Raw genomic sequence first — 69,962 nt, 5'->3', positions numbered from 1 at the left:
GTACCTAGGATGGGGAGAAGTCTGTTTATAATAAAGTGCTGCTCTGCCTTCTTAACAACACTATCAACAAGGCAGGTCCTACAGGCCCTAGTTTTGTTGCACCTGGACTACTGTTCAGTCGTGTGGTCAGGTGCCACAAAGAAGAACTTAGGAAAATTGCAATTGGCTCAGAACAGGGCAGCACGGCTGGCCCTTGTATGTACACAGAGAGCTAACATTAATAATATGCATGTCATTCTCTCCTGGCTCAAAGTGGAGGAGAGATTGACTTAATCACTACTTGTATTTGTGAGAGGTATTAAAATGTTGAATGCACTGACCTGTCTGTTTGAATTACTGGCACACAGCTCAGACTCCCATACATATTCCACAAGACATGCCACAAGAGGTCTCTTCACAGCCCCAAGTCCAGAACAGACAATGGGAGGCACACGGTTCTACATAGAGCCATGACTACATGAAACTCTATTCCACATCAAGTAACTCATGCAAGCAGTAAAATCTGATTTTAAAAACAGATAAAAATACACCTTATACAACAGCGGGTGACTGTGAAGCAACACAAACATAGACACATGAATACAAACACACGACAACCTACGCACTATACACACACATACACATGCATTTTGTGTTATAGATATTCAGTAGTAGAGTAGAGGCCTGAAGGCACACAGTTAATATGTTGTGAAATCTGTTCTGAATGTATTGTAATGTTTTTAAAATGGACTAATGGGGATCCCTAATAAACCCCAGGAAGAGTAGCTGCTGCCTTGGCAGCAGTAGCGGATTTACTTATCGGTGACATGGGCAGCCGACCGGGGTAGCATCTTGCCGGGGGCAGAACGGGGCACCAGATCGGTTGTCTATCGCTCATTTGAACGTCATGTCAATGATATCATGTCACTGTGTGGGACTGTGGGTCAATTAACCTTGTCGGAGTGGGCGCCCTGATTCTAATTTGTAAACTAGGCAGGCTACTGCCTGTGAAGGTCTCCCACTCAGAAGTACGAGATGGGGAGGGAGGCGGGGGTAGGTTGACCTCAGGTCTCCCCACTGGAAGCCCGAGGTAGGGGAGGCGGGGGTAGGTTGACCTCAGGTCTCCCCACTGGAAGCCCGAGGTAGGGGGGGGCGGGGGTAGGTTGACCTCAGGTCTCCCCACTGGAAGCCCGAGGTAGGGGGAGCGGGGGATCCATCAAATAGCGCATCTCTAACTTTGTACAGTACTAATGCAATTAGTCAAATCAGTCACACTATGAAATGCTACCAAATAAACCACAATTAATTCATAATAGTTTGAATATATAGTTTCACAGATAAATTGTTGCATTTTACCCGCAAATCGCTTCTCTCTACCTCATCACCGGATTCCTGCCGCTCTGGATCATTACACCGGATGATCGCAGCTAGCTAGCTGCAAATTCAAATGAAATCAAATGTATTTATATAGCCCTTCGTACATCAGATGATATCTCCAGGTCGCAATTGTAAATGAGAACTTGTTCTCAACTTGCCTACCTGGTTAAATAAAGGTAAAATAAATAAAATCTCAAAGTGCTGTACAGAAACCCAGCCTAAAACCCCAAACAGTGAGCAATGCAGGTGTAGAAGCACGGTGGCTAGGAAAAACTCCCTAGAAAGGCCAAAACCTAGGCAGAAACCTAGAGAGGAACCAGGCTATGTGGGATGGCCAGTCCTCTTCTGGCTGTGCCAGTGGAGATTGTAACAGAACATGGCCAAGATGTTCAAATGTTCATAAATGACCAGCATGGTCATTAAAATGCAAATCAATTTATAACATTTTTTGACATGCGTTTTTCTGGATTTTTTTGTTGTTATTCTTGTCTCTCACTGTTCAAATAAACCTACTATTAAAATTATAGACTGATCATTTATTTGTCAGTGGGAAAATGTACAAAATCAGCAGGGGATGAAATAATTTTTTCCCTCAATGTACCAGCTGTTTTTTCATTAATTACACTACATCCAGCATTGAATAGTCCCCGTGATATGCAACTTTTCAGGGAAGTCAGGAACAAATAAACGCAGGCAGTTAGGAAAGCAAAGGCCAGTTTTTTCAAACATAAATTTGCATCCTGCAGCACTAATTCCAAAAAGTTATCTGACACTGTAAAGTCCATAGAGAATAAGAACACCTCCTCCCAGCTGCCCACTGCACTGAGGCTAGGAAACACTGTCATTACCATAAGATCTACGAAAATCGAGAATTTCAATTAGCATTTTTCTACGGCTGGCCATGCTTTCCACCTGGCTACCCCTACCCCGGTCAACAGCTCTGCACCCTCTACAGCAACTTTCCCAAGCCTCCCCCATTTCTCCTTCCCCCAAATCCAGATAGCTGATGTTCTGAAAGAGCTGCAAAATCTGGACCCCTACAGAAACCCCCCTGGACCCCCCTGGAACCTCTCTTTCTAAAATTATCCGCCGCCATTGTTGCAACCCCTATTACCAGTCTGTTCATCCTCTCTTTCATATCGTCTGAGATCACCAAAGATTGGAAAGGTGCCACGGTCATCCCCCTCTTCAAAGGGTGAGGCACTCTAGACTCAATCTGTTACAGACCTATATCTATCCTACTCTGCCTTTCTAAAGTCTTTGAAAGCTAAGTTAACAAACAGATCACTGACAATTTTGAATCCCACCGTACCTTCCCCGCTATGCAATCTGGTTTCCAAGCTGGTCACGGGTGCACCTCAGCTATGCTGAAGGTCCTAAACTCCCATCGATAAAAAACAATACTGTGCAGCCGTCTTCTTCGACTTGGCCAAGGCTTTCAACTCTGTCAATCACCGCATTCTTTTCGGCAGACACAACAGCCTTGGTTTCTCAAATAACTGCCTCGCCTGGTTCACCAACTACTTCTCAGACTGAGTTCAGTGTGTCAAATCGGAGGGCTTGTTGTCCGGACCTCTGCCAGTCTCTATGGGGGTGCCACAATGTTCATTCTCGGACCAACTCTTTAATCTGTATACATCATTGATGTCGCTCTTGCAGCTGGGGATACTCTGATCCACCTCTACACAGACGACACCATTCTGTATACTTCTGGCCCTTCTTCGGACATTGTGTTAACAAACCTCCAGATGAGCTTCAATGCCATACAACACTCCTTCCGTGGCCTCCAACTGCTCTTAAATGCAAGTAAAACTAAATACATGCTCTTCAACCGATCACTGCCTGCACCCAACCGCCCGTCTAGCATCGCTACTCTGAATGGTTCTGACTTAGAATATGTGAACAACTACAAATACCTAGGTGTCTGGTTAGACTGTAAACTCTCCTTCCAGACTCATATTAAGCATCTCCAATCCAAAATGAAATCTAGAATTGGCTTCCTATTTTGCAACAAAGCATCCTTCACTCATTCTGCCAAACATCCCTCGTAAAACTGACTATCCTACCGATCCTTGACTTCGGCGATGTCATTAACAAAATAGCATCCAACACTCTACTCAGCAAAGTGGATGCAGTCTATCACAGTGCCATCCGTTTTGTCACCAAAGCCCCATACAAAGCCCCATTACTACCCAGCACTGCAACCTGTATGCTCTCGTTGCCTGGCCCTCGCTTCATATTTGTCGCCAAACCCACTGGCTCCAGGTCATCTATATGTCTTTGCTAGGCCTTATCTCAGCTCACTGGTCACCATAGCAGTACCCACTCGTAGCATACACTCCAGCATGTATATTTCACTGGTCATCCTCAAAGCCAACTCCTCTTTTGGCCACCTTTCCTTCCAGTTCTCTGCTGCCAATGACTGGAACTGCACAAATCACTGAAGCTGGAGTCTTATCTCCCTCACTAACTTTAAGCATCAGCTGTCAGAGCAGCTTACTGATCATTGCACCTGTACACGGCCCATCTGTAAATAGCCCACCCAACTACCTCATCCCCATATTGTTTGTTTTTTTTGCTCCTTTGCACCCTAGTATCTCTACTTGCACATTCATCTTCTACACATCTATCAAACCAGTGTTAAGTTGCTAAATTGTAATTATTTCACCTCTATGGCCTATTTATTGCCATACCTCCCTAATCTTATTACATTTGCACACACTGTATGAAGATTTTTCTATTGTGTTATTGACTGTAGGTTTGTTTATTCCATGTGTAACTCTGTGTTGTTTGTGTCGCACTGCTTTGCTTAATCTTGGCCAGGTTGCAGTTGTAAATGAGAAGTCATTCTCAACTGGTATACCTGGTTAAATAAAGGTGTAATAGAAAAATAATAATGAAGATGTCTGTCCTCGTGCTCTGCATCTGTCCTCGTGCTCCTAGACCTTAGTGCTGCTTTTGATACCATCGATCACCACATTCTTTTGGAGAGATTGGAAACCCAAATTGGTCTACACGGACATGTTCTGGCCTGGTTTAGATCTTATCTGTCGGAAAGATATCAGTTTGTCTCTGTGAATGGTTTGTCCTCTGACAAATCAACTGTAAATTTCGGTGTTCCTCAAGGTTCCGTTTTAGGACCACTATTGTTTTCACTATATATTTTACCTCTTGGGGATGTTATTCGAAAACATAATGTAAACTTTCACTGCTATGCGGATGACACACAGCTGTACATTTCAATGAAACATGGTGAAGCCCCAAAATTGCCCTCGCTAGAAGCATGTGTTTCAGACATAAGGAAGTGGATGGCTGCAAACGTTCTACTATTAAACTCGGACAAAACAGAGATGCTTGTTCTAGGTCCCAAGAAACAAAGAGATCTTCTGTTGAATCTGACAATTAATCTTAATGGTTGTACAGTCGTCTCAAATAAAACTGTGAAGGACCTCGGCGTTACTCTGGACCCTGATCTCTCTTTTGAAGAACATATCAAGACCATTTCGAGGACAGCTTTTTTCCATCTACGTAACATTGCAAAAATCAGAAACTTTCTGTCCAAAAATGATGCAGAAAAATTAATCCATGCTTTTGTCACTTCTAGGTTAGACTACTGCAATGCTCTATTTTCCGGCTACCCGGATAAAGCACTAAATAAACTTCAGTTAGTGCTAAATACGGCTGCTAGAATCCTGACTAGAACCAAAAAATTTGATCATATTACTCCAGTGCTAGCCTCTCTACACTGGCTTCCTGTCAAAGCAAGGGCTGATTTCAAGGTTTTACTGCTAACCTACAAAGCATTACATGGGCTTGCTCCTACCTATCTCTCTGATTTGGTCCTGCCGTACATACCTATACGTACGCTACGGTCACAAGACGCAGGCCTCCTAATTGTCCCTAGAATTTCTAAGCAAACAGCTGGAGGCAGGGCTTTCTCCTATAGAGCTCCATTTTTATGGAACGGTCTGCCTACCCATGTCAGAGACGCAAACTCGGTCTCAACCTTTAAGTCTTTACTGAAGACTCATCTCTTCAGTGGGTCATATGATTGAGTGTAGTCTGGCCCAGGAGTGGGAAGGTGAACGGAAAGGCTCTGGAGCAACGAACCGCCCTTGCTGTCTCTGCCTGGCCGGTTCCCCTCTTTCCACTGGGATTCTCTGCCTCTAACCCTATTACAGGGGCTGAGTCACTGGCTTGCTGGGGCTCTCTCATGCCGTCCCTGGAGGGGGTGCGTCACCTGAGTGGGTTGATTCACTGTTGTGGTCATCCTGTCTGGGTTGGCGCCCCCCCCCCCCTTGGGTTGTGCCGTGGCGGAGATCTTTGTGGGCTATACTCAGCCTTGTCTCAGGATGGTAAGTTGGTGGTTGAAGATATCCCTCTAGTGGTGTGGGGGCTGTGCTTTGGCAAAGTGGGTGGGGTTATATCCTTCCTGTTTGGCCCTGTCCGGGGGTGTCCTCGGATGGGGCCACAGTGTCTCCTGACCCCACCTGTCTCAGCCTCCAGTATTTATGCTGCAGTAGTTTATGTGTCGGGGGGCTGGGGTCAGTTTGTTATATCTGGAGTACTTCTCCTGTCCTATTCGGTGTCCTGTGTGAATCTAAGTGTGCGTTCTCTAATTCTCTCCTTCTCTCTTTCTTTCTCTCTCTCGGAGGACCTGAGCCCTAGGACCATGCCCCAGGACTACCTGACATGATGACTCCTTGCTGTCCCCAGTCCACCTGGCCATGCTGCTGTTCCAGTTTCAACTGACCTGAGCCCTAGGACCATGCCCCAGGACTACCTGACATGATGACTCCTTGCTGTCCCCAGTCTACCTGGCCATGCTGCTGCTCCAGTTTCAACTTCCACCTGACTGTGCTGCTGCTCTAGTTTCAACTGTTCTGCCTTATTATTATTCGACCATGCTGGTTATTTATGACATTTATGACATTTATGACATTGAACATCTTGACCATGTTCTGTTATAATCTCCACCCGGCACAGCCAGAAGAGGACTGGCCACCCCACATAGCCTGGTTCCTCTCTAGGTTTCTTCCTAGGTATTGGCCTTTCTAGGGAGTTTTTCCTAGCCACCGTGCTTCTCCACCTGCATTGCTTGCTGTTTGGGGTTTTAGGCTGGGTTTCTGTACAGCACTTTGAGATATCAGCTGATGTACGAAGGGCTATATAAATAAATTTGATTTGATTTGATTTGTTGTTAATTTGTTTACGGAGAAATAGCACTGTATTTGGTCCAACATTTTTTTCCCAACAGTTTGCTAAGAGCTGGCAGCAAGTTGATAGGTCTGCTGTTAGAACCAGTAAACAATAATGTCTGTGAGTATAACAGAACTGATATGGCAGGCGAAAACCCGAGGAGAATCCATCCGGATTTTTTGTTGTTGTTGAGCTCACCGCTCATTATAATGGCTGTCTATGGGAAAATCAAAGGAATACCTCCCAGATTTCAGTTCCTAGGGCTTCCATTAGCTGTCAACAGTCTTTAAAAGAGTTTCAGGCTTGTTTTTTAAAAAAATTGCTAGAATTTGTCGTTTTTCCAGGTGGCTCCCATTTTGGCTGTAGTAATGTGGTGCTCGTCGGTGAGGGCACGCACTTCGTTATTTATCTCCGTTAATGAACACACTATTCTCCATCTTACATTTTTTCATTTATTTACATATTAGGGTACCTGAGGATTGATTAGAAATGTTGTTTGACTTGTTTGGAGAAGTTTATTGGTAACTTTTGGGATTCATTTTTTTGCATTTTGAACGAGGGAAACAGGTGGATTACTGAATCAAGCCAACTGAACTGACTTTTGGGGGATATATAGAAGGACTTTATCGAACAAAACAACCATTTGTAATATAGCTGGAACCCTTGGCATTGCAAATAGAGGAAGATCTTCAAAGGTAAATTATTTATTTTATCGCTATTTCTGACTTTCTGACTCTCTTCTTGTTTGGAAAATATTTGTAATGCTTTTGTATGCGGGGTGCTGTTTTTGAAATCTGACAAAGCGGCTGGATTAACAAGAAGTTCATCTTTTAAATGATGTAGGACCCTTGTATGTTCATAAATGTTTAATATTACAAATTTTGTATTTTGAATTTCGCGCTCTGTATTTTTTCTGGATATTGAGCTAGCGTCCCATCCTAGCCCGAAGAGGCTTTAGGTAATCACATCAGACCAACAAATATTTTTAACATCATCCACCTAAGAGTCACAGATAAATATTTTTTATGATCTCCTATACACTATTTTAAGCCCAGCTATTGGAACTTTCCTGAATATAGCCACTATATTGCGATTACTGCCTCCAACGGGTACGGATACATGTTTAGAACAAAGTTCTACAGTATTAGTAAAAATGTGATCAATACATGTGGATAATATTGTTCCTGTAGTGTTTGTCAACACCTTGGAAGGAGATTAGAGGCACACAGTGAGAAGCTTACTCTTGAGTGGATAGCTTGATGAAAACCAGTCAATTTTCAAGGTCCCCAAGAAACTAGATCTCTCTGTTAACATCACAATAAACTATCAATCATTTGACCCATGCTATTTAGATGCTGACTGTTAGCATTTGGTGGCCAATCGCAACACCCCAAAAGAAAAATGGCATTAAATGTGCCAGGTGAACTTGCAACCACAACACTTAAGATCTTATCTTAACATTACAGGGATATGGCACTGAATATAAACATCAACACATCTCCCATAATCATTCTTGTCTCTTCTATAGACTTTATATCTTTGTATTACTACTGCCATTTTCTGGGTAACTTGTCAGAGATAGACATAATAAGCAAAAGAGCAAACAAAGCAAGAGAAGAGAAACAAACATTCAGCAGTCCATGAATCAGTTGGTGTGTGTAGGTGTTTCCAGTCCTGTGGGCTCCACCTCAATCTCACATCATTTCCCTCACTTTGTCCTAGTCAAGGTCTGAATTAGTCAAGGTCTGGTGGAGATTCTGCAATTCCGACCACAACCATGTTGTTTTGCCTTGATTGTCCTTCGATTTAATCTGATTTGTAATCATGGATTCACTATTATTTATTTATGTGTAAATAGTTGTATGAACGTAACAAGAGTCAACAACTGAGACATGTGACTAACAGAAATGGAATAATGTGTCCCTGAACAAAAGGGAGGTCAAAATCAAAAGTAACAGTCAGTATCTTGTGCATTAAGTACTGCAGTACATCTCTTCCTCATGGACAGCACCAGATTTGCCAGTTCATGCTGTGAGATGTTATCTCACTCTTCCACCAAGGCACCTGCAAGTTCCCGGACATTTCTGGGGGGAATGGCCCTAGCCCTCACCTTCCGATCAAACAGGTCCCAAATGTGCTCAATGGGATTGAGATCCGGGCTCTTCGATGGCCATGGCAGAACACTGACATTCCTGTCTTGCAGGAAATCACGCACAAAACGAGCAGTATGGCTGGTGGAATTGTCATGCTGGAGGGTCATGTCAGGATGAGCCTGCAGGAAGGGAACCAAATGAAGGAGGAGGATGTCTTCCCTGTGACGCACAGCTTTGAGATTGCCTGTAATGACAACAATCTCAGTGTGATGATGCTGTGACAGACCGCCCCAGACCATGATGGACCCTCCACCTCCAAATCGATCCCGCTCCAGAGTACAGGCCTTGATGTAACGCTCAATCCTTCGACGATAAACGCAAATCCGACCATCACCCCTGGTGAGAAAAAAAACGTGACTCGTCAGTGAAGAGCACTTTTTGCCAGTCCTGTCTGGTCCAGCGACTATCAAGGCACAAGGCGAGATCCAAATGCAGACACAGGAGGCAGATGGTTGAAGTCTTACAATGTTTATTAATCTAAAGGGGTAGACAAGAGAATGGTCGTGGACAGGTAAAAAGATTAAAACCAGATCATGTCTAGAAGGTACAAAGTGGCAGACAGGCTCGTGGTCAAGGCAGGCAGAATAGTCAGGCAGGGTACAACTGGAAAAACGCTGGTTGACTTGGAAACATACAAGATGAACTGGCACAGAGAGACACAGAGGGAAAATAAGCAGCACATGGATGGGGTGGAGACAATAACAGGAACAGGTGAAACAAATCAGGGCATGACAGCAACGGTGGGTTTGTGCCCATAGGTTATGTTGTTGCTGGTGATGTCTGGTGAGGACCTGCCTTACAACAGGCCTACAAGCCCTCAGCCCAGCCTCTCTCAGCCTATTGCGGACAGTCTGAGCACTGTTGGAGGGATTGTGGTGTCACTGGGGTAACTCTGGCATTTGTTGTTGCCATCCTGTATTTGTCCCGTAGGTGTGATGTTCGGATGTACCGATCCTGTGTGGGTGTTGTTACATATGGTCTGCCACTGAGAGGATGATCAGCTGTCTGTCCTGTCTCCCTGTAGTGCTGTCTTAGGCGTCTCACAGTGTGGACATTGCAATTTATTGCCCTGGCCACATCTGCTGTCCTCATGCCTCCTTGCAGCATGCCTAAGGCATGTTCACGCAGATGAGCAGGAACCCTGAGCATCTTTCTTCTGGTGTTTTTCAGAGTCAGTAGGAAGACCTCTTTAGTGTCCTAAGTTTTCATCACTGTGACCTTAATTGCCTACTGTCTGTAAGCTGTTAGTGTCTTAACGACCGTTCCACAGGTGCATGTTCATTAATTGTTTATGGTTCATTGAACAAGCATGGGAAACAGTGTTTAAGCCCTTTACAATGAAGATGTGTTAAGTTATTTGGATTTTTACGAATTATATTCGATTTGAACTGATGTCCTCTCTCAATTACTTACAGATTTTTGCCATCTTGCCATTATCCTGTTTGAACTCATCGAGCTGACCCTGGGAGAACTACAAACTGTTCTTCAGGTCCTGGATGGGTCGTCCATTCATTTATTAGTTGACTCCATTAGTGTTTGAACACAACACTTGAAGCTATTTTCTTATTGTTTAACTCTTTTTGTTTGTTTAAAAGATCCTTCACCTGTGATAGAGACACCACTGTCCTTAACGGTACACCCGCCGGCTTTGGTCTTTGTCATGGTAGCAATGTAGGTTTCGCTGTTACTCCTCGCAGTTCCAGACAGGGAAGGTTGCAGGGAAGATAGGAAACAACAACAACAAACAGCAGGGATCTAGACAGCCACAAGCCAGGGACAATCCGCGGTCCCATCCACAGTGGCTAACTGCGTTGCGTGTTGCATTGAAGCCCTCAAGAAAACCCTGCTAGGCTAGCTGCTACGCCAAGCAGCTACTCTGACCCGGCCTTGGTCGGCAGGATAACTGGATAGATAGTAGTGGTCCCTGCAACTGACACCAGCGGAATCCAAACTCTAAAGGCAGCTAGCTAGTAACCAAACTTTTCAAATAGTCTTTTAAATTTTTCCAAAACAACAAAAATTCCAAAACACCAAATCAAGCTCTCCCTTGTTCCACGTTCAACAGGAATTCACGTGATTTTCAGACTGATAATATTCTTCCCAAGCAATGTACTCACAGTTTGGCAGACTCAGAAACAGAATAGAATGAGCCAAGAACAATACATTTAGATAACATGTTGCTGTAATTAATGGGAATAGCGAAGTAACAGATACATTCTTGGAGAAATTGGTCATCAGTGGTGTTGCATGGTTCAGTTTCTTCAATGATGAACAGATCAGAAGACTTCATGTGTAATAGTACTTTGAAGTCTGTTCTAATCAGATGTTCAACTTTGTTTGCTTTTGGGATTCTAAATAGGATTTCCTGCTCTGCCTGACACTCACAGTAAAATTCATAGTGAGACATTTGAGGGGAATGATGCTGGCTAGTTGTAATGTCGGACAAAACTATCCTTTTTTGTGTCAACGTACAAAACAGTTCCACAAAAATAGCAAAGGTGTGAAGATGCACAGTTCAAACAACTTTGATTTATGTTTGTACAAGCGTACATTTGAATAATTATGCAGACAATCTCTTACGTATATAATGATACCTTACATTGAATTAGTTGCATTCATTTACATTAATTTCCAGAGGACTTTCAAAAACCTTGTCCAGTTCTTCTGGTGGCTGCCTGATTATACAGCTCACATGATTTGCCAATGGCAGGAAATGGGCTAGATTACATTGCCATTGGCATGTCCTGCACATTGTCACACTGTCATCACACAATAACAAGTCAACAGATGTCGGGTCTGTATATCTAGCTTGCATCATGAAGAAGTGTGGGCTCCTGAGTGGTGCAGCGGTCTAAGGCACTGTATCTCAGTGCTAGAGGCGTCACTACAGACCCTGGTCAGATTCCAGGCTGTATTACAACCGGCCGTGATAGGGAGTCCCATAGGGCGGCGCACAATTGACCCAGCGTCGTCCGGGTTAGGATTTGCCAGAGTAGGCGGTCAATGTAAATAAGCATTTGCCTAGTTAAATAATGGTTAAAAATAATAATCATACAAAAAAAATGGTATGCTATCATCTTGCTGTATGTGAGCCTCATCTTCAGCAGAGAGTGGCATAAGGGCTTGCTTGACCATGTAGGGAGGATTCTGGGATTAACGTCTTGGGACCCCAAAACCATGGAATTGTTGTGGGTCCCCAATAGAGGAATGAGAACCACTGGTCTAGTTAGTAGGTTAGTGTGACATCCACTTCAGTACCCACTCTGAGCAGAGACAATGTAGCAGAAATGACCATGCATCATATTGGGGATAGATATATTCATAGTGTTGCAGTGACTCTCCCCAAATGTAGCTACAACAGGATGAGCCAATGTGCCATGTAGAGTGATCCCCTCCATTTCAATGGGCCATGTGCAGTGTCCCCTCCATTTCAATGGGCCATGTGCAGTGTCCCCTCCATTTCAATGGAACGTATGCGGTGTCCCCTCCATTTCAATGGGCCGTGTTTGGTGTCCCCTCCATTTCAATGGGCCGTGTGCTGTCTCCCCTCCATTTCAATGGGCCGTATGCGGTGTCCCCTCCATTTCAATGGGCCGTGTGCTGTGTCCCCTCCATTTCAATGGGCTGTGTGCTGTGTCCTCTCCATTTCAATGCGCCATTTGCGCTGTCCCCTCCATTTCAATGGGCCGTGTGCTGTGTCCTCTCCATTTCAATGCGCCATTTGCGCTGTCCCCTCCATTTCAATGGGCCATGTGTGGTGTCCTCTCCATTTCAATGGACCGTATGCGGTGTCCCCTCCATTTCAATGGGCCGTGTGCGGTGTCCCTTCCATTTCAATGGGCCGTGTGCTGTGTCCCCTCCATTTCAATGTTCCATGTGCAATGTCCTCTCCATTTCAATGGGCCGTGTGCGGTGTTCCGTACATTTCAATGGGCATGCATGCCTTTGCTGTTCAGGTTTTTTCCCATAAACCCCTCTAGAGCAGGCTGTTTGATCATAATTTCAGTTGACCTCCATTGCTGTCTGCTCTATCAGTAAATATTTCAATGTCCCAAAACCACTCTGCTTGACAGGTAGAGGCAACAAAAATGGGAAATGAACCTAAACCACTCACACTTGTCAGGTATAGTTTACTTTTATTTTATGTCACTCAAATATCCAATTAATGGTGGCCAATATTGAGCAATATCGTGAGTCTACCCTTACACATCTGAAATTACATGATCAATTGATATTTATTGATCATGAAAAGCATGCAGTTACTTGCTATATAACTCTGATTCGAGATACATTTGCACTATTTTTTGCATGGAATAATCGGAAATGTGTAGCTCTAACTATGCTCTTCAAGGGGTGACATTACAACAAAATAATTAAAGTTGATTTAACAATCCCTGGAAAACAGCACGCAGTTGTCAATGGTTTTAGCGGAGCTGGGGTCCCCTTGCCCCCCAGCAGGCAAATCAAATGCTTTGCACCTTATTGTGACGTTTTATTAACGACCTATAGGAAATCATTATTTTATTCTGGTATTCCATTTTGACTGAGTTCAAACTGATGACAGTAGTTATGAGCCAGAACAGTCTCACAGTATGGCTGCAATGTTTTTTGGGGGACAAATAACCTTATGTAATGGTGTGTGTGTGTGTGTGGATACACACACACACACACACACACACACACACACACACACACACACACACACACACACACACACACACACATATATATATATATATATATATATATATATATATATATATATATATATATATATATATATATATATATATATGTGTGTGTGTGTGTGTGTGTGTGTGTGTGTGTGTGTGTGTGTGTGTGTGTGTGTGTGTGTATGCGCCTGGCCACCCACATGTACAGTATGTTTATTCTCATTTAAATTTCTTCTCCAGGGGAAGCCAACCAAGTGAGGGAGATCCCTATTAGCCAGTCCATTTAATACATTTTGCAAATTATACTAAAGTGTGTGTGCGTGTGTATGTTGCCTGGCCTGTGGCTTCACCAGGCTGTAAATAATGTGCTATAGAGATCATCTCCCATGCAGTAGCTAAGGCATTTAGCTCTTCTCTCTCTTCGCATTTTCTATCTCCTTGGCCAGTATTCCATATAACAAACAGATGAGGACTTCTCATCACTGTGGTTAAATATACATGCACATTACGTTTGACTGGGTCTTGGTTAGTGCTCTCTTTTTGTAAGAATCATTTCGTCAGAAATGTCCTCTACCTGCTGTTGTTTTGATGTGTTTGTATTTCTAGCTAGCTAACAATCCTGCTACAAAAGAGGAGAACATTAATGGGTCAAATGCTCCTCCAGTTTCCAGTTTCCAGTTTCACGAGATGAACAAACAAATGAACAAACAAATGAACAGCAGGATGAGCAGTAGAATGACCAGCAAGATGAACAGTAGGATGAAGATCAAGATGAACAGTAGGATGACCAGCAAGATGAACAGTAGGACGAAGAGCAAGATGAACAGCAAAATGAACAGCAAGATGAAGAACAAGATGAACCGTAGGATGAACAACAAGATGAACAGTAGGATGAACAACAAGATGAACCTCAAGATGAACAGTAGGATTAAGAGCAAGATGAACAGCAAGATGAACAGTAGGGTGAACAGTAGGATGAACAGCTAGATGAAAAACAAGATGAACAAAATGATGAACAACAAGATGAACAACAAGATGAACAGCAAGATGAACATCTATATGAACAGAAGGATGAACAGCAAGATGACCAGCAAGATGAACAGAAGAATGAACAGCAAGATGACCATCAAGATGAACATCTATATGAACAGAAGGATGAACAGCAAGATGAACAGCAAGATGACCAGCAAGATGACCAGCAAGATGAACAACAAGATGAACAGTAGGATGAACTTCAAGATGAACTACAAGGTGAACAGTAGGATGAACAAGAAAATTAACAAGAAGATGAACAGCAAGATGAACATCTATATGAACAGTAGGATGAACAGCAAGATGACAACAGGATGAACAACAAGATGAACAGCAAGATGAACAGTAAGATGAACAGATACTCAGCCTTGTCTCAGGATGGTAAGTTGGTGGTTGAAGATATCCCTCTAGTGGTGTGGGGGCTGTGCTTTGGCAAAGTGGGTGGGGTTATATCCTTCCTGTTTGGCCCTGTCCGGGGGTGTCCTCGGATGGGGCCACAGTGTCTCCTGACCCCTCCTGTCTCAGCCTCCAGTATTTATGCTGCAGTAGTTTATGTGTCGGGGGGCTGGGGTCAGTTTGTTATATCTGGAGTACTTCTCCTGTCCTATTCGGTGTCCTGTGTGAATCTAAGTGTGCGTTCTCTAATTCTCTCCTTCTCTCTTTCTTTCTCTCTCTCGGAGGACCTGAGCCCTAGGACCATGCCCCAGGACTACCTGACATGATGACTCCTTGCTGTCCCCAGTCCACCTGGCCATGCTGCTGTTCCAGTTTCAACTGACCTGAGCCCTAGGACCATGCCCCAGGACTACCTGACATGATGACTCCTTGCTGTCCCCAGTCCACCTGGCCATGCTGCTGCTCCAGTTTCAACTTCCACCTGACTGTGCTGCTGCTCCAGTTTCAACTGTTCTGCCTTATTATTATTCGACCATGCTGGTCATTTATGAACATTTGAACATCCTGGCCATGTTCTGTTAGAATCTCCACCCGGCACAGCCAGAAGAGGACTGGCCACCCCACATAGCCTGGTTCCTCTCTAGGTTTCTTCCTAGGTTTTGGCCTTTCTAGGGAGTTTTTCCTAGCCACCGTGCTTCTACACCTGCATTGCTTGCTGTTTGGGGTTTTAGGCTGGGTTTCTGTACAGCACTTTGAGATATCAGCTGATGTACGAAGGGCTATATAAATAAATTTGATTTGATTTGATGAACAGCAAGATGAACAACAAGATGAACAGTAGGATGAACAGCAAGATGAACCACAAGATGAACAGCAAGATGAACAACAAGATGAACATCTATATGAACAGAAGGATGAACAGCAAGATGAACAGTAGGACAAACAACAAGATGGACAGTAGGATGGACAGCAAGATGAACAAAAATATGAACAGTAGGATGAACAACAAGATTGACAGTAAGATGAACAACAAGATGAACAGTAGGATGAACAGCAAGATGAACCACAAGATGAACAGTGGGATGAAGAGCAAGATGAACAACAAGATGAACAGTAGGATGAACAGCAAGATGAACAGTAGGATGAACAACAAGATGAACAGTAGGATGAATAACAAGATGAACAACAAAATGGACAACAAGATGAGCAGTAGGGTGAACAACAAGATGGACAACAAGATGAACAGTAGGATGAACAGCAAGATGAACAACAAGATGGACAGTAGGATGAACAGCAAGATGAACAACAAGATGAACAACAAAATGACCAACAGGACGAACAGCAAGATGAACATATATATATGAACAGAAGGATGAACAGCAAGATGAATAACAAGATGGACAGTAGGATGAACAGCAAGATGAACAAAAAGATGAACAATAGGATGAACAAAAATATGATCAATAGGATGAACTACAAGATGGACAGTAGGATGAACAGCAAGATGAACAACAAGATGAACAACAAGATGACTAACAGGATGAACAGCAAGATGAGCATCTATATGAACAGAAGGATGAACAGTAGGATGAACAGCAAGATGAATAGCAAGATGAACAACAAGATGAACAGTAGGATGAACAGCAAGATGAACAGCAAGATGAACAACAAGATGAGCAGCAAGATGAACAGTAGGATGAACAGCAAGTTGAACATCTATATGAACAGAAGGATGAACAGCAAGATGAACAACAATATGAACAGTAGGATGAACAGCAAGATGAACAACAAGATGGACAGTAGGATGAACAGCAAGATGAACAAAAAGATGAACAATAGGATGAACAACAAGATGGACAGTAGGATGAACAGCAAGATGAACAACAAGATGAACAACAAGATGACCAACAGGACGAACAGCAAGATGAACATATATATGAACAGAAGGATGAACAGCAAGATGAATAACAAGATGGACAGTAGGATGAACAAAAATATGAACAACAAGATGGACAGTAGGATGAACAGCAAGATGAACAGCAAGATGAGCAGCAAGATGAACAGTAGGATGAACAGCAAGTTGAACATCTATATGAACAGAAGGATGAACAGCAAGATGAACAACAATATGAACAGTAGGATGAACAGCAAGTTGAACATCTATATGAACAGAAGGATGAACAGCAAGATGAACAACAATATGAACAGTAGGATGAACATCAAGATGAACAACAAGATGAACAGTAGGACGAACAGCAAGATGAACAACAAGATGAACAGTAGGATGAACAGCAAGATGAACAACAAGATGAACAGTAGGATGAACAGCAAGATGAACAACAAGATGAACAGTAGGATGAACAGCAAGATGAACAACAAGATGAACAGTAGGACGAACAGCAAGATGAACAACAAGATGAACAGTAGGACAAACAGCAAGATGAACAACAAGATGAACAATAGGATGAACAGCAAGATGAACAACAAGATGAACAATAGGATGAACAGCAAGATGAACAACAAGATGAACAATAGGATGAACAGCAAGATGAACAACTATATGAACAGTTGGTTGAACAAGAATATTAACAAGAAGATGAACAATATCGTCCGCTTTTTTCCTCAGTAATTTCCCATCTAAGTTGCCAGACCCAGGTGGCTTGTAATTGTTGATAGACAACAATCATTTTCTTACCTCTTCCACACTAACTTTACAGAATGTAAAATTACAATGCTTGTTTTTCATAATTTGGTCAGTTTTACTTGGATGTGTAGTGTCATGTTATGCCTAAATTTGCTAATCTTGCCAATGAAAAAATTATTAAAGTAGGTGGCAATATCAGTTGGTTTTGTGATGAATGAACCATCTCCTTCAAAGAATGTTGGAGCTGAGTTTGCCTTTTTTCACAGAATTTAATTTAAGGTTCCCCAAAGCTTTTTACTGTCATTCTTTATTTCATTTATCTTGCTTTCATAGTGTAGTTTATTTTTATTTTTATTCAGTTAAGTCTCATGATTTCTCAGTTTGCAATACGTTTGCCAATCGGTTGTGCAGCCAGACTTATTTGCCATTCCTTTTGCCTCATCCCTCTCAACCACAACATTTTTCAATTCCTCATCAATCCTCAGGGATTTAACAGTTTTAACAGTCGTTTTCTTAGTGGCTGCATGTTTATTAGCAACTGGAATAAGCAATTTCATAAACATGTCAAGTGCAATCACTACAAAACGTATTGTATGACCTTTTATACACTGTATTAGGCCCAGCCTTTAGAACTGTGGTTTTCCTAGATATGGCTACCATATTATGATCACTACTTCCTATGGATCTGGGTCCTGCTTTCAAGCAAATGTGTGCAGCATTCGTAAAGATCTGATCAATACATGTTGATGTTTTAATTCCTGTGCTGTTTGTAACTTCCCTGGTAGGTTGACTGATAACCTGAACCAGGTTGCAGACACTGGTTACAGTTTGATGCTTTTTATTAAGTGGGCAGCTTGAATGAAAGCCAGGCAATATTTTAATCACCCAGAAAATATACTTCTCTGTTGATATCACATACATTATCAAGAATTTCACAAATGTTATCCAGACACTGACTGCTTGCACTTCGCGGTCTGAAGCAGATTCCCACCAGAAAGGGCTTTAGGTGAGGCAGATGAACCTGTAGCCATATTACTTCATCAGTATTTAACATGAGATCCTCTCTAATATTTACAGGAATGTGGTTCTGAATATAAACAGCAACACCTCCACCATTGGCATTTATATATTTTCTATAAATGTTAAAACCTTGTATTGCTACCATTGTCTTGTCAAAGGTATTATCTATGTGAGTTTCAGAATATGTATGTCATCTGTTACTAGAAAATTATTGATTTCATGAACCTTGTTTCTTAAGCTTCATACGTATATTAATGTGGGCTATTTTGAGCAATTTTCTTCAGGGATGCTTACTTGCTTACATTGCTTTACTGGGAAGCTTAGCAGCAGTAGATGTGCTCATGTTCCCTATGATCGTGTAGGGTGAGCTGCTCACAGTGGACTTCCTCCTAGGGCACACCGGCTTAGTGCTAACAGTATACATCTGGTTCATAGGCACATGATTACTGCATACAATAGCTGTAGGACCAGTAGAGGCATTCAGTGCCGTTAACAGGACATACATTAGGTTACTTACATTGTGTCTACTGACTTCCCTGTTGTAATGAACAATTGCTGAAGCATTATGACAACTCTGTGTCACAATGGTAGGGATTAGTTGAGCTGGGATTGGGTCACTGATAAATCATTGTCTCAACGCAGCCTTAAAGTGCTGTGAAAAGATCCAGGATGACAAATGATTTGGATGGATCCCATCCTCCTTATAAAATGTGTTTTGTTTCCAAAAGGTATCGAAATTGTCAACAAAAGTTACACCCATTCAGCTGCAATAATCACGTAGCCAGCTGTGAAGAGAAAGAATCCTGCTAAAGCTCAGCCCATCCAATCCATTACCTTGACAGGATGTCATATGGGGGTTGAGGGAACACCTGCTTAGCCCATCCAATCCAAAGCGGTGATTTAGTTAAGGGGGGGCTTTCTGCTCAGCCCATCCAATCCATTACCTTGTCAGGATGTCATATGGGGGTAAGGGAACACCTGCCCTGCACGTCTCCTCTACTGCAGGTTACCTTTACTTGGGTATCATTTGTAATAGCGTCGTAAGATGTGATATGTCCTCTCTGGGGTTGTAAATCTTAGTGTGTATCCTGTCACTCCTCTGGGGGTCAGGTGACAGTATATCTCACTAAAGATAACTTTCTGGTCCTTATGGGTCGGAAATTATCTTATTAAAATGGGCTTTTAGATTCTATTCATGAGTCAAATGATCACAATAGCAGCCATTAGCAATGATGTATTACACAATAACTGTTTGGTTGGAAATGTCTATCCCTGTATGTATGACCTATGTGTGACCTTCACAGAGGAGGCTTATTGTGGAAGCAGAGAAGTTTGTCTGCAACATTTTAAATGCACAGAACCTTATGTAATGGTGTGTGTGTGTGTGTGTGTGTGGATACACATGAACAAGGGTGAGTGTGTATATATATATATATATATATATATATGTGTGTGTGTGTGTGTGTGTGTGTGTGTGTGTGTGTGTGTGTGTGTGTGTGTGTGTGTGTGTGTATTTACCCCTGATATTGGAGTGTATAGGTTGATAAGAAGCTTCAGTATATCCCCTGCTGTTTGTTATGTGTCTTGCTTGATTTGCACGTTGCCGTGGCAGCAGTTGCTCTTCACATTTCCATGGTGGCAAGGACTAATTAATAAAGAAGAACATTTCACTGAGAATGACAGACCTCCAACCAATTTAAAATAAACATAGAGGTTTCCTGTTGTTCGACTTAACACTTCACTGTACAACCTCCAACACACTGTATTCACATGTTGAAATATCATGTATAGGTTGTTTATGTACATTTACTTACTCTTCTGTATCTATTCTCAACATGTTCCTTTAAGACAATATCATATGAGTATAGTATTAGTATTCTCAAGTTAGTTAACGTTAGCCAATAGTGGTTGAGCAACTGCTGCATGGATCTAATTTGACTAAACTACCCCTAGTGGCTCTCTCTCACTGCCAAATGGTAGTCTGGTAAAATTAGCATTGTTATGCTATGTTTATCATGACCTTGACCCAACAATACTGTATACAGTAGATGGACAGTGTGAAAGTGGCTGCATCCACGCAGAGCCAATTGATTACTAATCAATGTTCCCTGGGCTCTCTCTGGCTCTGTTAATTCCACTGTGTGCTCACGAGCTGCAGCAGACGGAGACCAAATATGTTTCTCATTAATCAAAGAGGCACCTAAGAACATGACCTGTATTGCAGAGACGTCGTCTGGCCTGGTGTTCTGCAGTAGAAGTATGATTATCTGAAGTGGAGAATTCTCTTTATTCCCCAGTGCAGATAAGAGTGCTTTGTTTCCGAGTAGATTATCATAATTCCTAGTGTGCTTTGCCTTGCCTGACCGTGAGGCAATCACACAAAGCAATTTGGAATGTATTTTTATATTTCAGCGTTACCAAAGATACAAATTCATTACCAAAATGAATTTGTAGCACATTTTAAAGTGCTTTTGACTCCTGAGAGTTGAATGCAGAACAGGTCTCCTAGGTTGTGTTAGAATGGGGTAAATGTATCCAAGCGGCTTAATATGGAAGTCCATTAACTATTATTGTACATATGTGACATTTATTGAGCATTGGTATGACTGAAAATGTTGTCCATATCCATTCACAACCCTGGCCTGTTCTAGATGGGAGAATTGATCACTTGTGGTGGTGTTTGTGACTGGGACAATTTAAAGAACCAGCTTGATTTGCAGCCTGACTCTCTAGCCAACATGGAAAAACTTCTAAAAACAGGAAAGGCAAATGAAAACATTTGACCCACTAATGCCTTTCGAATTTAGACCAGATAGACAAAACAATGTTTATACAACTGGGAAATTCAAGGGAGACTGATTATGCCCTCCAGGGGTTTTGACCCTCCAATTGGAAAATGCTGCGCTATAGTAGCTTTTCTTTGATCCTTAGCTGGCACCAAATGCAGACAACTCTCAAAGCCTGAAACACCCACTCCAGAAAGTCTCTTTGTTTCTGCACTCTGGGAATGCAACCTTTCATTAAAATGTAGATTATGCTATGTTTCACCCGTAGGTCTGATGCTACTGTTTTCTATGCGCAGGTGCAGGAGTAATGTGATTTTTCAGCAATGAGGGTTTCTCTCATGAAGGAACAGTTCAAATAACCAACTTGATTTGCAGCCTGACTGACTCTCATATTGGTTGTACTCGTTGGGGAATTCCAGCCTTTAAAAGAGGTTGGAGTGTGAGCGGTTTCTCTCTCTCTCTCTCTCTCTCTCTCTCTCTCTCTCTCTCTGCTTTCTCTCTCTCTCTCTCTCTCTCTCTCTCTGCTTTCTCTCTCTCTCTGCTTTCTCTCTCTCTCTGCTTTCTCTCTCTCTCTCTCTCTCTCTCTCTCTCTCTCTCTCTGCTTTCTCTCTCTCTCTGCTTTCTCTCTCTCTCTCTCTCTCTCTCTCTCTCTCTGCTTCTCTCTCTCTGCTTTCTCTCTCTCTCTGCTTTCTCTCTCTCTCTCTCTCTCTCTCTCTACTTTCTCTCTCTCTCTGCTTTCTCTCTCTCTTGAGCACGCTCACACAAAACACATGGAAAGCATGCGTGAAGATACATATTATGCACACACCATCACCAAAATGACATTAGGCAGGTGGAATTTATGCTGTCTAAATATAGAGAAGGCCTATCAAACGCTCTCAGAGCTTCTGAATAAATTAATCTTCTTCCCCTTTAATTTGCCCTTCTAATCTCTCCAGCCAACATGGAACCACTTCCAAAAACAGGAAAGGAAAATGAAAACATGTTTGTCAAAGTGTGAGATCAGATCCCGGGTATGTAGTGACGTGTATTCATAGATATCAAGGGAAGTCAGGCTTCCCCCCAAAAAAATTGACCAAGAAAAAAACTTACATTATTTTGTATGTTTTGTCTCTCTGTGTTTCATAAATGTCCTTCAACTCACAGGAGGCTGAATGTATCTCACAGCAGAAAGCATCCAAGTGAACGAAACAGCGGACCTCTTTCTCAGTTTGTGTAGCGTATCTATCTGATGATGTCTGGTCAAAAAGAGTATGTCATTATTGTCACCTGTAGCATTGAACACAAGGGAAGCCAAAGAGCATTTGTCCTCCCTTGATAAGGAAAGTATAAAATAATAGCCAATCAGCGTTAAGCTAAACTCAGTGAGCTCAGCTGTGAATGGTCCTGGCACATTAAAAAAAAGTGAGTCAACATGTTTTTTATACTTGCACTCACAAACACAAACACAGATATCAGAACCATGGACAACCACATATTTAGCTTACGTTGATTGGACTAAATAGTGTTTGGTGTATTTTAGTTGTCACTACTAGACTAAGCATAGGTGATTAAATGATGTTGAAATGGTGAAGTTGAAATGGTGCTGGAATAGTGGAGGCAGCTCCTGTTTTGTTTGCTACTTGCAGTAACTCTTCGTGGTTCTAAATCAATAGTTGTTTAGTAGTCCTAATGTCAGAAACATGAACTCGCTTGACCCTGCTGTAGGTCATGTAACTGTTTGTTTCATGCAATGAGTTTTGTGGACTTCACCGGACAGATGTGGTTCTCCGGTTTTGTGATGAAACAGGTGTGGTTGAAATTATTCTGCTTATGTGTTTTCTTACTGTCTCAGACTTAGGCCTATATATCAAAGTGTCAAGGCATATGAACTAACAGGTTATAGAGCAAACATTGTAATTATCACAACACAAGAAAAGATGACCTTTTCTTCTGGAATAGCTTCCCTCTGTGATTTTACCCAGGGTTACTACTGCCGGTGGGTCAGACATGGTTCAGGACGGTGACTTACTTAATGTTTACAGGGAGATCAGATCCCGGGTTGGTCAGACATGGTTCTATCATGTTTCAGGTAAGACCCAAGTGCAGACTGTGTTGAAGTAACAATGTTTATTGCAACAACAGGGGCAGGTTAAACGACAGGTAGTGGGACCAAAGTACAGGACGGCAGGCAGGCCCAGGGTCAGGTCAGGCATAGGTCGGTAAATCCAGAGTAGGGGCAAAGGCACAGGATGGCAGGCAGGCTCAGAGTCAGGACAGGCAAGGGTCAGACAAGCACAAGGACAGGTGAAACAGATCAGGGTGGTTCAGGTCAGTGACTCCCGCAATGTTTACAGGGAGATTAGATCACAGGCAGGTCAGACATGGTTCAGGACAGTGACTCCCTCAATGCCTATAGGGATAAATACACACTGGTTAGTGCTTACACAAATGCCCCTTGGAAATTACAGATTTAAATTCAATTTACTCTGAGCTGAAGATGTGAATTTCAATTTGAAGAGAGAGTAGGGGGGAGAGTGGGGGGAGAGAGAGACTGTATCACAGTTACCATGGTAATCTATTCAGAAGAGAAAGTCCCTGATAAAATTAAAAGGGTATATTTTCTGTATTTGTCACATTGTTGATCCAACATTCAACACAAAGAGGCTATTATTTCTTTGAACGATTTGAAAAGTGCTATTCACTATTTGTGACCCGATTCAGGAAACTAGGCGTATGTCGCAAGTTACGACTTCACAGGAGAGCTGTTTGAACATAAAAAAATATATTTTTTATCAAAATGCGTTTTTTGGCAGAAATGGCCTCTCGAACATTTCAACTTCCATGTGCCTTAATATCAAACGTATATGCCATCTGTAAATATTAATACAATTGTTAAATTATGAGCCTAGTTGGTTTAGGCACAGAAAAAGTGAACAACCTTCCCGCCAGCCATGATTGGCTGAGATAATGAGTGGGCTGGACATGCCGAGAGTTGAGTTTGTATTGTTCTGCCATATAGCACGCATCTGTCTATTTGAGCTGGTCAGTATGTCTGGGTCATCGTGTCAAACGCTGCTTTTTTTATGTATCTTGTAGTAAAACTGCATAAACCTAATGTCAAGTTAAAGTGTACTGTTAGCTAGCTAAAGTTAGCTGTGTGGCTTGCTAGTTAATGTTAGGTGTATGTTCTCTACTTTCTGGAGGACTGAGTTTTGAAATCAGTGGAATTCCAGTATGATAGCTAAGGAGAGAAAACACCAGTCTGGATTACATCATCAAACTAAGGGCAACCATGCATGGCATCAGACAGGAGACGTTAGCTGGCTGGGTCGCTAGCTAACGTTGTGTATGATATAATTCTTTATATCAGATACATTTGATTGATTAGTTATAGCAATAGAACCTGGTTGGTTAGCTACCTGCAGATTCATGCAGGATAGTAATGTCATGAGTTGTGATTATGCTCCATTGCTAAGTTAGCTAGCTAGCTACATGTCTTAACAGAAGACTCCACTCAAATTTTGACAAAGTATTTTCATTTCAAGTTAGTGTACTGCTAACTAGCTGGCTAACATTAGCTGGCTCACTACTAATGTTATGTCATGTGTTGGGATTCATTGTTTGCCTTGCTAGCTATCTAGCTACATTTCCTAACAAAATACTCTTGTCTTAGTGTGCCAAAGCGCAGAATAACTGATTCATTTTTGAATGTTTAACACTGGTGAATGTCAGTAAATGTCGGCAACAAAGCGTATTCAAGTGTTGCCAGCAGCACAGTTAGTCACCAATGCTCTGGATAACATGAAAACTGCCTAACCAACTCTGCTAGGGGGAGTAAAATGGTCAGGGTGGGTGTTCTCTCATTATGGGTCTGGAAGTAGCAAGCCAAGTTTAGCCAGTTAGCTTGGGTGCTTGACTGTCGTTGTGAGGTCAGAGCTTTCAGAACAACCCTACTTATTGGCCAGAGCATCCAGTGAGTGCTCTGTACACGAAACTCTCTGAATTTACGAACAGACAATCCGACAGCACAGTTGCCGTCACCAACGCTCTGGATAACATAACAGCCTAACCAGCTCTGCTAGGGCGAGTAATGTTCAGTGAGCTGTTCTCTCTCTCTCTCTCTTAGATGTTTGGAAGTAGCTGGCAAGTTAGCGCAGATTGCATGGATGAACCCTTAAAGAGATGGGTGGGGCTAAGGTTTAAGAGGCTGTGAACATTGCTGAATAGGTATAGACCAAGAAGGGCTCTCCAATAGTAGTACCAAAACATTCAAATACGTTTTTCTCAAAAGTGAGTTTATGAGTTGATCAACTTTCAAAGCATAATTTCTTTCCCATTGTTTCCTCAAATGCAGTGCATGATATACCATTTTGTGGCTCAGAGCCTCTACTTTTATCCAATGTATAAAACAGAATCCAGGTGATGAGCCACATTTTTCCTTTAAGAATAATTTGGTATAACTGTCTCAGCCAAAATGTAACATGTCACCAACTCAACACGTTTCATCTTACAGAGGCCTATGATGTGTTGTTGCCATTGAGGCCAAAGGGGCAAGAAACAGGATCCTAGGATGAAGGGAAGTGGTGATCAGCAGGATAACTGCTCTAGTTATTTGGATTTAGTCCTTCTACTAAGTCTTTCTCTGTTAAAGCCTTAAACTGGTTTAAAATAAATTATGTCATGGTTTAGTATTACAGTTATACAAGCACAAAGTCCTAATGCAGTGTTTCAATTTAGACCAAATAGACAAAACCATTTTTATACAACTGGGAAATTCACTAGAGACTGATTATCCCCTCCAGGGGTTTTGACCCTCCAATTGGAAAATGCTGCGATATAGTAGCTTTTCTTTGATCCTTAGCTGGCACCAAATGGAGACAACTCTCAAAGCCTGAAACACCCACTCAAGAAAATCACTATCTACTGCACTCTGAGAATACAACCAATTCATTAAAATGTAGATTATGCTATGTTTCAACCATTATATAATCACATTTATGAATAAATTATTAGTAGGCCTAATGTTGATCTATTTGTTTTCTATGTGGAGGTACAAGAGTAATGCAAGTTTTCCACCGTGAGGGTTTCTCTGAATTGCAGGTTTGATGGAATTCCATCCTACCATCTCTCGTGAAGGATTTGTTTTTCTAGACAGATCACTGTGTTGCAGCTGATCATAAAACCATGCCTCTGATGAGCCCTGTCATCATTACTAAGAAATGCAGGTATTGAGATTGAATATTGATTTAGCATTTTCCTCATCAATCCCATGCTGCTGCAGAGGTTGACACTTCAGTTCAGACACTTACATTACATTTTATTTGAGGCCATTTTAATATCATGCAGAATACTAGTGCTGCTCTTGGGATATACTGTGGGGTTATTATTGACACATTTGATAAAAATTAGCAAAAATGACCTTGTAAAATAAATAATTCAAATATTGTATGCTCCAAAATAATTGGGACATTATGTAATTTTATACTAATACAATTGCTCAGAGAAAGATATTTGTCAAGTAATACTTTTTTCCTCAAAAAGGTAGGGGACAAAATTATTGACATCCCTAAAGATTCTCATAAAAAAATTGTCAAAAGTGTAGTATCCTATGTGGTCCCATATTCCAAACAATGACTACATCAAGCTTGTGACACTACAAACTTCTTGAATGCATTTGCAGTTTTTGGCCATCGAAGAGCCAAGCATTTGCTTGTGTTTCAGATTATTTTGTGCCCAATAGAAATTGATGGTAAATAATGTATTGTGTCATTTTGGAATCACTTTTATTGTAAATAAGAATATAATATGTCTCGTGTTTCAACACTTCTATGTTACTGTGGATGCTAACATGATTATGGATAATCCTGATTGAATCGTGAATAATGATGAGTGAGAAAGTTACAGATGGTCAAAGATCATACCCACCAAAACATGCTAACCTCCCCTATTATTGGTAATGGTGAGGTTAACATTTTAAGTTAGGGCAATTTTTTTAAGTATAAATTACAAACATTATAAGCTCTTTTAAACCTCAAATAGCCTACACTTGGGAATGGCCTGGAACAACAGGGTGATCAAATGAAGATGTAACATTGGTATGCCTGCTGTGTTCTGATAAAATGGGAACATTGACAATACACCTAATATTGGCAGCATCTTTAGGCTACATCTTAGAAATGGCTTCATTTGAAGCAATATTATTATTGCATATGGTAGTCTGGACAATAGGCCTACATATTACTGACACATTTTATACAGAAACAGAAGGCAAAATTCAGCGTAGCCTACTGTTAGTGACATTTGGTGAAGCAGGCCCAATTAAAATACATGTATGTAACATGCAATCATGTCTAACTTATTTTCATTAGGACTAAATGTGGGCCTAAAAAAGCAGTGATTGTGGTATAATGCGTATGTGGTATGAGTACGAGATCGATCTGATTATTCTTCATGAATCATTATGAGCTAAAATGCCAATGAGATAAAGTGTGTGTCCATGCGCGTAATATTTGTATAATCCGTCGATTGAACGGAGTACGCATATTTCAGGACCATGGAGAGCAACATTTGTATGGCTGATTGGTAGGCTATTTTCAAAAACAAGTACATCTAATGTAGAAATTACTTCTAACCCCCTGCAATAGAGAGTTCTGTCATTTAAATGAATTTGTCATCATATTAGACAGTAGAAATGCACAGGAAAACGTATTTTTTTCCCTCTTTGTACGAGCCTACATATTGATGGTGGGAGTAGACAGTGGGTTTTGTGATAGTGAATCCGTTTTGTAATAATGTTTTCAATCAAGGAAAATATCAAATGGGATAACTATAGGAACCCGATATATTTTGGGAATTTGCAGTTATCCCTTCATCATATTTGTTGTTTCTGTTTCATTTACAAGGTGTGCAGGTACCCAAGCGGTTAAGAGCGTTGGGCCAGTAACCGAAAGGTTGTTGTTTCGAATCCTAAGTGAATAGGTGAATAATCTGTCGATGTGCCCTTTAGCAAGGCACTTCAATCTAATTCCTCCTGTAACTCTGATAAGTGACTCAAATGGAAACAAATTGAGATGGCGTGCGCCTGCTGGTGTCTATGTGTTTAAGTTCCAACTGGGTGGAAGTGTGTCAGACATGCGCGCCGTGGGCGGGAATAGACCTGTGTTTATTAACCCCAGTGTGTGCTTCGTGGGGCGGAAACACTTCACAGTGGCAACGAGCGGAGATGATGAGAGGGGAGGGAAGTCGCGTCGCCTGAGCGTCGGCTTTGCGTCTATGGGGGGTTTGGCTAGAGGAGGCGCGGCGCACTCTGCCCTCTCCATACCACCTGTATGGATGACCACTTTAAACTAATCGACTCACCCCGCTCGGTGAGACACAGAGGCAACAACGTTGAGAACCACTGTTACTTCGAGACGGAGAAGGGCGTCATGACAGTCGAGAACATGTTCGAGGAGTCAGCGGCGCTTTCGAGCCACCTGTCCGTGGATCGATATGAGCGAGAGCGTGGACGCGATTGCTGCGAGAGGGTGGTTATCAACATTTCAGGTTTACGCTTCGAAACTCAACTCAAAACTTTCAACCAGTTTCCGAAAACGTTGCTCGGGGACCCCAGAAAGAGAATGCGTTACTTTGACCCACTGAGGAACGAGTACTTCTTCGACAGAAACCGACCCAGCTTTGATGCCATTCTCTATTATTACCAGTCAGGAGGGCGCATACGGAGACCTGTTAACGTGCCTATTGACATCTTCTCTGAGGAGATCAATTTCTATCAACTCGGGGAAGAGGCTATGGAAAAATTCAGAGAGGACGAAGGATTCATAAAAGAAGAGGAACGTATTTTACCCAATAATGAATTCCAAAAGCAGGTTTGGCTTTTGTTTGAATACCCTGAAAGCTCTGGCCCAGCTAGGGGAATAGCTATAATCTCAGTGCTTGTCATTTTAATATCAATTGTTATATTCTGTTTAGAGACCTTGCCTGAGTTTCGGGATGACCGGGAACCTATCCCGTTAGCACTTACAGTCAATGGGACGGCCTCCTACCACGCAAATCCATTCACCGACCCTTTCTTTGTGATAGAAACACTTTGCATAATCTGGTTCTCTTTTGAGTTGCTGGTCAGGTTCTTCGCGTGCCCCAGCAAATCCACGTTCTCAAAAAATATAATGAACATAATCGACATTGTCGCCATATTTCCCTACTTCATCACTTTGGGGACAGAACTGGCTGAGAAGCAGGGTAACGGTCAGCAAGCCATGTCCCTAGCCATTCTCAGAGTGATAAGGCTCGTGAGAGTCTTTCGCATCTTCAAGCTCTCCAGGCATTCTAAGGGCCTACAGATCTTAGGGCAGACGCTAAAGGCCAGCATGAGGGAGCTTGGACTGCTGATATTTTTTCTTTTCATTGGAGTTATCCTTTTCTCCAGTGCTGTTTATTTTGCCGAAGCCGATGACCCATCCTCCAGTTTCACAAGTATCCCAGATGCGTTCTGGTGGGCTGTGGTCACCATGACTACTGTCGGATACGGAGACATGCACCCTGTGACAATTGGTGGCAAAATTGTTGGGTCATTGTGTGCTATTGCCGGAGTGTTGACTATTGCTCTCCCTGTGCCAGTTATTGTCTCCAACTTCAATTACTTTTACCATAGGGAGACTGATGGAGAAGAGCACGCACAGTACTTGCACGTCAGCAGCTGCGAGCACCTACCCTCAGCCACAGAGGAGCTGAAAAGGACTCGTAGCACGTCATCTCTGAGCAAGTCAGAATATATGGTTATAGAGGAGGGCATCAACAGTGGGTATAAACAGCCCAACTTCACCAATGAGAATAACCAAAACTGCGTGAACATCAAAAAGATATTCACGGACGTGTAAATGCTTTCATTTTATATGATGGAGATATAGAGTTACGACTACTATTTTTTTCTATGATAGCTAAACTAATCGTGATGTGTCGGTACATATCTGTCAGGTGGAGTGTGCTAGTGTGCCACACAGGTTGCAAAACGTACTGTGATCTTACAATTCGTCCTTGAGTCCAAACAGGTGTTGATGTTCGGTAGTTCGGTAGGTTGTAAGTGTTGCATATTTATTCCCGAATCGAAACAGTGTTGTCGTTGTGTTTTTTGAGAGGAAACGTTCGTTGGCTTATCAGTGTTCAGTCTTGTCATGAATAGCAATACAATATAATCTACAATGTCTGTAGGATGTTGCTTACATCGGATGATGACAAACATAGGCTATGCTTGAATGGGCAATTTATGCGTAATGGAAATATGGACATACAAGTATCATAGCCTACGAGAGCAGGCTTTTAGCATTACAGCCAATACCAAATAAAACAAGAAAATGAAAGTACCAAGACTCGGGAATGTCTTTGATAAAATATCTCCATGTAATTTGAATGTTTCATTACCCATTAAATGGGCTAGAATAATTGAATAGCCCACAATTGATAGTGATAGTAATTATTGGTAATTCATGGATCTGGCCATAATTCCATCCAAAGACATCGTCAGGACTACATGGAATTTATTTTCCTACAAACATGACTTCAAGACAATTTCCATCATGGAGGATAGTGTGAGCACAATGATGAAGACATGGACACATTGCATATAATGGGCATGGATGGAAGAAAGAAGAACAGCAAAGTCCCGCCTCCTGGATGCCACTGAACCTTGTGATGCAGTCTCCATGACGACTACAGTTTCCTGGGTAACCCCGTTAATGTTACCATGGTATCACTCTGCGTTTTCACAGAAACCCTCCAGATGGATCAGCAGCCCGCCTTGAAAGAGAGAGCAGAGCCCTCCGTGAGTCTTAATATGATACACATGTAGACCTAATGAAACAACCATTTAAAAAATCAGCAAAAAAAGAAATGTCCACTCACTGTCAACTGCGTTTATTTTCAGCAAACTTAACATGTGTAGATATTTGTATGAACATTACAAGATTAAACAACTGAACAAGTTCCACAGACATGTGACTAACATAAATGTAATAATGTGTCCCTGAACAAGGGGGGGGGGGTCAAAATCAAAAGTAACAGTCAGTATCTAGTGTGGCCACCAGCTGCATTAAGTACTGCAGTGTATCTACTCCTCATGGACTGCACCAGATTTGCCAGTTCTTGCTGTGAGATGTTACCCCACTCTTCCACCAAGGCACCTGCAAGTTCCCAGACATTTATGGGGGGAATGGCCCTAGCTGTCACCTTCCGATCCAACAGGTCCCAAACATGCTCAATGGGATTGAGATCCTGGCTCTTCGATGGCCATGGTATAACACTGATATTCCTGTCTTGCAGTAAATCCCGCACAGAACGAGCAGTATGGCTGGTGGCATTATCATGCTGGAGGGTCATGTCAGGATGAGCCTGCAGGAAGGGTACCACATGAGGAAGGAGGATGTCTTCTCTGTAACGCACAGCATCTGACCATCACTCCTGGTGATACAAAACCGCGACTCATCAGTGAAGAGCACTTTTTGACAGTCCTGTCTGGTCCAGCAACGGTGGGTTTGTGCCCATAGGCGACGTTGTTGCCGGTGATGTCTGGTGAGGACCTGCCTTACAACAGGCCTACAAGCCCACCGTCCAGCCTCTCTCAGCCTTTTGGGGACAGTCTGAGCACTGATGGAGGGATTGTGCATTCCTGGTGTAACTCGGGCAGTTGTTGTTGCCACCCTGTACCTGTCCCCCAGGTGTGATGGTCGGATGTACCAATCCTGTGCAGGTGTTGTTACACATGGTCTGCCACTGCGAGGACGATCAGCTGTCCATCCTGTCTCCCTGTAGCGCTATCTTAGGGCATCTCACAGTACGGACATTGCAATTTATTGCCCTGGCCACATCTGCAGTCCTCATGTGACCTTGCAGCATGCCTTAGGCACATTCACGCAGATGAGGACCCTGGGCATCTTTCTTTTGGTGTTTTTCAGCGTCAGTAGAAAGGCCTCTTTAGTGTCCTAAGTTTTCATAATTCTGACCGTAATTGCCTACCGTCTGTACACTATTAGTGTCTTAATGACCGTTCCACAGGTGCATGTTCATTAATTGTTTATGGTTCAATGAACAAACATGGGAAACACTGTTTAAACCCTTTACACTAAAGATCTGTGCAGATATTTGGATTTTTATGAATTTTCTTTGAAAGACAGGGTCCTGAAAAAGGGATGTTTCTTTTTTTGCTGAGTTTTTATATGTGTTTTCAGTGTGTGTGTGTATATATGTATGTGTGTGTATATATATATATATATATATACACACATACATACCTGACCTGTTCACAGCAGGGTCAAATATACTGTGTATATATGTATGTATATATATACACGTATGTGTATGTATACTAAGTGTGTATATATATATATATACTGTGTGTGTGACACAAAGTGTATATATATGCATGTTTGTATGTGTATGTATGTGTATGTATGTGCATATATATAAAGTGTGTATATATATATATATATACAGTGTCAATATATATATATATATATATATATATATATATATATATATATATATATATATATATTGACACTGTATATATATATATATATATATTATATATACAGTACCAGTCAAAAGTTTGAACACACCTACTCATTCAAGGGTTTTTCTTTATTTTTACTAAATCAAATGTATTTATAAAGCCCTTCTTACATCAGCTGATGTCACAAAGTGCTGTACAGAAACCCAGCCTAAAACCCCAAACAGCAAACAATGCAGGTGTAGAAGCACGTTGGCTAGGAAAAACTCCCTAGAAAGGCCAGAACCTAGGAAGAAACATAGAGAGGAACCAGGCCATGAGGGGTGGCCAGTCCTCTTCTGGCTGTGCCAGGTGAAGATTATAACAGAACATGGCCAAGATGTTCAAATGTTTATAGATGACCAGCAGGGTCAAATAATAATAATCACACTGGTTGTCGAGGGTGCAACAGGTCAGGACTTCAGGAGTAAATATCAGTTGGCTTTTCATAGCAGATCATTCAGAGTATCTCTACCGCTCCTGCTGTCTCTAGAGAGTTGACTCCAAAATATATTTGGATTTGTTTAACACTTTCTTGCATAATACATGACTCCATATGTGTTATTTCATAGTTTTGATGTCCTTACAATTATTTCACAATGTAGAAAATAGTAAAATTAAAGAAAAACCCTTGAATGAGTAGGTGTGTCCAAACCTTTGACTGGTATTATTAAACGTTACAGAATGTAGGCCGTTTTTTCTGTAGCCTATATCCAAGACATCAAATTGATAGCCACAATCAATGATAGCCACAATAAATTCATAAATACATCACTTAACATGTTTTGGGTTGTGTTAATGCAAAAACGGGATCAACATAACATCAAAACGCAGGAATATATCCATTTTTCAACAGCCCATTCTAAATCTGAGCTATTTATTAGATACCTATATTTTATTATCTGAAGAAAATGCAATCGCTCATCACAATTCCTTGTCATTACTAGAGGCTTATGCTCAATATCTCTCTGAGTTGGCATGCCAACTAGGGCTGACGTCAAGCTAAACTATTGTCCCTTGTTCTCCTCATACGGCTGTGAACTGTCCCTCTCAAAACAAACACAAAGGCTATGCCAAAAATAGGAGACGGCATTGGGCATAGACCACCCATGCGACAGACAACAACATGCATATAATGTATGGCCAATAAATAATAAACGAAAAAATAGCAAATGTAAATAATAAATATTTATATATAATACCAACTAAATGCTATATATAATAAATATAAATATAATAAATAATAATTATTAATGTTATTTTATTTTTTAGTAGATTGTTTTCCAAATAATAATTTAAAACAACAATGAAGATGAGTATCCTGATTGTTCTGATTAATAATTCATTTAAAGTACTATTATTGAGGTCTTTAGGAGTCTATTGGAAGTTAAAATGTGGGAAGGACAGTGCTTACACGCTGTAATGTCAACGAAATATTGATTTGTTTATTACCCGCGCAGGGCTGGGATCTGTATGGCTGGTCACTTCCACAGCACTAGCGCTGCCTCCCGCAGGGTGGTGTCCCAGCGCTGCTCTGCTTTTCCGTCTCTGTTAGGATTAATCATTGCCACGCTGCACCGTTCCCTTCCATCAAGACTAATCAGACCCAATTCACCTACATTAAATCAGTTACGCATAATTTAGATTTAGTTCAAATGTAAATGGGCATGTTAGGGCCTAACTATCTCTGAAAAATACATTATCCTAGTTGAGAAACCATTTGTCATTTGAAAGTGATAGTGCTGAATGTGGGAGAAAATCGTAGTAGTTTAATTAATTGGTAGTTAAATGGGCTAAGGCAGAATTAGCTTCACAGATCTCTTTTTATGTCCTTAGAAATGTACCCACCACTACTCTGAAAAGTCTATGCCCAAAACAAAGTTCAGTGCTGCCCTCTAGTGAGATAACATATGTAGGACAGGGAGGATACAAGCTTGTTATGTTCAACATTATGTCTAGACTTTTTTATTGTCTAAAGCGCACGTTATGATATCAAACGTGCATAATGCAATCAAATATGAAGGAACTAATAATGACAGAATATGAAATTATTTATGACAATCCTAAATCACATGTAATTTCCCCCTAGTCGGATGGATATTTTCACTTGGCTAGATCAGATAACCTCATCTCAACCTGGCAACAAGCATCGCCCAACCAACACTGCTGCAGTAGAACACATGCACCTGAAAGGTAGTGTACATCTCTCTCTTATTCTTCCTTTTGTTACGTGATGGATTATGTCTGCATGTCATTGAAATATGTAAAAGCATGAGAGCTTCTTGTCTTGTACATATTACATAGTCATAAAAACTGCCTGAGCTTCACAAAAATAAAATAAAAAATGTAGTACATTAATCTCTTACTTCCACAGGCCTAGAGGAGAATTACCCTGACACATACCAATGGACTCAAGCTCCAGCAGCTCAACGCAGCACCAACTGAAATACATCAAGATATAGAAGATCTCTATGGCTCCACCATCTCCCACACATACTGTACTGGCCTAGAGAGAGACCCCAGAGGCAAGGTGCCATGGACACAGAGCCTTCAGCTAAGACCTCACCACACCTCCCATGGACTGTCTATCAGAGAAAAGATTATGTGTGGTACTCTGTGCTGATCTCTCGTTCTCTCTCGGGCTCTTTCTAGTGTCTTAGATCTGGAATACAATCCCAAGACATACTGTGTAAGTGGCCCATCATAACTCCCCAGTCCCCATCAGGCCTGTGGTTGGTCCATGGCCGTCCCCAGTCCCCATCAGGCCTGTGGTTGGTCCATGGCCGTCCCCAGTCCCCATCAGGCCTGTGGTTGGTCCATAGCCGTCCCCAGTCCACATCAGGCCTGTGGTTGGTCCATAGCCGTCCCCAGTCCACATCAGGCCTGTGGTTGGTCCATAGCCATCCCCAGTCCACATCAGGCCCGTGGTTGGTCCATGGCCATCCCCAGTCCCCATAAGGCCCGTGGTTGGTCCATGGCCATCCCCAGTCCCCATCAGGCCTGTGGTTGGTCCATGGCCATCCCCAGTCCACATCAGGCCCGTGGTTGGTCCATGGCCATCCCCAGTCCCCATAAGGCCTGTGGTTGGTCCATGGCCGTCCCCAGTCCCCATCAGGCCTGTGGTTGGTCCATGGCCGTCCCCAGTCCCCATCAGGCCTGGGGTTGGTCCATGGCCGTCCCCAGTCCCCATCAGGCCTGCGGTTGGTCCATGGCCGTCCCCAGTCCCAATCAGGCCTGTGGGTGGTCCATGGCCGTCCCCAGTGGAGTAGAGGACTGAAATGTTTTTCAGCATCACAATGTATTCATGGTGTGTTGTCATTTTCCAAGGACAAATGTAAGCACATAAATGTGTCATCAACACTGTAAGCTTTTGCCTGTTTAGTAAAAATATTGCAGTGTAACAAGTTAGGATTGTTTATCTGAAGAATGAATGTCATTGGGGAAATGTATTTATCACACACACACACAAGCACACACATACGATTGCATCCTCCTCTCTTTCCCTTCCTCCTCCACTCTCTTCTCTCCTCTTTCCTCTGTCATCCTCTTTTCCCAACACAACATAATACCATGACGTCACAGGTGCAGGTGGCTTATCAGAAGTGCTGAGTGTCTTTGTTCTCTCTGGAAATAGGGTCCACTCTTCATTTCTCCCCACTTCAGTATTTCTATGTTTGGGAAAATGAAAACATGTCTGTGAGTTACCCTGAGCTATAAATCACTTGTCAGTGGAGCTCAATTTGAATGCTTATGTGGAACACCTCAAGCTTCAGTTCAGTGCACCCCAGGAAAAAAAATGTCATTATTTTCTATGGTATGTTTAATACATTAGGTGATGTAATTCCATTTCTATTTAGTCAACTGCACATAATTACTGTACATACTGTACATTACGTGTGTGTGTGACTGGAAAAGTGTGTGATAGTATGTATGTCTGAATGTGAACATTAGTACAGACAGTATATATGTACATTTGAGCGATGCCCAGCTGTAAAATGTAGATCGTCTCAGCTGGTACAGTACGCCTGGCTTGACTGCACTCTGGAACCCTCGGCATCAGCCTCGGCATCAGAGTGCTGAGAGACCCTTCTCAGGAGAGGCACTCTCTCTGTTTCCACTGTGTTGGAGGAAGAACACACACACACACACACATATCATGGATTAGCTGCCCTTAAGGAAGCCAAGTCCCTCTGTGTTGTCAGCCTCTCACAGTGGGCTGGTCTTCTCTGTGGCTCGGTAGGGGCTCTCGTTGTAAGCAGAAGTGTGTGTGTGTGTGTGTGTGTGTGTGTGTGTGTGTGTGTGTGTGTGTGTGTGTGTGTGTGTGTGTGTGTGTGTGTGTGTGTACCAATGCACCACGCTGTCCAAAACACACATCATATACATCAACAGTGCATGATGTGGATATGTACACCATTATTTGGTGTGTGTGTGTGTGTGTGATGCTCATCCAGAGGAGGCAAGGAGACCCCAGGCATCCCCCTCTACTCTCAGGCAGACATCCGCCACATGAAAGGAGTGAATCTGTAGCAGCAAGCTATAATGATACAGGGGATGGAGCTGACATGCAATGCATTCTGGGGAGAGAGAGAGTTAATTTATAGTACTACTAACTTCACCAACTGTACTGATGATTGTGTATATCTGTAACACTTCCTGTCTTAGCCCTAAAACGTTTATAAAAAGCTATAGTGCTGCGGACAGAAATCTAGTATGCTTCAGACATATTACTATTATTACTCGATACAAATGGAAAAGCATCCATCTACTCCTCAGAGGGCGTCTAATGGCAGACTGGGGGATATTTATCAAATTCACTCTTCTGGATCATGACTCTGCGTTCGTTCAACACTTTGAGTCAAGACTAAGGAAGGCCCACAAACCATATCCTTTTCTCCCAAGGGATAGAAATACCAAGCCAGTTACTAAAGAAAGGGTTTTACTCTAAAGTGTTTCATTTCTACTGTCCTGCTCTTTGGCCGTATGTGTAAAGATGATCCGCTATCCGCTCAGTCTAAGAAGCTTGAATGAGACCAAGGATACCAGAGATATTCACAGAAAATTTATTAATACATTAATTGATTATTTAGAGGGGAGAAAATACTTGTATAACTTTCATTAACAAGTATAAATTACACAGTTGCAGAACTGTGTTGTCATCTTGACCTTTCTGAATGTGTTGTAATTTCTACCTATCAATAAAGTCTGGCAAAGCCTTAGGGTATTACAAGGCCTTTTTCATTGCACTAAATGTTTTAGTACTTTAGAGGACACTGTAGAAAGCATCGACCTCTTGAAGGACAAAGTCCTGTGTCACTGTGCTTTGGCTTTACCTCTAACATCCCAGAGGAGAGAGAGAGACTCTCCAGGAGTGATCACAGAGCCTCCTACTTCTGCTTGATGAAACCCTAGGGGCAGTCACCATAGCAACAATATAAGACTAAGCACAACACTGTACAACGGCAGAGGCATTTCAGGTTTGGATGTAACAACAATAGTGTTATTAAACACACTGGCTGTACAGTATATAATCATGTTACTAAAACCGTTATAATTTAACAGTCATAATTTAATCTGGTGTGAAACACCTGTTTCAGTTACTCAAGGTGTGAAAGATCAATTGGTTATTTAGTGAAGCAGGTGTGATGGCACCAGAAACCTGCAGTACTGCAGAAACAACCACACAGAGAATAACTATTCACATCCAAATAATCCCAAGGGGTCAAGGGTTAGGGGCTAAGAGGTAAGGGATAGCCAGTTGTTTCTGGCCCAGGCCCCAGCAACACACATTTAAGTTCCCTCATGGCACACAGGGAATCCCCTGTACAAATGTAGGATCTTAATTTGATCACTCTTTTGTTGCTGAGAATTCTTTCTGCACAGCAGGAAATGCAGAGGAGTTTCGTGATATACATAAATTCACTGAAAACTCACACTAACGCACAGGCTTGCCATATATTAACAGTATTCCACTTTTCAAGGAGCCTCACTTCGACCAGCTAATAGACCTAAACATCGATCAAGCAACAGTATGGACTAAATGTTCAAATCCAGGATTATTTTGCTGAGGCAATACGGGTCAAATTAAGATCCTACATTTTATCAGTAGCACTGACTCAACCTTGCTTCTCACTGACTGGAGGAAGCAGACAGTCTGAAGGGCCTGAGTCATGCAGTGCAGCAGAGCCAAAATAAACTCACATGAGCTCATAGAAAATGGATCCCTGCAACAAAAGGTTAGGATACTGGTTGGTGTCATAATTTGTTCACTGTTTGTCAGAAATGCTAATGTTTTGGATTTGGCCTTTCAGTCAAATGTCACATTGGAATGGACTGTAACCTTTGATCTTTCCAACATCTGCTGGATAAAAAAACTAATTTTTAATACAACCTGTCCGTACTGGGAGCATATTGGTCTATAGTGGTGTATGTGTGCCCCTCTGTCTATCTGAGGTGAACTAGTCAGGCCGCGAGGGAGGCTGCTGCTGCAGTGATATGAATGCCCTTGTGCTTCTTTCTCCTGGTGTCCTGGCTCTGCTCCAGCGTCTGCTCCGTGCTCTCTCTCTTCATGCTGCGCTCACTGCTGTGGTTGTACGTGGTCCAGGCTGCAGTATGACTGGCCCGCTCTGGATCTCACCCTCCTGTCCTCGCACCCCACACCAAATCAAAGTTTATTGGTCACGTATACATATTTGCAGATATTATCACAGGTACAGCGGAGTGCTTGTGTTTCTAGCTCCAACATTGCAGTAATACCTAGCAACACAAAAAAAGAGAAAAAAAGAAACGAGCAATGTCAGAGGCCAGAATATAAATATTTCTATATTAGTGTGTATAGAAAGTATGGACAGTCTATGAAGAGAAGAGGTACATACCACACAGGGACACCACACAAGGACACAGAGGAGGACATACCAGAGGGTATTTCTAAAATGTCTGACTATTACAGTACTTAACCTTGGGTCTTTTTGAGGAGTCAGTTCACCTAGGATGTCTACATTACCAGCGCCGCATGTCTAGTAGCACTCTACAGTATGCATAGGCTCAGGCTACCTTGCTTTCCTTCAGTATCCTGTATGGTATGTATTTTTTATTTAATTTTTTTTATCTTTATTTAACTAGGCAAGTCAGTTAAGAACAAATTCTTATTTTCAATGACAGCCTAGGAACAGTGGGTTAACTGCCTGCTCAGGGGCAGAACAACAGATTTGTACCTTGTCAGCTCGGGGATATGAACTTGCAACCTTTCGGTTACTAGTCCAAAGCTCTAACCACTAGGCTACCCTATGTATAGCACGTCCCCTAGCTGTACTCCTCATGGGACCACAAGATACTGCCCAGTAATAGTCTCTCTCTGTCCAACACAATGATGTTGAAATGACTGATATCCCAAGGGGAGGAAGATGAATTCAGTCTCATTGAAAATGTATTGTAAAAACGTTCTGCTTTGGGGTGCTCAATCGCCAGCTGTCCTAAGGAAAAGGATGTTGATCTTAATGAGGGTATTGTAACACTAATGAGGGTATTGTAACACTAATGAGGGTATTGTAACACTAATGAGGGTATTGTAACACTAATGAGGGTATTGTAACACTAATGCGGGTATTGTAACACTAATGCGGGTATTGTAACACTAATGAGGGTAGTGTACGTCTAATGAGGACATTGTATCTCTAGTGAGGGTATTGTAACAAAATATTAGCATCTTGTAACTCTAATGAGGGTATTGTGACGCCAATGAATGTATTTTAACACTAATGAGGGTATTGTAACTCTAATGTAGTTATCGTTCACAGGAGGAAATGACATAATCTTATCCAGCAGCAAGAAAATGCATTTTCATGCAACTTTTAACAAATGCAGGGAAATGCATAATATATAATAGATATAATCTGCCCCTCTCCACTCTCCACTGGTGTCACGACTTCCACCGAGGTCGGTCCCCACCCCTTGTTCGGTCGGAGGTCGACGTCACCGGTCTTCTAGCCATCGCTGATCCATCTTTCACCAATCACCAATTTTCCATTGGTTTTGTCTTTATTTTCTACACACCCGGTTTTCATTATCCAATGACATGTTCATGTATGTAACCCTCTGTTTCCCCCATGTTTGTTGTGCCTGATTATTTCTATGTTCACTTCGGTTATGATGGTTTTTCGAAGGGTGTTGTGTTCACCCGTGCGTAATATTTACCGTTGGTTATTGGTCAAGTGTATTTGTTTACCTTGTGCCTTTATTTTGAGTACGTTGCTCACTCATTCTGCTCTCCTGCGCCTGACTTCATGCACCAGCTACACTCACCTTCTGACAACTGGGTCCTTAATGAATGCTCTGCCTGAAAAGCTATTTATGTCAAAGAAGTTGGTATTTCTTTGAATGAAGGTGTCCTTGAATCCCTGTTTGAATCACCATTGTCCTTGTGTCATTGTAAATGTAAGCATTTTAAAGTATGTATTTAGTACTTCATTAACCAGTTACTGTGATTCTCACTTTGAATTATGGACAGTAATGTTCATTGATTATTTATACAGGCCAAAATGGTGATCTGATGTGTGTGTGTGTGTGTGTGTGTGTGTGTGTGTGTGTGTGTGTGTGTGTGTGTGTGTGTGTGTGTGTGTGTGTGTGTGTGTGTGTGTGTGTGTGTGTGTGTGTGTGTAAGCATGTATAGCGTGTATAGATTGTGTGTGTGTGTAAGCATGTATAGCGTGTATAGATTGTGTGTGTGTAAGCATGTATAGCGTGTATAGATTGTGTGTGTGTGCTGTTAAGCTGCTCAGAGTGGGCAGTGATGAGGCGCCGTCTTATAACAAGAGGCTATCAAGCGTGCGGTGGTGCATTGCAGTGTCAATAGTCCTCTGCCTGGAACACACAGCTCCCTGCTCTCTGCTACCCTCCACACAAATAGACTGCCCTCCAGAGAATTGCAACGCTACTCAGGGTGAGAGAGACAAACTTGTACTGCATATTCAATAAGTCTAATTATGCTAACACAAGCTGTATGTAAATGACAGGGAACAGATGCATCAAGAACAAATGAGTTGATACTGAACCAAAGCCACTAACTGCACCGTATACTGTACTGCCGTACCACAGCACTATATGTCAATGGAACAAAGGTCTGAAAAATGGGTTGAGCTACCAGACATTATCTAAGAAAAGGAGCCCATAAGATACAAAGCCTTAGTTTCACCACTCATCAAGGTGCTTTTCTCAGCTCTCCTTCATATGGCCTGGTGGTATTGACTGATCAGGAGAAGTGGACGGGTGTGGAGTGACACACAATCCATACCCCTCAGATGCTATTCATTGTCGTCACCCCTTAGCCTTCACCCCCACCACCACCTGATTGAAACGCACACCAAACTCATTTTGCCCAGGGGTTGCATTAGGTTTTCAACGTGGCCTGGAGGGCCGCACTGAAAAGGTGTTATATTTCCTTGCTGTCAAAAATGAGCAAAAATTGTCCCCTACCCATTTTGCTCCCTGTGAGTTGGACACAGTCAAGAAACCAGGCAGGTCACCCATGATACAATTCAGTGTTCGATGTCCATCCATGGTTGAGGGCATGAGCGCTGTTACCTTCAAGTAGGTTTCAGTTTTGCTAGGGCATTGTGGATGGAGTTGTCGGATGGGAGTGAGCATCTGCATCTGGTTCAAAAGCTGGTTCAAAAGCTTGTATGTTCAATTCCAACAATTATATTTTTGTTTTAAGCCTATCCCAAACTTTGACCCTTATCTTAACCATTCGGAGTTAATGCCTAACCTTAAGAATTTGGTGTTAATGCCTAAACTTAAACCTAGCCTTAAAAATGCTGAGTTAATGCCTAAACTTAACAAGAAACTGTCACGCCCTGATCTGTTTCACCTGTCCTTGTGCTTGTCTCCACCCCCCTCCAGGTGCTGCTCATCTTCCCAATTATTCCCCTGTGTATTTATACCTGTGTTCTCTGTATGTTTGTTGCCAGTTTGTCTTGTTCATTCAAACTGACCAGCGTTTTTCCTGTCAGCTCCTATCGTTTCCCAGCCTCTCTTTGCTAGTCCTCCCGGTTTTGACCTTTTCCTGTCCTGACCCTGTACCTGTCCACCCGCCTGACCTCTCTGCATGACCCTGAGCCTGCCTGCCGTCCTGTACCTTTGCTCCACCTCTGGATTATTGAACCCTGCCTGTCCCTGACCCTGAGCCTGCCTGCCATCCTCTACCTTTGCTCCACCTCTGGATTATTGAACCCTGCCTGTCCCTGACCCTGAGTCCGCCGTCCGTCCTGTACCTTTGCCCTACCCTGGATATTCGACCCCTGCCCGCCTTGACCTGTCTTTGCCTGGCCCTGTCTCTACAATAAACATTGTTACTTAGACAGTCTGCATCTGGGTCTTACCTTGATCCCTGATAGAAACGATATGAATGTAGGTGCATTACTATTTCTACACTATTTCAATTTAGTTTTTGTCATTTTAAAGTATATTGAGATCGTCCCCACCCCAAAACAAAACTAAAAAAACTAAAAAAATGCATATATTATTATTATTATTGTTTCCTTTTTTACTCAAACCACCCCGGGCCAAATTGGACCCCCTCGGCCCATATGTTTGACACCCCTGACTTAGAGCACTAGGGCCTTCACGTTTAATTTAAGTACCCACTGGGCACAGAAGTCAATTCAATGTCTAGTCCTTGTTGATTGAAATTACGTGGAAACAATGTTGATTCAACCAGTGTGTGCCCGGTGGGTAGATAGCTAATGCAACGTGAACTGAGCTTCATGAGACTGCATTAACAGGCTTTGTAACGGGCCCCTATCTCATAAATAATGTCTGTGCTGTCAGGGGGAACCTGGGAAATCCATTAAGGGACAGTGGAAAAGGTGTACGCATGTGTGGCAGACAGTACAGGGCTGCAGGGGCAGCCTTTTGACAGTCCCTCTCCTACTATAGGGGCTGCTGCCAGTAGTAACCTTGATGAAGCCAAGTCTCACACAAATCACCAGCTTGCTCCTTCCCCTATCCCTCCACCTCCTCCTCCTCTTGCAGGGGATTCCCAACCTTTGACACAGCAGGTCATTCAGGTCATTGCTGCTCTCCTTGCACTTTCTCTCCTTGCTCCTTTTGGCCAGAATGGCATTCACTATTGATCCCCCTCCCCCTGTCTGCATCATTAATTGTTTTGTAAAATATGAACAAACATAATTCAATTGTATTTTGGTATCGCTCTTGACGTTTATTAACTCTCAAAGTCACACAATAATAATGCTCAATGCCACCTACAAACGACTTATATCACCTACAAAAGTTCACAATGTTTCAAGTCATGTAGGCAGCTTTCATTCACTTTTCACTTGACATCATGTAAAGTGTATTTGTGAGCTGTGAATGGTGTAAGAAAGCAGACTATAGCTTTCTATGAGTCATCATCCAAATGGGGCAGTACCAGAGTCAGAGAGTTTACCAGGCTGTGAAACTCCCTGCACTCTCTCTAAAGGAAAACTAAAGACAAACTCTCTGCACTCTCTAAAGGAAAACTAAAGACAAACTCCCTGCACTCTCTAAATAAAAACTAAAGACAAACTCCCTGCACTCTCTCTAAATAAAAACTAAAGACAAACTCTCTGCACTCTCTCTAAATAAAAACTAAAGACAAACTCCCTGCACTCTCTCTAAAGGAAAACTAAAGACAAACTCCCTGCACTCTCTCTAAAGGAAAACTAAAGACAAACTCCCTGCACTCTCTCTAAAGGAAAACTAAAGACAAACTCCCTGCACTCTCTCTAAAGGAAAACTAAAGGCAAACTCCCTGCACTCTCTAAAGGAAAACTAAAGACAAACTCCCTGCACTCTCTAAAGGAAAACTAAAGACAAACTCCCTGCACTCTCTCTAAAGGAAAACTAAAGACAAACTCCCTGCACTCTCTCTAAAGGAAAACTAAAGACAAACTCCCTGCACTCTCTCTAAAGGAAAACTAAAGACAAACTCCCTGCACTCTCTCTAAAGGAAAACTAAAGACAAACTCTCTGCACTCTCTCTAAAGGAAAACTAAAGACATGTAGAGTGACAAAACCATTTCCAAACATCTGCCATGTAACTCATCATTTCATAAGAAATCCTATTAAAGGTATCTACAAGTCCCTGTTTAAATCCTTGCACAGTGAGTCAAAGTATAGTGTCCTGTTAGTGGGAGTCCTTCACAGTGACTGGGTCTGTGAGTGATGCAATGTTGTGACTGGTGAGAGGAAGGGTGTCTGTGTTGTTTTCTGCCTGTTTAAGCTGTGGCCATACATGTTAACTGCCTTCTGATGATGACTGGAGAATCACCCCAGATGAGAATCTTTTTTTATTTTTGATTATTTAACTGAATCGTAGCTCATATTACATATACAGTAGCAGTCATTCCTTAAATTAGTAAAACTGTATGTCTTTTAAAATGTAAGAAATATTTTTGGGATGCCCCTATTGATGACAATATGAGGATGCAGAACCGAACAAAACTCTAAGCTGCTGTGTCATTGACATTTAGAAATTGTCCAACAATTATGAAACCACTCCCCTAGTTATCTCCCTCATGTTTGGAAAGTGTCACAGTTTCATATGACATAATTAGGTTGGCGCCCCCTCTTGGGTTGTGCCGTGGCGGAGATCTTTGTGGGCTATACTCGGCCTTGTCTCAGGATGGTAAGTTGGTGGTTGAAGCTATCCCTCTAGTGGTGTGGGAGCTGTGCTTTGGCAAAGTGGGTGGGGTCATATCCTTCCTGTTTGGCCCTGTCTGGGGGTATCATCATCATCTCAGCCTCCAGTATTTATGCTGCAGCAGTTTATGTGTTGGGGGGCTAGGGTCAGTTTGTTATATCTAGAGTACTTCTCCTGTCTTATCTGGTGTCCTGTGTGAATTTAAGTATGCTCTCTCTAATTCTATCTTTTTCTCTTTCTTTCTCTCTCTCGGAGGACCTGAGCCCTAGGACCATGCCTCAGGACTACCTGGCATGATGACTCCTTGCTGTCCCCAGTCCACCTGGCCATGCTGCTGCTCCAGTTTCAACTGTTCTGCCTGCGGCTATGGAATCCTGACCTGTTCACCGGACGTGCTACCTGTCCCAGACCTATTGTTTGACCATGCTGGTCATTTATGAACATTTGAACATCTTGGCCATGTTCTATTATAATCTCCACCCGGCACAGCCAGAAGAGGACTGGCCACCCCACATAGCCTGGTTCCTCTCTAGGTTTCTTCCTAGGTTTTGGCCTTTCTAGGGAGTTTTTCCTAGCCAACGTGCTTCAACACCTGCATTGCTTTCTGTTTGGGGTTTTAGGCTGGGTTTCTGTACAGCACTTTGAGTTATCAGCTGATGTAAGAAGGGCTATATTAATACATTTGATTTGATTTGACATAATAATTTCGGGGGATCACTTTAATAACCGAAGCACTTGGAAGTTATGCATGACGTTATGACATTAGGCCTATGTCAGATAACAAAATAGCAGCCTACAGTGTTACTGCATAATTAAAGTTGTAAGTTACACAGTTACATAGTTAACACTGTTAACTGGGTCGTTCATAGTGAATGATAGCTTACATTTCACATGAATATACAATTATTAGCTATTAATAAAGGCCTAGACTGGGCGGCAGGTAGCCTAGTGGTTAGAGCGTTGCGCCAGTAACTGAAAGGTTAGGTTGCTGGATCAAATCCCCGAGCTGATAAGGTAAAATCTGTCATTCTGCCCTTAAACAAGTCAGTTCACCCACTGTTCCCCGGTAGGCCATCATTGTAAATAAGAATTTGTTCTTAACTGACTTGCCTAGTTAAATAAAAAAGATGCGTTCCCTTTAAATATCCTTCGCTGCAGATAAGGTGAGTAGTGGTAGGCTACACAGCGCGGGTGGAGAGAGCGCGTTTTCTCGCCCATTCTCCATCCCCTGTCTCTTTGTATGCATAGCAGTGCCCGACTGCAGGTTTGACTAAGCTTTGTAGATACGGCTACACCAGGCTAATGGCTGTACTGATCATTAGAAGGACTGAGACCTAGGGTAATTAAAGCATGCCTTACCCCCAACAAAGCAGAGAACAGAGAAAGTGATGCAGATGCCAATGATTCGGGATCTGACACTGAGGAATTGCATAATCTGTCTCTCAGTCCAGGGTGATTCTTCATGCATGTCATTTCAAGTCAATGTCGGAAGATTCTGTTCTCTTTACAATGTATAAGGAGGCTGCATGGCTTGAATCCTCTCTATTCATTAAACTGCAGACAACCACAGACATATCCCCTTGCATGAGCATTTCTGTCAGCATTCTGCGTTTTACAAACTGTTGTATTCTATATACTGTAATAAATGATGGAGAAAATAATGTGATTTTTTATTGAGCATTTGTCAATTAGCCCACGCATGACTTTCAATTTATTTGTCAGGATTACCTTTTAATACGACACATGTAGTTGACTAGGGTTATTGTGACGAATCATGATTGCAGCATATAATTTTTTTCCTGCCTGGTAACTTAAACGTTATCCATCAGCACAATGATAACCCGTTAGTCTAACCCACTACCCATCTCTGTGTTCGTCTGCATCTTGTGGGCCTACTAATTTACTTTTTTTTGGTAATATCACACGTTGTAATACGCCTCCCCGCCACCTCCCCTGCTTGCTTTTATTTTTGCAGATGTTGCCACTGAGCACCATATGAGGACAGTTACCTTTGCGGCTGTCTGATGCGGGCAACGTCATAGCGGCTAAGGACACTGGATGCATAGAATTCTGCCGATCTTAGCACCTTTGGCTTTTACCAGAAGTACCATTCCTCCAGGTCGGAACCCTATCCCCTCCTTTTTTGTGTCAATCGCCATCCTACGACAACCTGAGCGAGGAACGAAGACGGGGAGGGGGAGGCGAGGACACACCCGCATTCTGTACCTCTCCAACGCCGGTGCGCGTGAGTGGTGATGCTGCAGACAACATGATGATCGTATTATTAACGGTCCCGAATAGGAAATAGATTCGTTTCTTCTTCTCAGGATCTAAATCACCGGAGGGATTAGCACCGGAGGGATTGTTGGCCACTGGCTATTTATTCCCTAATACCAAGTGACCAATGGGAACAGCAACTAACACCCCGTTTTCAACAAGGTGAATGCTGGTATGTAGCCTATGGTGTTGAAAACGTCTGCTATAACCTACACGACTTTCATTCAGAAAAGTCTACTCGACCTCTGCAGTGAAGGGGAGACAGTAGATGACCATTGAACAAAATAGCCCGTATTATTATTAGCTTCTGAGTATTTATCAACTGAATAGCGCTTAACAACAATATGCCTCTTTTATGGAAGATGCAAGAGATGGTGTAGAGGGCAGAGACAGACTATTTTTTCTATTGAAACGTTTTTCCTACTGCCGGTTAATAATTTATGGATGTTTTTGAATATTTCAGAGACAGTCACCATTTGAGACCAGTCTAAAATGCTCCAACAAAACTACCTTAAAGTGAATGATGAAAAAGTGACATCGAGGGCTTCTTGGAACAGAAAAAAAGAGTGCATACTTTTTTCACTATTCAGTTATTGGTTTTATATTATAAACTAAGGGGCAATCTGTATAGATTTGGTTCCTATATTGCAAAGGTACGTTCATGCATGATTTCACTGCAGGTGAATGGATATGATCCATTGCAGCAGATTATAAGGAGCTCATGCCCCGATTCATAAACTATATCTATGCTAGTTGGAAACGAGTTGGATCATTGAGCTCTGGGCATACACTACGTTTCTCCACATTTATAGTAGTTTATGTATGTTTTAGAAAGCTGAATACTTTGGTTGTAGCCTACAGAAGCACATTTTTGTAACTTTTATGCCATTGTTCCATTACAGTATAATATATGGCTTGAGAGGACAGACAGACAGAAAAACACAAATGCTATCAAATGAATTGCTTATGTTATATTATTTAAATTATCTCTGGTCTCTGTCCCTTCCAGACAGATCCATCCATGAGGTGAGCCAACCGGTCTTTACGGCATTGAACCCCCCTCCCTCTCCTCCACCCCCCTCCCTACAGTTTCCAGGCTGCAGGGCCCAGCCCCACTGAAAAGTGCAGGCGCCTGCTCCCCCCGCAGAATGACTGTAGCCACTGGTGACCCCTCTGATGAGGCGGCAGCACACCCGGGGAACCCGGCTGAGTACGACCCTGACGCTGACCATGAGTGCTGCGAGAGAGTGGTCATCAACATCTCTGGGCTGCGTTTTGAGACACAGCTTAAAACCCTCTCCCAATTCCCCGATACTCTGCTGGGGGACCCCAAAAAGAGGATGCGCTACTTCGACCCACTGAGAAACGAGTACTTCTTCGACCGCAGCCGAACCAGCTTTGATGCCATTCTCTATTTTTACCAGTCAGGAGGGAGGCTACGGCGGCCGGCCAATGTGACCCTTGATATTTTCTCAGAGGAGATACGTTTCTATGAATTGGGGGATGAAGCCATTGAGCTGTTCAGAGAGGATGAGGGTTTCGTCAAGGAGGAAGAGAGGCCCCTTCCTGACAATGAGTTTCAGAGACAAGTGTGGCTGCTGTTTGAGTACCCAGAGAGCTCAGGACCCGCTAGGATTATCGCTATCATCTCCGTCATGGTCATCCTCATCTCTATCGTAAGCTTCTGTCTGGAAACCCTGCCCATCTTCCGCAACGACGACGACGAACCGCACAGTGTCTTTGACACCAACACCAACACCACAATCTACTTCACGTCCACCTACTTCACTGACCCATTCTTCATCCTGGAGACGCTCTGCATCATCTGGTTCTCCTTTGAGTTCCTGGTGCGCCTCTTTGCCTGCCCAAGCAAATCAGGCTTCTTTGGTAACGTCATGAACATCATTGACGTTGTTGCCATTATCCCCTACTTCATCACACTGGCCACAGAGCTGGCTGAGAAACCAGAGGATGGCCAGGCCGGTCAGCAAGCCATGTCCCTGGCTATTCTCAGGGTCATCCGTCTAGTGCGAGTCTTCCGAATCTTCAAGCTGTCACGACACTCCAAGGGACTTCAGATCCTGGGCCAGACCCTGAAGGCTAGTATGAGGGAGCTGGGTCTGCTGATCTTCTTCCTCTTTATTGGAGTCATACTGTTCTCCAGTGCTGTCTACTTTGCGGAAGCTGATGAGCCCGAGTCACAGTTTGAAAGCATCCCTGACGCCTTCTGGTGGGCTGTTGTCTCCATGACGACAGTAGGTTATGGCGACATGGTCCCGACCACTATTGGTGGCAAGATTGTGGGCTCCCTCTGCGCCATTGCAGGTGTGCTGACAATTGCCTTGCCCGTGCCTGTCATCGTTTCCAACTTCAACTACTTCTACCACCGTGAGACGGAGGGCGAGGAGCAGGCTCAGTGCCTAGGCCCAGTCGCCAAAGAGGACTCGAATGAAGAGCTGAAGAAGAGCCGGAGCGGCTCCACCATCAGTAAATCAGACTACATGGAGATCCAGGAAGGGGTGAACAACAGTATTGAGGACCTCCCAGAAGAGAACCTCAAGACTCAGGCCAACTGCACTACGCTGGCCAACACAAACTATGTCAACATCACCAAAATGCTCACAGATGTGTAGCCAGCTGGCATTGTCCTCTCAGTGAGGTTGAGAGGTCAAAGGATGGGGCAGGTGTGTAGCCTCCCATTTCACATGTGCTGCTGGAATCTCAAGGCAATAGATTCAGGACGTATAACTGTACTCATCATTTCTTTATGATGAAAAACACCATAAACTATGTGCTCACTCCTCCCCTAACTCCCACTGCTAACTCCCACTGTTAGCGCCTCACACCTTGCCCTCATACTGACCTTCTGTCAGACTTTAAATCTTATAATCACAATTCTGCGTGTTGATGTCTGCATGGAGTTGGCTTTGTCAGTGTGACTATTCCAATAGTAAAATGACCTGCTCACAACGGTAGTACAAAAAAGAGGAGAAATGTAGCTAAAAAAGGTGATTTATCGCTTCCAGAATAACCCCACCACCAATCCTGCTTCAGCCCCCCTGCACCTGCCGCTACCCTGGTCTCCCTCCATCGTCAAAGGTACACTTTGCTTCCTGTTTGCGTGCTACAAAATGCTGCTTCCTGGAGCAAACTAAACAAACCCGTCCTGTGGTGAACTACTTGGAGATTACAGAACGTGTGAACATAAGGCGGACATGCTCCGTTGCTGCCCACTGGGCACAGACATCAGTTCAAAGTCTATTTTTGATTTACATTTGGTTGAGTTGTCAGCTAACGTGAATTCAAAATGAAATCAACAAAACATGTCACCATGTCATTGGATTTAGGTTCAAATTTGGGTGAAAAAAATACGAAATTCCATTACATTGAAGACGTCATTACATTGAATATTTGGGTTGAAGTGATGTGGAAACAACGTTGATTCAACCCGTTTTTGCCTGGTGGCTGAGGCCTGTCATGGCCTGAGCCTGAGACACACGAGGAGTGTGGTACTGTAGTAATCATTCACAATATATACGGGATGTAGGACATCCATCAGCTCCATAAGCTTTATAATGGTTTCACATCTTTTCTTCAGGAACATCAGTATCTGATGAATGACAAAAGGCCTTGACTTTTCACTGCTCTAGTCTTACATCGTTTATGTGTTTACTGTACATGGCAACGCAAGCCTCCCTCCTCCACTCACCTGAACCTGTCTTACTGCAGCTCTGAGGACAAAGTGAATGTCTCTTCCTCTTTCATTTTTACTTATTTACCACTTAACTCATATAGATAGGTAAATAGTTGTGACTGTAACCTGTTACTGTAGCTAGATAGGTACTGTAGGTAGTAACTGTAGCCAGTTGATTGTTGCATGGAGTTCTTATCTGAATGAGTATTCTCACTCACACAACTAGCATTGCTCCAAAGACACTGTTTATTGTCTTGCCCTCTATAACCTTCTATCATACATATGAAGGGATGTCGAGAGGTTATTATCTAACATACGTAGGTTACAATGGTGTCTGAAAGGATACCATGCCCCAAACCAGCCCTATAGCTTGGAGGATATTGTATTCCTTACATTTGACCTAAATGTAACATTCCATGTAGAGTTCATTGTCATAGTCTTGTTGCCACACCGCTGAGCTGAAAACATAGAGGTGTTTACATACCACCGACATTGCAGCTGTGCTGTAATTTGAGGTAAAATGCATTAGTTAATTAATTACAGCACCCATACAGTGTAGTTGCAGCATTAATCTCAGTTACAGACAGACTCGACTCACGGCTGCCTTGTTCAACTGGGTCCATTGTGTCTTCATGATGAACCATTGGGACGACTAAAGGGACATGTATAAAACGATGTTTCCTCCCTAAACTGCCTTTAAAACAAGTAGGCTTACTGAATGCTGCTTTCCTAGTGTTGCATGACCTCAATACATTCCTAGAAGCATGAATTGAAGATCAAAGATGCCTAAGAAAACTATTTAATACGATACCTATATTTATCTCATTATCTACTTACATACTTTAATCTGTGATAACAAAGCAATCTGGGACGTATAAGAAGGGGAATTTACATTCAGCTGACGATTTAGAGATGAGGATGACCATGATGGAGATGATAGCGTTAATCCGATAATCCTTGATGATATGCAGATCGTTGCTATGTTTGTTTTATGATATGAACAATGACACTTGTTTATTTTCAGCACTGATGGTGTAGCCCCGTTTCAGGGACTGTCTGTTGGACAGAGTGCCAAAGACATGCATGCCTAATACACTAGCGAGTTCACAGGAGAAGTGGAGGTACAGTAATATATCTATGGTAGTTGCATCCCTCAATAAGAAAATATGAGCATTATCTAAATATTATCATACTCGAAGGAGAGATGGTTTATATTGCCAACGGCTGAAGTATGTAGCCGTGTAGCAACTCTGAACTACAGAGTTCTAGGTCTCTCACGACATTTCTGAGTCTCCTGTCTTTCTACATCTTTTCATAGTGAACTTCAGGACACAGGAGAGTACTAGCAAAGCTGAGGATGTTTAGCCAGCACTAACAAATGGTGAAATGGATTGCATCTAATTGACCTTTTGGTCAATATTGGTTAGCATAGCCACAAGGATGTTAGCTTTTACTCTAATGTGTCTGGTCTGTCTTCTCATTTACGTTTTATGCCTAAATGTCTGCCACCATTGCCGCAATGTTTATTCACGCTAGATGGACAGAGGTGAGGTTCTTAGCTCCCGGTCCCTTCCTCTGTCCTCACCATGTTCCTTTCCTCTTTTGTGTCTTCAATTGGCAGTACTTTGTGCAACTGCAATCGCTACTTATTTTGGAGAGATGAAATGTGTTGGAAAGGAACTTGAATTGAAAAATAATCTGGGTCTGGAACCCTGCTTATTGATGCTTCCATTACTCTAACATGATGTTATTATGTTCACCCTTATTCTAGCAGTAACACTTCTCATCTAATACCAATGCACCACGCTGTCCAAAACACACATCATATACATCAACAGTGCATGATGTGGATAGGTACACCATTATGTGGTGTGTAAGTGTGTGTGTGTGTGTGTGTGTGTGTGCGTGCGTGCGTGCGTGCGTGTGTGTGTGTGTGCGTGCGTGCGTGCGTGCGTCTGTGTGTGTGTAAGTGTGTGCATGTAGAGCCCACCTCTGAATGTCAGAATCTTAGCTTGGTTGTACAGCTGCATTAAAGTGACAGCCATTCATGCATGTGTGCATAGTAAGACAAAACTGCTCACAGTATGACCAAAACAAGTCATAGTCTATGCATGCAAATGGTTTGTATTTTTTTAAATAATTTTTCTATTTGCTTTTTTCAATGGACAGATCTTCCCAAAACACATCATGAGATAGCATGCTTATTTTGTTTGAATTGGGCACACTCTGATTCAACACACACTCAAATTTAGCAACATATCAAAATAGAAACATTGTAGTTGAGTATCAACAGTTTGTTTACTAGATGCTCTGAGCACAACCATATATGGAGTATACCCATTTTTATCAATGTGCAGAATTACTATGTGAAAATCAAAAATGTATCTTTTGCTTTATAGTAATCATTACGAGACCGTTACAACTGAAAGTGTACAGAGGGTTTCACCAGCTAAAGCACAGTCAGAAGGATTCCCAACAGAAAATGCTCTCAAAAGTCTATGCAGAGATGAACTGTTGATTGGAAATATAAACACAAGGTTCAAACAAACCATGAATATGGGAAAACACAGAAATACAGAAAAGTAGAGCAGTTTCAGAATTGTGTTTTTGTTTCTCTGCAGATTCTGGGTTGGTTTGAATTTGAGTATTGTAAGCGATGATGAGTGCCCCTCCACTTTTACAGCGAAGCACAGGCCCCAATTAATTCAATCAATACAAATAAAGGAAAACTGCACTGTGTGTTATAAAACAAATGCTGAATTGGAGGTCATAAGTAACTGGGCTGAAAGTGAATCCATCCCACAAGCTGTTCGTCTCGCCAACATTGTCATTGAATATTAGTGTAAAACCACACCTGACCTGTCCTGAAAATACAGCATAAACACTCTGAGTGTAAAACCACACCTGACCTGTCCTGAAAATACAGCATAAACACTCTGAGTGAAAAAGCAGTTTGATTTTCCTTTTTTTGATTTGAATTGATTTAATTTGGGGCACAGTGAAAGCTTTGTACTGCACTGTATGGTTTACATCACCAACAGAGTAAACGTTCAAGTAGCTACACATGTAGTAGCTATTCAATCGACTGTTTATGCATGTGTATGTCAGAACAAGAGAGTGTGTTTCTGTGGTCTGAAAGTGAATGACACCGTAGAAACACAGCTACAGTATGTCTGATACAGTATAGCGCCTTCACCTTCAACACTGGCCTACCCCGACTGCAACTATCAACTTTGGTACAATGGACCAGATTTTTTTTCTATGAAAAGAAATGTGAGGAAAATACTGTACATAACAACAATGGATTATGGAGCCCCCAAAAAATGGACAATGTACTATAATGCTAAGTGAGGTCTGGATTTAAATGAGTGTGATCTGCACACTACAGGAGCAAAAAGACAATCTGTGGACAAGAAAAACATGTCAAACTAAAATGCATATAATCCTTCAAAATGACCATAACCATGATAACAAAGTCATATAAATAACGAAGAAAATAATCATTAAACCAAACTGTGTTTTGTGTGTTTTTACTGTGTGAAAGGCCTTTTTCCCCTTATCCATACATGGTGGTAAATTAGATACAGTGCATTCAGAAAGTAATCATACCCCTTGACTTATTCCACATTGTGTTGTTTTACAGCCTTAATTGTAAATGTACAAAAAAATATATGCATTTCATCCCTCATCTACACATAATACCCCATAATGACAAAGTGAAAAGAGGTTTTTAGAAATTGTGCACATTTATTGAAAATATAATACAGAAATATATAATATACACCCCTGAGTCAATACATGTTAGAATCAACTTTGGCACCAAATAGAGCTGTGAATATTTCTGGGTAAGTCTCTAAGAGCTTTGCACACCTGGATTGTACAATATTTGCACATTGTCATTTTTTAAATTGTTCAGCTCCTTCAAATTGGTTGTTGATCATTGCCAGATAGCCATTTGTAAGTAAGTCTTGCCATAGATTTTCAAACCGATCTAAGTCAAAACTATATCTAGGCCACTCAGGAACATTCAATGTCATCTTGGTAAGTAACTCCAGTGTATATTTGGCCTTGTGTTTTAGGTTGTTGTCCTGCTGAAAGGTGAACTTGTCTCCCAGTGTCTGTTGGAAAGAAGACTGAACCAAGTTTTCCTCTAGGATTTTGCCTGTGCTTAGCTCTATTCCATTTATTTTTATCCTAAAAAAAACTCCACAGTCCTTGCCGATGACAAGCATAACCCATAACATGATGCAGCCACCACCATGCTTGAAAATATGAAGAGTGGTACTCAGTGAAACACAACACTTTGTATTTAGGACATAAAGTTTATTTCTTTGCCACATTTTTAGCAGTTTTACTTTAGTGACTTGTTATAAACAGGATGCATGTTCTGTACAGGCTAACTTCTTTGCAGTTTGTCATTTAGGTTAGCATTGTGGCATAATTACAATGTTGTTGATCCATCCTTAGTTTTCTCCTATCACAGCCATTAAACAAGTCACCATTGGCCTCATGGTAAAATCCCTGAGCGGTTTCCTTCCTCTCCGGCAACTGAGTTAGGAAGGACTCCTGGATCTTTGTATGGACTGGATGTTTGAAGTGTAATTAATAACTTCACTGTGCTCAAAGGGATATTCAATGTCTATTTTACTTTATACATCTGCCAATAGGTGCCCTTCTTTGCGAGGCATTGGAAAACCTATCTAGTCTTTGTGGTTGAATCTGTGTTTGAAATTCAATGCTTAACTGAGGGACCTTAAATATAATTGTATGTGAGGGGTACAGAGATGAGGTAGTCATTCAAAAATCATGGTAAATTATTATTGCACACAGAGTGAGTCCATACAACTTATTATGTGACTTATTAAGCTATTTATTTTGACCATTGTGGGATATTGTGTGTATGCCAGTGACACAAAATCTAAATTTAATCCATTTTACATTCAGGTTGCAACACAACAAAATGTGGAAAAAGTCAAGAGGTGTGAAATATTTTCTGAAGGCACTGTATGTTGTTATTGATATATTTTCTGAAGGCACTGTATGTTGATATTGATATATTTTCTGAAGGCACTGTATGTTGATATTGATATATTTTCTGAAGGCACTGTATGTTGTTATTGATATTATTTTGTTTATTTGTCAGTGGCCATCTGAAATTTGAACATGAATTCTGGTATTTGATGCATTGCACCAGAATTAGCACAATTTTATCTGCAGTCTTTGATAAAACAATGACAAAATCTAAATTAAATCAAATGAATACACCCCAAAACCTGGACATAAATGATAGAAAGGTATGCATAGACATGAAATGAATTAAAAATAAAGACGATAACTCAATAAGTATTTTATTATATTTATGCCATCAATTGAATTAGATATGCATGCAAAAGTGTAATGGCTCTCACTGAGAATGATGGTTTGTATATTTCATGTTTGAGAGAGGGAATAATTGAATATTGTATTCAACATCTAACAAGGAATTAGTTTGCTCATCGATTTGAAGGATAATTTTAGCAGAACCATTGCTAGCTGTCTATGTCTATACAAATGCTGTGAAACGATCAAAGAGCGTTTTGTTGTTATTCTTAGTACATTCAGCGCAGAGTCTTTGTAGCCCTCAGCTGTGTGGAGGACATTTACAATGCCTCCTGGCATCTTTGGTTGCTTCATCCTTTAAAGTGATGATCCAAAGCTTTGTATAATTTCAGCCAGTGGTTTTCAAAGTACTGCTCACGAACCAAAATGGGTCCCCGAAAATTATGCACAATTGTGTGGTACGTCATCCATTTTGTATGATATGTTACGTCGTACAATATGTTACAAATTTGTAAGTGCATAAGATCTCGGACTGCATCTTTAAGGAGCGAGAGGGGGGGAGAGAGAGAGAGAGAGAGAGAGAGAGAGAGAGAGAGAGAGAGAGAGAGAGCAGAATGTACTATTAATAGCCTTTTTGTTGGAGAGAGAGATGGGGAAAGAGAGGGAGGGGGTAGGAAAGAGCAAGATATATGGGGGAGAGAGAGATAGGGGTGTGTTGGAGAGAGAGACACGAGCAGGAGAGGAGAGGGAGGAGAAGGAGGAGGTGTATATTCTTTAAGGAATCATTCACCGTGGACTTTCTCTGACACTCGTTTCCCAGTCCACCATCTCATGGTAATTAGGGAGGAGGCTGAGACAGACTCTAGTTGATATTTGCATTCATCCGTTTCCAGGACTCTTTCTCTTTCATGGGAAAAAGAGGAGCAAGATAGAGAGCATTTGTCAGGCTTGTGAATTCTGCCACGTCAATTTAGAGAGAAACTGGTGTTTGCTGCAACCAGCTGGCAATTAATCACAGCTCTACATCTGGGGTCCCGTCATAGTCTATTCATATTCTATCTCGCTTTCCAATTTGTATTCCATATATGGTGGGTTTCTATGTCCTCTATAGAATGATTACTGTCACCAAAGTATTCTAATATGCCATGACATTTATGAAGGCTACCTGTGACAAAAGATCCAAATTCACATTTTATATGAAACAAAACGTTTTAGTGCTGCACTACTTAAAACACTGTGCATTGGAACTGCAGACATACATCTCTCTGCTGAAGTCATTAGTTACAGTGCAGTGCAGCTCTGCACCATGGCTAAAAGGAGACACAGGAAGAAGTGGAGGCCAGGGAGAGACAGGGGGAAAGGCAGGGAGAGACAGAGGGAAAGGCAGAGGGAAAGAGATAGGAGAACAGAACCAGGAGAGATTGAGAGACAATGAGAGTAGGGCAGGGAGAGACCGAGAAAGGAGAGTAGGGCAGAGAGAGACAGGTGGGAGGGAAGCAGGGAGAGACAGAGTAAGGAGAGCAAGGAGAGACAGGTGGGAGGGGAGCAGATTGAGGTGTGGTGAAACAGCCTGTGCTCACTGGCATCTCTCCCCAGGATAGGAGATCACACGACTGGGGCAGGTGGTCACGCTTATGCTTTGCCCTAGTGTCAGGGATAATCGTGTGTGTGTATGCTTATTCAGTGTGTGTCTACCAGTGTGTGCATGTACTGTATGTGTGTGCAGTGTGTGTGTATGCCAGTATCTAGGTTTCCATCCAATTGGTGACAGATTTTCATGTGAATATTCTAGAATCTGCATGAAGAAAATATGCAAGTGGTGTGTTTTCCACCAAACGGACATGTTGTGAATAGAAATCAGTGCTTGATGGCGCAGTGCACACATTTTTTTATTTTCGCAAAAATGTTCATGTACCAAATAAAAATCTAACGCTCAAAGTGTTCCAATCGCATTTTCAACTCTACCGATAGTTTTGTCACAAATTGTTTCCTACTCTGGTCTAGGCACCTGCGCTCTAGCCAACAGCTGGCAGATACAGTCAGGGTAGGCTGTGCAGCTAGGCTAGTCTACTTGACAAGATTAGAATATTTTTATTTGTAAAACGGACATCATGTCACCAGAATAAGACCCTCAATATTTATTGGAAAGGAGCATCAAGAGCACTTTCCCCACCCTGTAACTTATTTAATCAGTAGCCTAACAAAGTCGTGGTAGGAGGACCACACACCATATCATCGCATGACTCCAAGTTTACTTTGATACTCCTCTCCAACCTTTCAGGGCTGGGTGTCTCAGGCTCTACACACTGTCAGATTGCATCCTACTTGGCAGGCCGTTCCTACAAGTGGAGTGGCTCTGTGTCTGCACCACGTACTCTCACTACTGGTGTCCCCCAGGGCTTGGTTCTAGGCCCTCTCCTCTTCTCTCTATACACAACTCACTAAGCTGCTCTTCCTCCAAGTCCTTTCCATCACGGTTGACAACTCCACAGTGTCCCCCTCCCAGAGTGCAAAGAACCTTGGCGTGACCCTCCCTGAACAACACCCTGCCATTCTCTGCAAACATCAAAGCTGTGACTCGCTCCTGTAGGTTCACGCTCAACAACATCTGTAGAGTAAGACCGTACCTCACACAGGAAGCAGCGCAGGTCCTAATCCAGACTCACTACTACTGCAACTCGCTGTTGGCTGGGGCTGGGCTCCCTGATTTTGCCATCAAACCCATGCAACTTATCCAGAACGCTGCAGCCTACCTTCTCAAGCTCTTCCATGTCACCCTGCTCCATTGGCTTCCAGTCGAAGCTTGCATCCAATACAAGACCATGGTACTTGCCCAAGGTTGCAGCAAGAGGATCTGCCTCTCCCTACCTTCCTTCTATGCTCAAACCCTACTCCCCAACCCGAGCACTCCATTCTGCCATCTCTTGTCTCTTGGACCTCCCACCCCATAGAGGACAGCAGAGTCCCTGCCCATCTTCTGAATACATCTGACACCCCACCTCTACATCTGACCTCCCCCAGAATTTTTGGGAATTAATACCTACACTTTTTTCCCCTTACTAGATTTGACTTTGCTGATAGCTTGTTGGGGGGAAATGTACTTACTGTGACTGTGATATGTGGTTGTCACACCTAGCTATCTTAAGATAAATGTACTAAATTACAAACATTTTACCCCTGGACGAACCGTGCGGCCCCATCTCTGTAGCTAGTACACTGTATTCAAACTTTGGTAATGCTTAATTTTAAGGGGTCCTTATTATAGTATAATTGCATGTGTAATTACACTGAAACAAGCATTTTAGTTCATTGTAATAACTCATAGTTACACTGTATTTACAACATGTAATTGGTGGTAATTGCAGTCTGAAATTACAGAGGTGTAACAGCAAATGCTTGTTAACATGCTTGTTACAAATGGGCAAGTGTACACTAAATTCAACAATTTAGTGTTTAGTTTCTTCTCAGCTGCATTCGATTCAGTAATAGCTATCAAGAGGATGTAATCTCTTGTGGACAGATGTGCTGGGTGTTTCCCGAGACACTCTTCAAAATTTCCACTTGTTGCTAGCACTTTCCTCCCAAAAGTGTACCATCTGGGTTAACATGATTGAGTTTACAAAATCATATCAGATGTAGGTCAACCTCACTGACTGAGGTCTACCATACGGGTGTCATCCTTGAGTGGGAGGATAAACACACTAGTACACCACAGAGTACATGTCAGATCTGCAACTACAATGTAAATACTGGGAGTTACACAGGATGTAGCTAGTTAAAATGAAGTGTATCTTGAGGGGTACTTACTTGTAATTATTGTGTAACTATAATGTGTGTTACTTATCTTGACAATCTAATTGTCAGCTTCTGAAAGTGCCATACATGTGAGAAAATACACTAATGCACCACATAGTACATATTTGTAATATCTGCATAAGTACAAGGTTGTCGCTAGTTGAAACACAGAATGTAGCTATTGAACGTTAACTGTAACTTCATAGTTACCTATGAGCAATTTCTGTATAATTTCTTACTACTCATTACCAAGTGAAAATACCTATAAACAAAAGATGAGCTTCTTCAATGAACTTTATTGCAACATGTAAAAATACCTTACATTTCTTATAAAATTATGAGGATTTTTATTGTTAGATTAATAATTGTTAGATTAATCATTTAGATTTAACAAAGATATAGGCCTAGTCAATAACACAAAAATAGCTCTTCCAATGGTGGTGAGTATTAGCCTAGATGGCTAATTTCGGGAAAAAAGGGGGGATTGTCTTTTTCTTCCCTAACAATGGAAATCAACAACTCTCTATCTTCATCTCTTTCTTTCTTGTAAGAATTTTTGCCCATCCTGGAGTCTGAGACCGTGTAGGAATCTGTAGTAGAGACAAAGAATGTAGCTATGCCAATTTAAATTACCCTATACAAGATATCATCATCATGATTTCTAAAGTTTAGGCCTGCTAGCTAGTTGTGGTGTTATCCAGCTCGCAATAATAGTGCTTACTAACGCTAATAAGTTAGCTAGTGTTTAGCTACATTGAAACATACTCAATGTGTGTTGACAAAAGTAGCTAGCTAGATAATTAGCGTTAACATGCTGAGTGTGTCTCACGTAATACTCTTGGGGTACTAATACCCTTGGGGTACTGATACCCTGAGGACAAGTTTCAGGGAAGATTAGATCATTGAGCCCAGCTAACGTTAGCTAGCTGGTTAGCTAGAGAGTAGGGACTATAGCATTGCTATTTTCCATCTTTTGGTAGCCAGCTTGTCAAGGTTAGCTAATCCAAAAAGACTCAACAGATTGCATGGAAAGTCTATTCTGTAGATGGTAGGCCTAACAAAACAAAAATGCCAGAGAAGCAAACATTAGCTAGCTACAGTAAACTAGCTGGCTAACATGAGGCTATCTAGCTGGCAAATGCTATTTAACTAGCTAACTAACTACCTATACTAAATAGTCCAGCAGAATTAAAATCAAATTGCATGGAAAACTTACTTTCTATCTCCTGTTTAGACATTTTTGTCTTGTCTACAGCACTTTGTTTCTTTCTCAGTAATCTCACATGTCTGGATTTTGCACACTGGCCTTCTTTGAGCACTGTCACACGATGCCGATGTCAAGAAATGTTGGGGATAAATAAATAATCGCACCAATGCATCCCATCCAAAGTCAGAATGTTCTTCAACAGTGAAACCCTTGCAAGGTTACATGATGGAATAAGAGTTTGCCTTGTGAACACTTTAAGTGCATTTATAAAGATAGAGATAGAGAGGAGGACCAAGGTGCAGCGTGATAAGTGTTCATGTCTTTTTAATAAACAAACTGAACAACTGGAACAAAACAATAAACGATGTGAACAAAACGAAACAGTACCATGTGGCCCAAATTACTCACACGGAAACGAACACCCACAAACCAAAAGTGAAACCCAGGCTACCTAAGTATGATTCTCAATCAGGGACAACAATTGACAGCTGCCTCTGATTGAGAACCATACTCGGCCGAACTCAAAAACCAACATAGAAAAACAGACATAGACTGCCCACCCAAACTCACGCCCTGACCATACTAAAACAAAGACAAAAACAAAGGAACTAAGATCAGAACATGACAGTACACCCCCCCCCCCCCACAAAGGTGCGGACTCTGGCCGCAAAACCTGAAATTATAGGGGAGGGTCTGGTTGGGCCGCGGCGGCAGCTCTGGCGTGGGACGTGGATCCCACTTCACCCACTTGACAATAGTTTTTTTGCGCCTCTTAGCCCGCCTCCATGGCCTCTTTAGAGCGGCTGCCCTCGCCGATGACCTTGGATTGGACCCACGCCACGGGTCCCGAATGGACGGGAGATTCCGGCAGCCCCGGACAGGCGGGAGACTCCGGCAGCACCAGACAGGTGGTAGACTCCGGCAGCTCCGGAGTGAAGGGCGATTCTGTCATCGCCTGGCTGACTGACGGCTCTGGCAGCTCTTGGCTAAGTGATGGCTCTGGCAGCTCCTGGCTGACGGCTCTGGCAGCTCCTGGCTGACTGACGACTCTGGCAGCTCCTGGGCTGACTGACGACTCTGGCGGCTCCTGGGCTGACTGACGGCTCTGGCGGCTCCTGGCTGACTGACGGCTCTGGCGGTACCTGGCTGACTGGCGGCTCAGGCGGATCCTGGCTGACTGGCGGCTCTGGCGGCTCAGGACAGACTGGCGGCTCTGGCGGCTCAGGACAGACGGGAGACTCTGGCGGCTCAGGACAGATGGGAAACTCTGGCGGCTCAGGACAGACGGGAGACTCTGGCGCCTCAGGACAGACGGGAGACTCTGGCGGCTCAGGACAGACGGGAGACTCTGGCAGCGCTGGGTAGGAGGAAGGCTCTGGCAGCGCTGGACAGGCGGGAGCACCCGTAGGGAGGAGTCGGAGAGACAGCCTGGTGCGGGGAGCTGCCACCGGATTGCTGCTGCGTGGAGGTGGCACCGGATAGACCGGACCGTGAAGGCGCACTGGAGCTCTTGAGCACCAAGCCTGCCCAACCTTACCTGGTTGAATGCTCCCCGTAGCCAGGCCAGTGCGGCGAGGTGGAATAGCCCACACTGGGCTGTGCTGGCGAACCGGGGACACCATGCGTAAGGCTGGTGCCATGTATGCCGGCCCGAGGAGACGCACTGGAGACCAGATGCGCAGAGCCGGCTTCATGGCACCTGGCTCGATGCCCACTCTAGCCCGGCCGACACGGGGAGCTGGGATGTAGCGCACCGGGCTAAGCACGAGTACTGGGGACACCGTGTGCTTGGTGCCTGACCAGTACTACGCCCTCTCTCTCCACGGTAAGCACGGGGAGTTGGCGCAGGTCTCCTATCTGCCTTAGCCACACTCCCCGGGTGCCCCCCCAATACAATTTTGGGGCTGCCTCTCGCGCTTCCTTGCCAGCAGTGTTCCCTCGTATCGCTGGCTCCTCTCTCCGGCTGCCTCTGCTCTCCTAGCTGCCTCCACCTGTTCCCATGGGAGGCAATCCCTTCCAGCCAGGATCTCCTCCCATGTGTAGCAACCCTTGCCGTCCAAAACGTCCTCCCATGTCCAGGTAAACTTTAGAGGATTACCTTACATTGTAACTTCTCCTTATTGGCTCAGACATTTAATCTTGCATGCATGTGGACTGCAGATCACAACACATTGGGTGGCTGAGGCTATGTTGTGTAGCACATTACACACACACACACAATCTGCCCTGTGAGGAGGTGACAAATGGGGAGGATGAAGCTCAGTCAGCCATGTGGTGGTTCCCTCCCCTGGGAAAGTCAACCTGTCAGGTCCAATAGGGGGGGGAAGAGAGAGAGTGAGAGAGAGAGAGAGAGAGAGAGAGAGAGAGAGAGAGAGAGAGAGAGAGAGAGAGGTACTGTGGAGCTAACTCCCACACAACAGCATGCTATGATAGAACAACATGGTGCCTGGCTGATATTGATACTATGGAAAAATCAAGACAACGAGGGCTAGGTGAACAAGATTGGACAGCTGAGGAGACGAGGATGTTTGGATGAAGGCTATATTTATTGTTGTTGTATATGTACACACTACCAGCTGATACAATTATAATTTAAAGGCATAGTTCACCCCAAATAAATGAATTAAACCTCAGGATTTCAAACTCCATGTAGCTGTATATCTTCACTTTTGCTTATTTATTTTATTTTATCTTTATTTAACTTGGCACTTAAAGAATACCAGGCTGTTTAGTTTTTAATCTGCACTCCTGGGGTTTACAAAAAAGGTGCTAGCTAGAACTTAAAATAGTTATTTGGCTGTCCCCATAAGAGAACCCTTTGAAGACCACTTTTTGGTTCCAGGTAGAACCCGTTTATGTTCCATGTTAAACCCTTTCCACAGTGCGTACTACAGGGAACCCAAAAGGGTTCTACCTGGTTCGACCGTTTGTCTAAGATTGTGGATTTAGCAAGCTTAACAGAAGCTACATTTTCTAATAGTGATACATTTATTATGACCATGTTCATACTGTAAATACTAACCTTTCATCCACAGAAACATTTTAGTCACATAGAAAATAGCTAATTATCAGTCTAATCAGTCGCTGACCTGGCCTTGATCACGATCCCTTCAGGCTGTAGCAACAGTACTTTGCCTCCTTGATGGGTGCTGCTTGGTTCCATCTTGTAAGATATTGATGTTGTATGAAACCATTTTCCAACATTCCAACCAAAGGAAGAATGTCAGAGGCTTAAAATATCCTCTGTGAGTTAATATTTCATAGTCATCTAGCCCCCCCCCTCTTTATATCCCAATTCCCCATTTCTGCAGTAGCTCCTGGGGGAGATTGTTGGGCTCTCGAGAGGCAAGAGGTGTCACTACAGTCCCTGGTTCAAATCCAGGCTGTGTCACATCTGGCTGTGATTGGAAGTCCCATAGGGCGGCGCACAATTGGCCCAGTGTCTTCTGGGTTTGGCCGGGGTAGGCTGTCATTGTAAATAGCAATTTGTTCTTAACTGACTTGCTTAGTTAAATAAAGGTGAAATAAAAATGGATTGTTACCAGAGTTGCACAGAGGAAACCAAGCAGTCTCTCCCACTTCACTGAAGATAGACCATAACTTCCTCTTGCTAGTCTCAAATCATGCATGTTGATGATGCGATTCACTCTCAACACAAAAGGTTAATTAGAGGCTTAAATTTAGGTATTGAGTGGAGGTGGCCTGTGTGGTTCAGTGGTTATTGCCACAGACCCCGGCTCACATGTAAATTAGTGTCAGCGTGGGTTTGATTCTGACCGATGCCCTTATGACTCAGAATCTCTCTTACCTTTCCTGTCTCATCTTCACTGTCCTATCTCAATAAATCCCTACATCCCTGGAGAAAAAAAGGTGTGATTGAGTGGAGGTGTTGTATAATTTATTTAATAATCTAAGCTTTCTTGATACTATATTTTTTTCTCTACATATTGATGAATGGAACTTGGGTGCGTGATTTGACAAATGAATGATATTATTTTCAAATGTAATTTAAAAATATACGACTGTACAAATGTAAAATGTAAAATGTATGATCAGGGAAAGTTTAAATTACACAACTCTAATGGCTATTTAGAATGTCCCAGCCAGGCATTGAATCAATGTAGAGCCCAGAATAGCCCTCAGCCACCACACAGCAGCCAACTTGTGCTGAGTCTGTGAAGGAGGGGTACTTACAGAATGTGTGACTAACTTCTGGAACGATCCAGTCATTATGTATGCAGGTCTGTCTTAAATAACATGAGGAAAAATCGTGATTTAAATGAGAGTCATCTTCAATAACGTTTCATTCTATGCCACCATTAAAGTGGCCTATGGAGGAGGAGAATTAACAGAGGGGGCCCAGCTAGCACATAACGTTCTGAGAACCATATGTTTCTTAGATCTTGGTGAGAGTGTGGTTGTCCTATGGTAATTTTGCATACAACCTTCCCACAACTTTCTGAGAATGGTGCAGGAGAGTTGCTTGGCTTTGGAAAATTCTCAACACATTTAAAAAAAAATCTTGGTATTTCATTACTTTAAAAGAATGTTTCCTACAAGTTCTAACACAGTTACATTTAATTACATTTTTGGTAATGTTCTAGGAATGTTCTCCAACTGCTTTGACATGAGGAATGTTCTTAAATATTTCAGATAACGTTTATAAACAATGTTCTTCTGTGGGAATTTTATTACTTCAGCATGATGTTTTCTACCGGTTTTCTTATGTTTGGCTCTATGTAAAGTCATGGTCTCAGAACATAAAAAAAAAGTTTCATTAAAACCCCAAGAAAACATTAATAACGTTCAAAGACATCATTAGCTGTGGTTGCTGATGCGAATGTGGTTGAATCATCAGCATACGTGGACACACATGCTTTGTTGAATGCCAGTGGCAGGTCATTAGTAAAAATAGAAAAGAGTAGAGGGCCTAGAGAGCTGTCCTGTGGTACACCACACTTAACATGTTTGACATTAAAGAAACTTCCAATAAAGAAAACACTCTGAATTAAATCAGACAGATAGCTCTGAATCCACGATATGGATTGAAAACTCATAACAAATATAAAATCAAATCAAATCAAATATATTTATATAGCCCTTGATACATCAGCTGATATCTCATTGTGCTGTACAGAAACCCAGCCTAAAACCCCAAACAGAAAGCAATGCAGGTGTTGAAGCACTTTGTCTAGGAAAAACTCCCTAGAAAGGCCAAAACCTAGGAAGAAACCTAGAGAGGAACCAGGCTACGAGGGTGGCCAGTCCTCTTCTGGCTGTGCCGGGTGGAGATTATAACAGAACATGGTCAAGATGTTCAAATGTTCATAAACGACCAGCATGGTCAAATAATAGGTCTGGGACAGGTAGCACGTCCGGGGAACAGGTCAGGATTCCACAGCTGCAGGCAGAACAGTTGAAACTGGAGCAGCAGCACGGCCAGGTGGACTGGGGACAGCAAGGAGTCATCATGCCAGGTAGTCCTGAGGCATGGTCCTAGGGCTCAGGTCCTCCGAGAGAGAGAAAGAAAGAGAGAATTAGAGAGAGCAACAACATGTTATGGTCAATAATATCACAGGCTGCACTGAAATCTAACAGTACAGCTCCTACAATCATCTCATTTGCAATTTTTTTCCACCAATCATCTGTTATTTGAGTCAGTGTTGAGTGCCCTTCTCTATAAGTATGCTGAAAGTCTGTTGAGAATTTGTTTACAGAGAGGTAGCACTGAATTTAGTCAAAGACAATTTTTTCAAACACAGAGCTGGCAGAAAGCTGATATGTCTGGTGTTAGAACCATTAAAGGACACTTTACCACTCTTGGGTAGCGGAATGACTTTGGCTTCCATCCAGGCCTGAAGACAAAGAATTTCCTCTCGACTCAGATTAAATATATGACAGATAGGAGTGGCTATAGAGTCAGCTACCATCCTCAGTAGATTTCCATCTAAGTTGTCAATGCCAAGAGGTTTGTCATTATTGATTGATACTGTAACGGGGGCAATGCAAGTAGTCTGGGTAGCCATTTGATTAGATGTTCAGGAGTCTTATGGCTGGAGATAGAAGCTGTTAAGTAGCCTCTTGGACCTGGACATGCGCTCTGGTATCACTTGCTGTGTGGTAGCAGAGAGAACAGTCTATGACAAGGGTGCCTGGGGTCTTTGACAATTTTTAGGGCCTTCCTCTGAAACCGCCTGGAGAAGAGGTCCTGGATGGCAGGAAGCTTGGCCCCAGTGATGTACTGGGGAGGAAGCTTGGCCCCAGTGATGTACTGGGCCGTACGCACTACCCTTTGTAGCACCTTGCGGTCGGAGGCCAAGTATTTGCCATACTAGGCAGTGATGCAATCGGTCAGGATGCTTTCGTTGGTGCAGCTGTAGAACCTTTTGAGGATCTGAGGACCCATGCCAAATCTTTTCGGTCTCCTGAGGGGGAATAGGATTTTTCTTGCCCGCTTCACGACTGTCTTGGTGTGCTTGGACCATGTTACTTTGTTGGTGATGTGGACACCAAGGAACTTGAAGCTCTCAACCTACAGCCCTGTCGATAAGAATGGGGTGTGCTCGGTCCTCTTTTTCCTGTAGTCATTTAGGCAGGTTAGTCCACAATCATCTTCTTTGTCTTGATCACAATGAGGGAGAGGTTGTTGTCCTGGCAGCACACGGCCAGGTCTCTGACCTACTCCCTATAGGCTGTCTCGTCGTTGTCTGTGATCAGGCCTACAGTACCACTGTAGTGTCATCGGCAAACTTAATGATGATGTTGGAGTCGTGGATGGCTGTGCAGACATGAGTGAACCGGGAGTATCGGAGGGGACTGAGCACGCACCCCTGAGGGGCCCCTGTTTTGAGGAGCAGCGTGGCAGATGTGTTGTTACCTACCCTTACCACCTGGGGGTGGCCTGTCAGGAAGTCCAGGAGTCGTGCATGAGGGGGGTGTTTAGTCCCCGGGTCCTTAGCTTATTGATGAGCTTTGAGGGCACTATGGTGTTGAACACTGAGCTGTAGTCAATTAATAGCATTCTCACACAGGTGTTCCTTTTGTTCAGATGGGAAAGGGCAGTGTGAAGTGCAATAGAGATTGCATCATCTGTGTATCTGTTGGGGCGGTATGCAGATTGGAGTGGGTCTAGGGTTTTTGGGATCATGGTGTTGATGTGAGCCATGACCAGTCTTTAAAAACACTTCATGGCTACAAACTTGAGTGGTACGTTTCGGTAGTCATTTAGTCAGGTTACTTATGTGTTCTTGGGGACAGGGACTATGGTGGTCTGCTTGAAACATGTCGGTGTTACAGACTCGGACAAGGAGAGGTTGAAAATGTCAGTGAAGACACTTGCCAGTTGGTCAGCGCGTGCTCGGAGTACACGTCCTGGTAATCTGTCTGGACCTGCGGTCTTGTGAATGCTGACCTGTTTAAAGCTCTTACTCACATTGTCTGTGGAGAGGGTGATCACACAGACTTCTGGAACAGCGTGATCACACAGACTTCCGGAACAGCTGGTGCTCTCCTGCATGTTTCGGTGTTATTTGTTTCGAAGCTAGCATAGAAGCAGTTTAGCTCGTCTGGTAGGCTCGTGTCACTGGGCATCTCACAGCTGTGCTTCCCTGTAATGATTTGCAAGCCCTGCCACATCCGAAGAGCGTCAGAGCCATTGTAGTACGATTCGATCTTAGTCCTGTATTGATGCTTTGAGTGTTTGATGGTTCGTCGGAGGGCATAGCGGGATTTCTTATAAGCTTCTGGGGCGGCAGGTAGCCTAGTTGTTAGAGAGATGGACTAGTAACCGGAAGGTTGCAAGATCGAATCCCCGAGCTGAACAAGGCAGTTAACCCACTGTTCCTAGGCTGTCATTGAAAATAAGAATTTGTTCTTTAACTGACTTGCCTGGTTAAATAAAGGTGAAATAAAAATAGTCCAGCTCCTTGAAAGTGGCAGCTTTAGCTCAGTGCAATTGTTGCCTGTAATCCATGGCTTCTGGTTGGGGTATGTATGGTCACTGTAGGGACAACAACATCGATGCACTTATCAATGCCATTGGAGGAATCCTGGAACATATTCCAGTCTGTGCTAGCAAAACAGTCCTGTAGCTTAGCATCTGCTTCATTTGGCCATTTATTCATTGATCGAGTAACTGGTGCTTCCTGCTTTAATTTTTGCTTGTAAGCAGGAATCAGGAGGATAGAACTTTGGTCAGATTTGCCAAATGGA

At 42.7% G+C, this 69,962-nt stretch overlaps 3 protein-coding genes and 1 long non-coding RNA gene across 5 annotated transcripts; 3 read left to right on the top strand and 1 right to left on the bottom strand.

The window, feature by feature from the left end:
* Positions 1 to 16,193: 16,193 nt before the first annotated feature.
* Positions 16,194 to 17,438, top strand: LOC116375841 (asparagine-rich protein-like). Its single transcript, XM_031833786.1, has one exon. It carries the CDS (start codon positions 16,194 to 16,196, stop codon positions 17,436 to 17,438), a length of 1,245 nt encoding a protein of 414 aa, XP_031689646.1.
* An 11,015-nt stretch (positions 17,439 to 28,453) lies between these two features.
* On the top strand, positions 28,454 to 36,198 carry LOC109865598 (potassium voltage-gated channel subfamily A member 3-like). The gene is made up of 3 exons (XM_020453942.2): positions 28,454 to 31,061; positions 34,873 to 34,976; positions 35,158 to 36,198. Exon 1 carries the CDS (start codon positions 28,570 to 28,572, stop codon positions 30,118 to 30,120), a length of 1,551 nt encoding a protein of 516 aa, XP_020309531.1. The 5' UTR covers positions 28,454 to 28,569; the 3' UTR covers positions 30,121 to 31,061; positions 34,873 to 34,976; positions 35,158 to 36,198.
* A 1,631-nt stretch (positions 36,199 to 37,829) lies between these two features.
* On the bottom strand, positions 37,830 to 42,472 carry LOC116375809 (uncharacterized). The gene is made up of 2 exons (XR_004211188.1): positions 42,252 to 42,472; positions 37,830 to 39,536 (listed from the first exon to the last, which is right to left on the bottom strand). It is a non-coding gene; the product is annotated as an uncharacterized LOC116375809 (long non-coding RNA).
* Positions 42,473 to 47,256: 4,784 nt separating this feature from the next.
* On the top strand, positions 47,257 to 54,690 carry LOC109865666 (potassium voltage-gated channel subfamily A member 2-like). Of its 2 annotated transcripts, none has more exons than XM_020454145.2 (2): positions 47,257 to 47,898; positions 48,746 to 54,690. In XM_020454145.2, the coding sequence occupies exon 2, from the start codon at positions 48,885 to 48,887 to the stop codon at positions 50,367 to 50,369; it is 1,485 nt and encodes a 494-aa protein (XP_020309734.1). In that variant the 5' UTR covers positions 47,257 to 47,898; positions 48,746 to 48,884; the 3' UTR covers positions 50,370 to 54,690. The 2 variants fall into 2 exon arrangements, with proteins under 2 accessions (XP_020309734.1, XP_020309651.1); XM_020454062.2 differs by having other exon boundaries at positions 47,257 to 47,908.
* Positions 54,691 to 69,962: the final 15,272 nt, after the last annotated feature.

This window comes from Oncorhynchus kisutch, linkage group LG1 (assembly GCF_002021735.2).
Source record: "Oncorhynchus kisutch isolate 150728-3 linkage group LG1, Okis_V2, whole genome shotgun sequence".
NCBI lineage: Eukaryota > Metazoa > Chordata > Actinopteri > Salmoniformes > Salmonidae > Oncorhynchus > Oncorhynchus kisutch.
This window is presented reverse-complemented; position numbering and strand designations above follow the sequence as displayed.

What these genes read in the sequence shown, in the direction of transcription:
- LOC116375841 (XM_031833786.1), top strand. Translation starts at nt 16,194, where the DNA reads ATGAATAACAAGATGGACAGTAGGATGAACAGCAAGATGAACAAAAAG.
- LOC109865598 (XM_020453942.2), top strand. Translation starts at nt 28,570, where the DNA reads ATGGATGACCACTTTAAACTAATCGACTCACCCCGCTCGGTGAGACAC.
- LOC109865666 (XM_020454145.2), top strand. Translation starts at nt 48,885, where the DNA reads ATGACTGTAGCCACTGGTGACCCCTCTGATGAGGCGGCAGCACACCCG.